At 35.6% G+C, this 72,089-nt stretch overlaps 1 long non-coding RNA gene across 1 annotated transcript; it reads left to right on the forward strand.

Annotated features, from left to right (window-relative positions):
- The first annotated feature begins 18,437 nt into the window (after window positions 1-18,437).
- Window positions 18,438-37,131, forward strand: LOC125688011 (uncharacterized). Its single transcript, XR_007374564.1, has 5 exons — window positions 18,438-18,536; window positions 18,631-18,714; window positions 25,764-25,841; window positions 29,717-29,808; window positions 35,794-37,131. It is a non-coding gene; the product is annotated as an uncharacterized LOC125688011 (long non-coding RNA).
- Window positions 37,132-72,089: the final 34,958 nt, after the last annotated feature.

Genomic DNA, 72,089 nt, shown 5'->3' on the forward strand with positions numbered 1-72,089 from the left:
TTACCTCTCCTAGAAAACAAACAAACAAACAAAAAAAAACAATTCTCATCTGCACCAGCTGCTTAACTTTCTGGTTTTACCACTTATACTCCTTACCTGCAGACCCTTGTACTTACTTTACAGCAGCTTTTGTTACTCAAATGTCTTCTACATGTAGCTACAAACAACTTTCTTTATCTCGCTTGTGGTCACACTGTTTACATATACGTGCAAAATGCTTATATGATGTTATGCTTATGTGATGTTCGTCCCTATCTTCATACCATCACAAAGCACCTACTTGCTGCTGTTAGGAATAATATTTTCACGTGTTTACATTTAGTTTCAAAGCACATCAGTAAAAACTATATCTTCCTTTGTACTTTTGTAATTGATAAGCCTTGCATACTATTTCATGGGCTTTATCACTGCCCACCATCATCAGACCTACTCTCAAGATGAAGTTGCAGTTGGAAGGCTCTTGTAATGGAGTGAGTGTAAGCAGGTTACTGATTGTGTTTCTATTTGCTTGAGTTTGTGTCAGGTGCACATGCTCAAGCAAGCTCTTTGTATAACATGGACCTGCCTCTCTCACAGCTCTTCTCTGCATTTGTGCACCTGTAAGGGAGGAGAAGGTAAAGATTCTTTTGTGCAGGATCAGCAGATGACGTTTCCTGATGAGAAAATATTTGTGTTTGGACTTCACATGGAGGAATCATTTGGCTCACATTAAGAATTTGAACATAATGCACAGAATAGTGCTGAAACAGATATGGGATGACAAATCATTAAGTTTCTCTTCAGACTGACTTTATGAAGCAATCCCTTTTTACTATGTGTTAACACACTAAGAATGTTTCAGTTTATTATAGAAAGAACATTCAGGAGTTCTATACTTAGCAAAATCAGTGAAAAGCAGACTAACTTAATACTGAATTTTGGTTAACAGGAAAGTCTGTCTGCCCAAACTGCTTGGAATTAACATCCAATCATTTAGTTTTGCAGAGGCTTTTTTTTTTTTTTTTTTTTTTCCATTTCTGTTTGTTTCATTTTTGATGAAATTCTGCATGAATTTCATCATTCTGCATATATATTAATTAAATTATGCATGTGTCCTTAGAAAACATGACAGCATTATTTCGTAAAGGCATAGAAGTTTCAGGACTCTCAAGCCCAACAAATTTCTACAATTTTTTACATCTTATTTTCAGTCTAAAAAGCGACATATTGACTAAATAAAGGTAATAAATTAGGTAATAAAATTTGCAATTAAGTCAAACTTTGGGTTTAGTCTTCTTCTGGTCACTTAGGTACCTAAACATTTTCAGCTTCTATCTTATCTACCAGGTTTAAATATGTAGGTGTATGTCTGACCTTTGGATCAGAAAATGTTTTTTCTTGAGTTCGAAAAATGTCCAGCATAAGGATTCCATGAAATGTTAGTTTTGTGATACCAAAACAACCTGCATTACTAAAATAATTGAATTTCTAGGATTTATAGCTTTCCAATATTTGGTGCTTCAAAAATGCAACTATCTTCCACAGACTTCAAACAAACCTCTCTGAAGACTGCCAGGATAGGCAGCAGTGCAATCAGTCAGAAGTTTTTCTTACCTTTAAAAATATTGAACACGGATATACTTATATGCCTTAACTAAACCATCCTTGCTGTGAAAAAGTGCTATCAACATTCTGAGATCCACAATAGTAAAATTGCAATGAGGCCCATTTAGCTTGGACTTTGAACTTACATTTAAAGAGAACAACTATGCTTACACCTACACAAACAATCAGCAACAAGTCTAATGTTTTAATAATGTAACTATCTATTTAAAAGCCTAGTAGATACCCAAAGGAGCAATTTGGTTTTGAAGGTAGGGTTTCAGAGTAGGTTATGCAAGAGGTGCAGTTCTGAAAATCAAACTCCAAGAGTAAAATGTCAGATATTTGAAGACTGAAGCGATAAAATGATTCCTACTATCTGTGCTGCCAGAAAGAATTCTTTATAAACTCTGAAAGTACATGACACAAGGATTTAGTTAAAAATCTAAACAGGAGAAATCTGTCACTGTCCAACAAAGTGATCTAGTTTATCAGCATTCAAAAGTCTGAACGTGAATTTCAAAATACCCACCCAAATTTACTACCCTAGAATTTGATTTTTATATTCCACGCTGAGGATAACCTTAGGAGAGTAAAAAAAATTCTGGAAATGCTTTCCTTTTTCTGTTGGCTATAGATGGAACACAGTGTAAGTGTCTGGTGGATTTTCATAGAATCATAGAATCACCAAGGTTGGAAAAGACCCATAAGATCACCCAGTCCAACCCTCCACTCATCACCAATAGTACTCACTAAACCATGTCCCTTAACACAAAATTCAAACATTCCTTGAACACTTTCAGGATGGTTACTCCACCACCTCCTTGGGCGGCCCATTCCAGTGCTTAAACACTCTTTCAGAAAAGTAGTATTTCCTAACTTTCAGTCTGAATCTCCCCTGACACAGCTTGAAGCCATTCCCTCTAGTCCTATCACCAGTTACATGAGAGAAGAGGCCGACCCCCAGCTCACTACAACCTCTCTTCATGTAGTTATAGAGAGCATTAAGGTCTCCCCTGAGCCCCCTCTTCTCCAGACTGAACAACCCCAGTTCCTTTAGCTACTCCTCATAAGACCTGTGCTACAGACCCCTCACCAGCTTTGTCACCCTTCTCTGAACCCGCTCCAGGGCCTCAGTGTCTTTCTTTCAGGGAGGGGCCCAAAACAGGACACAGTACTCCAGGTGTGGCCTCACCAGAGCTGAGTACAGGGGAACAACCACTTTCCTGTTTCTGCTGGCAGCACTGTTTCTGATGCAAGCCAGGATGCCATTGGCCTTCTTGGCCACCTGAGCACACTGCTGGCTCATGTACAGCTGAGCCCTCCTCTGGACCACAGAAAGAGTAGCATCGTTCCACATAGGCTCACAGACTGATGATTTTTCAATCAGTTTTGACTCTTACTAGTCTCTTACTCTGTAAATGTTTTTTTCAATACAAGAAGTTATTTAAAAAAAAAAGCCTCACCAACACACTTAAAATCTGGAGTTGTAATTTGTCTTAATTCTTGGTTTGTGAATACTGTTCATCAATAGAAGATTGGACAACTGGGACTAAGCATAATTTAGGAGATAAAAAGTATTTGAAATATTCAAAACATGGAACTTCTACACAGGCCCAAAATGAGAGGCTTTGATCCTGGAGGACTTCAAACTCAAAGAGAAGCTATTAGTTTTCAAATTCAGAAAGAAGGAAAAAGGTTTTCTGGAACTGAATTGCATAGATAGAGATTATCTATAGATAATAATTATCTATTAGATAATATTAGGGATAGAGTTATTATTATTATTATTATTATTATTATGTTTTAATATAAGATTGCATGATTCTGTGTTTTGCATTTTTATTTTAAACAGTGTTGACAACACAAGGATGTCTTAGTTTACCCAGTGTCAAGGACTTATCTGCTTGTGCCATCCCGCCAGTAAGGAGGCTTGGGGTGCACAAGAAACTGGAAGGGGACGCAGCCAGGACAGGTGACCCACATTGAATAAAGAGATATTCCATGCCATATGCTGCATGAACAGCTTTTTCTTTATCTAAGAAAATGTCATTTCAACTCATAATGTTTCATACTTTCACCTTCCTGATTCTCTTTCCCACCCTAGTTGGGAGAGTGAGCAACTGACTTTTAGTGGCTAAACCATGATACTAATTCTGTATTTAAGTGCCTCTGTATTTATTCTGTATTTAAACACCAAATTCTGCACCTAATTCTAATAATTCTGTATTTAAGCATCTAATACATGGGTAATAATTAAGGAGGAAAAAAAAAGTTAACAAAAGAAAAAAAGAACTTTGAACAAGATATATATTTTTAAAATTTTTCTTAATTTTCTTTCTTTATTTACTTTTTTTTTTTTTTTTTTTTTTCAGAGAAGAACATTTTCCTTCCTTTTCAGTTGTATGTAATTATTGTATGTAGTTGTATGTAAGTTTGTACAAAACTAATTTTTTCCTGTTTAAAATTTATGGAACTGTTCATAACAGCCGCCAAGTATTTCTTACACCTCTAATAGTAGTTAGTAATGTATGAACATAAATCAACATCATGATTATCTTATTTTCTTATGTTTTAAATCAATAAGAAAATCTCATTTCTAAATATGTTTTTCTTAATATCAGGCAGCATTAAAGGAATTAATCTAATGAAGGACTGGCAAAGGTTTTTATTCAATAGTGAATCATTCTTTCACTTTTTATTTCTGAGTAATAATATTTTATGTTACATTCTTCTCTATATATGATTAGTCTTAAAACAGAACTAGAGCATATAGTTTGGTGATCGTTGATCTTCAGATTTATTTATTTATTTATGGACAAGTAAGCTGTATTCATAGAATGAGAATCCTAAAAAGGCAATAGCTCAAACGTAGTTTCCAATGTTGCTGAAAACTTGATTTAATCTTGATGTGGAAACACCATATGGTGCAGAAATTAAACAGCATGCAACACTAAGAAACCTTGCAGTTTACCTTCTGCTCTATCACATATAGGCTACATTTCAGCAAATATGTGAATATCAGAATCATGCCCTTCATATGAGTATGCTTTTATATTTTAACATAAAGCAACATATCATGCATGAAAAAATGTTGTAATCAAAGAATAAATATTGGTTTAAATGAATGAGCATAAATCTGTTATCAGGCAAAAAGAAATGCACAGAAGTATATTTCAAGTATGTAAGAACAAAAGCACATAATTGCAACCGAGAAGATTATATTTTTTTTGTAATTAAAAGGACTTTTTCTAAGCTAAAAATTGACAATAAATATTAAGGGTAGAACTTTTCATGTTTTAAAAATAAATTCTTATTTCTAGATTATGTTGTATGTTTCATCTAATATAAAACAAGTAAATGGATTTAAATTATGTTTTGACATTTATAAGTTTTATAAGTTTGATATCACACTGATATATATTTGGTTAATATTTTTGTGTGGATAAAGCCCCAAACTTATCCCAAAGAACAAGTTTTATATGGGCTAGAGGTAATCAAATACATTTTCTGTGATTCTTCAATGTTCTCATGAAGTTGAAGTATTTTTCTAAAATTAAATTTCAATAGTTTAAAAGCAAATTAAATCTGTGATTCAACTTTATGCATAAATGATTGCACTGGAATTACATGACCAGCTTTTAGTGGTTGGGTGCTGTATGAATGGCATCTGTGAACAGAGCCCCAAATCTGTCCCATGTCAGATAAGAGCTATAACCAATTGGATCCACAAGGACCCACTCCTGGCTAAAATTGAACCAGTGAGCGATGCTGGTTACTCCTCAGTGAGAACACATATAACAAAGGAAAAATCTTCTGTGCAGGATGAAGTGCTCCTATAGCTTATGGAGACTCCCCTATCGAAGCAAGTGGACATGGCCTGTAGGAAGCTGCAGCCCATAGAAAGTCCCTGAAGGAGCAATTCTTTGAGCCAGGACCGTAGGGTCTGGTGGAAGCTGCCTCTGAGGGACCCACACGGGAGCAGTCTGTTCCTGAAGGGCTTGGTATAGGTCCTGTAGTACAGACTCTTACTGGAGCAGTTCTTTCAGAACTGCAGTTTCTGGGAAGCTTCTGTTGGATCAGTTCTAGAAGGATGGCATCCTGTGGGAGGGATTTAGCGCTGAAGTGGTGGGATAGAATAAGAAAATAAGAGTAGCAGAGATGAAGTGCTATAAATTGACTGCAACCCCATTCATTTGCACTGATCTTAAACTACCGCAGTGATGTAAGAGCAGCTGAGTAGAGCGGAATAATAAATAAATGACTTCTGAAAATCATTAAATGTTCTTGGTGAGCTCTCAAGCTTACAGAGGGTAGATTCAAGCTTACAAAGGGTAGTTTTGAGTTAGATGTAAGGAAAAAGTCTTTTACGGTGAGGGTGATGAAGCACTGGAACAGGTTGACCTGAGATGTGTTTTATGCCCCTTCCCTGGAGACTTTCAAGGCAAAGCTGGATCAGGCCATGAGCAGCCTGATTTAGCTGTGCATGTCCCTGTTTATTACAGGGGAGTTAGACTAGATGACATTAAATGTCCTTTCCAACTCTAAGATTTGTGTGATTCAATGATTATATGATTCTTCACAATTCAATAATTGATGCATTTACTGTGAATATTTCATCAGAATAAACTGTGAATATATGTAATATAACAGAAATTTTATACCTTTCAAGCGTAAAGAATTCACTGAGTGACACAGATTAGTTTTCAGTCACATAGTCACATAGTAAATACCACATATCTTAAGGGTAGGCATCACTCTGTACAAGGAGCTCAGTTTTTGTCTCTCTTTGTATCTCACATGCTCCAATAATTTTGTGTGAAATCAGATACAGCAATGAATTATGCTTGAGAGAGACTTATCAACAAAAAATATCACATACAGACATGAAAGGTTTATAAATAAAGTATCATGCCAAGACAATAATGAAGATATAAATTCTGAAATAGCCTTGTCTGTACCTCAACATTATGAAATCATACTTGTATTTTTCCTCTTTTAGATATATGACACATTTGCTCTTTTTTCTTTTCTTTCTTTTTTCTTTTTTTTTCCCCTACCAATTTAATATCTGCTTCTGTGACTTTTAAGACTTAGTGCACTTAGAGGGTAGAGCTTTTAACATTGCTATTATTGTAAGGAACAAGGACAACATTGATGTATTTCTGTATAGCTACTCCTATATTTCCTGAAAATAAAAAGCTTCCTTTAGAAACTAAATTAAGACTTTATATGTCTTTAAAAGGCTAATAAAATATGCAGATATGCCCTTTGAAAAATTAATCTTTTAATATCATGATTGGTTAAACCTGTTTTCAGACTTTAGTGTCATTTTTTTTGTTTTTCTCTTTTCAGCATATTTCTCCTATTCCTGTCCTTTTTGATTAGCAGAAAGTTTTTGTTCATAAAGGAGATTCATATTGATATCTGTCATGAGTACGTATATACATATGAAACTATATGTGTGTAGAAGTATATCTCTATACATAATTTTTTTAAAATAAAATTCTTAATCACACGTGTTGACAAAACCATACACATTTGCAATGTATTTTTATGAAGAGAGCATTGAAGAACTTGATCTCTTTTCTGTTAAACTATATCTAAACTGAGTTGTGGGTGTTTTTTTATTGTTGTTGTTGTTTCGTTGTTTGTTTGTTTGGGTGAGGGGAGAGTTGGTAATCACTGCATTCAATGAATGAATTCATTTTCCCCACTTCGCCTTCTTTCCTCTAAGTGACACGTAGATTTCAGTCACTATAAAAGGTTTCAGTGATGAGAGTACATGAAAGTAAGTGCTGCTGAAAACCACAATAGAGCTATGAGGCTCAAGAGCTAATGGAGACTTCCAGAACTGCATCCAGTTTTTGAACCCCCAGCGAAAGAGAGACACAGCTGTTAAAGTAAGTCCAGAGGAGAGCCACAGAGAGCACATCTCCTGCAAAGGGAGTCTGAGGGAACTGACTTGTTCAGCCTGGAGAAGGGAAGGTTCTAGGAATCATTGTTGCAGCCTTCCAGTACATAAATAGAGCTCAGAATGAGGAAGAAGAGAGACTTTTTGCAGGGTATATACTGATAGAACAAAGGGAGATGACTTTCAACTGGAAGAAAATAGATTTAGAGTAGATGTTAGATACACTAAGCAAGAACTTCAGTGTAATTTGTTTCTTGAAGACTTCTCAGTGTCCTTGCTATTGACGACTGCCATTAACAGATTAAAATTTAAGGATATTTTTATCTGATTCAGTATTGTTGTGTAATTTTATCATGAAAAGCAACAAATTTATACTCATAGTCACAGTGTTGGAAAAATTACGAAAGTATGAATCAGAAAAAAAAAACAAAATTACCTGTTTCAAAAATCTTCACTCTTGCATTACTCTTGCTTCTTATTTAGTGAAAAAAAAAATATAAGTACTGCTTAGGAACCTCTTGTTTAGTATCTATTGAACTCACACCCAATAAATGTTTGCAAAATATAATATCTATGTATTATTAATGTGTAAAAAGTTTTGTGGTACTAAGTTAGAATTAAGTAAGAATGACACTGAAATTTGTCCTATAGTAACAATTGTGAAGTTACTAAAAGAGGGTAGATTTAGATTGGATATTAGGGGCAAGTCTTTTACTCACAGAGCGGTAAGGTGCTAGAACTGGTTGCTTAGAAAATCTGTGGATGTTCCTTCCTTGTACAGTTGGATGGGGCCCTGATCTAGTGCCAAATTTAGTAGATGGTAATCCTACCAACAGCAAGGGCTTAGAACTAGCTACAGTCCCTTCCAACCTAATTCTTTCTATGATTCTATAGAATCTATGATAAAATTGAATTTAAGGCTGAAAGAAGAATAGATGCAATGTCTTAACCTAAACTGAGAGCTGTAGAATTTAAGAATATAAAAGTCTTAATAAATTTGAACTTCAAGCATCAAGATTAAATCCATCTAAGTCCTACATAATTAAGGATAGAACAAAATTCTACTAGTTATACAACTGAAGGAACCCTTTTATATAGGGTCCTTTTAATAATAGTAATTAAGACTTAATTTAATAAGTGCAACACTTCCAAGTCTGAAATTCTTTGGGTGAATGAACTGAAGTTCATAAGTGTTCAGAAACACTTACTCTGAAAATATGTCAATCATGTCTTCTGCCTACAGTTTTGTTACTATTAGAAATCAGAATCTCTTAAAATCTTCAGAACTACAATTGAGCTGTGTGGGGAAGGATCTGGGGATCCTGATGGACAATCAATGGGCCATAAGACAGCAGTATGTCCTCATGGCCAAGAAGGACAATGATATACTGGGGTGCCAGGACAGATTACAATGGCCAGGAGGATAAGGGAGGTGATCCTCCCTGTCTAGTCTACCCAGGTGAGGCCACATTTTGACTTATGTGTCCAGTTCTGGGTTCCCCAGTTCAAAATAGACTGGGATCAGTCTTCTGGAAGGAGTCCAGCAGAAGGCTACAAAGATGATAAAGGGCCTGGAACATATTCTGTATGAGGAAAAGCTGAGTAACCTAGGTTTGTTCAACCTAGATAAAGAAATATGAAAGGGGATCTGATAATGTTTATAAATATTTAAAGGGAGGTGGGAGGCAAATGGATAAATTCAGACTCTTCTCAGTGATATGTAGCTGTGGAACAAGTAGTAATGGCATAAGTAGCCTAAAACTTGAACACTGGAAGTTCTGTACTAACATGTGGAAGGGTGTCTTTACAGTAAGAGTGACAGCAAAGGAAGAGGCTACCCAGAAGGATTAGAGTTTCCTTCTACAGAACACCTATTTGCATGACCTACTGTAGGATATCTGCCTTAGTATGGGTGTTGGATTTAATGATCTCTTAAGGTGCCTTTCAACTCCTGCAGTTCTATGCTTTTGTGATTCTGTGACATCAGAAGTGTCCATGCACAATAAATTGTCCATGCACGACTCTAGTAATTAGAGCATTTCCCTTGGAAAATGGGATGCATAGGTATCTCAGTCTTTGACTTTGATGAATTCTGTGAGCTGTCCTGGATTAGGCCATTCTCCATTCTTAGAGCTATGCGTGATGTGGGGATACAGAAAGGGTGAATAAATAAAATTTGCATTATACAACTCAAGTGAGCTTTAAATCTGCAGAAGTGTCTTCTCTGCAATTAATTTCTGGGAAACTTTAGTAACTACTTCAGAACAATAAATTATTTTCTTATTGAAATCTAAATTAGATATTTAAGTTGTCATTTTAAATAAGGTCTTTAAAATACTTGTTTCTACTAAAACATTGACTTTTATTTAACAAATAGCTCAGGTATTAGTATTCAAACTGTGTTTTGAATAATTTAAGTTGACCAGCATATGGTAGCAATCTTTGTTATCTGACTCTGTGATACATCAAAATAGACACAGATCTAAAGAAAAACTATGGAACAGATATTTATATTTTCATGATCATTCTGTTATAAACAAATGCCTTTATCACTGATTACAGGGAAACTATATAATAATAGAAATCTCAGAATGGTAAGGCTCTTTGAAAATAAATATATTGCATATTAAGTAGAATTTTTTTCTTTTAAAGATACTTTCAGAAGAATGACGGCCTTAAATACTGCAACTTCTCTCTGCTGCAGACATTTATTTATTTTCATTTCAAGAAAGAGAGGGTTTTTTTAGTAATAATTCTGTAAGATTTTCTTGGGTTTAGATTTTACATGCAAATTTATGAAGAAGTGATATGAAATGAAAGTATCATTAAATGTATGGATTCATATATTCATTTTAAAAATTCAAAATTATCTATTTTAACTTCCTTTTTGACTTATCTATTATACATTTTAATTCAGTATTTCACCATTCATGTTATTGTGTTCAATACATACTCTTTGCTTGTTACTTTGAATGTTATCAAATGTTGTCTTTGTATTCAGTTCATACTGAAGACAGTAGTGAGATATTGAACAGCATTAATAGTTGGATGAGATCCCACTGATTATTGGGAAATGAAATTGGAAGGTATGAAAGCTGTTCAAGTTAATTGCATTGCTACCAGAGTATGGAAGTGGCTTCTAGTTTGTGTGTGGTGAAAAATTTTGTGTGTTTTTGTTATTGCGGCTTGTTTGCTTGTTTGTTGATCATTAAGTGCTTCAGCTGTGTGTCCTTGCAAGAAGACCAGTCATATACTGGGCTGCATTAGGAAGACCATGATCATCAGCTGAAGGAGAGAATGATTCCTCTCAGAATTGGTTAAGACCACATCTGGTGAACTGTATCCAGTGCTAGGCTTCCCAGTATAAGAGAGACAAACTGAAGAGAATCCAAAAGGCTATCATCAAACTAGTCTGTGAATTGTAGCATATGACACAAGGAGGAGAGGCAAAGAGAACTGGGGATGTTCAGCCTGAGAATGAAGAGGCTATAAGGAGACTTCATTTCTGTGTGCCACTGCCTTACAGAAAAGTGTAAGGAACTTCAGAGTTAGACTCTTCTTGGATGTGCAGAGCCAAATACAAGAGAAGGTAGATGTGAGTAAAAAAGGAAATTCAGATTAAATATAAAGAAAGAAAAAAAAAATAAGGTCACCCAAAAGTGATCAAACACACAAAATGAAACAAAATTTCCCAGAAAAATTTTGGAATTGACATCATTGGAGATGTTCAAACCAGCCTAGACATGAATCTGACTAGCCAGCTCTGTTTAGACTCCTGCTCAGAGCATGAGGTTATATACAAGATCTTCTTTGAATGTCCCTTCACATCTATATGATAAGCATGATTATATGATTTCATTTGTTTGGCTTTCTGACAATTAAAATGTTCTTTTCAGAGGTCAGGAAATTGTACATAGCTTGTTCTTAAAAAAGCATCATATGATTTAGATCATTCTCCTTGTTCAAGCATAAACCATTCTTTATAGATAACTTCTCTAGCCTTAAATTTGTTCAGCACTAAGGATGCCTGCTTGATCATTTTCATTTTCAACAATTCCTCTGACAGAATGTGTCTAATTGTAAAACTATGAAACTGTCTGTACTCAAGTCTAAACATGTATCAATCAGACAGTGTTTTCTATTTTGTTTGAAAAACTGTCATAGTGGTTGGTTTAGGTTTCCATTTTAGGGTTTTAACAAATTCTGGAGCAGATGAAAAAAATAAGCAATAAAAGTTGTTTTAAGTCAAAAGAAAATTTTCTGAACAATGGAAAGAGAAAAAAATATATCTGCTGAAAAACTGAATTCAACCTTACTGACATCTGACAGGAAAAGTAAAATAAATTTGATCTACCATTATAATAACAATTCATACTGTATATTAGTGCTGAATATTAAACTACTATTCAGCCTAAAACAATGAAACAGTGAAAAATTTGTATTTTCTTTAAGTTCTATTTGAAATAAAAGTCCCAGATTTCAGAAGAAAGCAAAACTAATCAGCCAGACAAGTAAGGGTGCATGTATAAATACTCTGGCCTTAAATATTTCATTTATATTAAATGAATAGCCTGCAGAATAAATCAAGCAGAATAAAACATGCTTGTACATTGTTCCAACTTCTATTTGTTTTCAGTCTTCTGGTTCAATTTCTATAGATTATTTTATCTATTACCTTTGCAATTTATATGAGGGCTGCTCTGAAAGTAATGAAAGCTCCTATTTTATGTTGCCTCACAATGTCATAGGCAGATGTTGGTGGCATGGCAGTAGGCATTCAACCTTCCTGCCAACATTCCATTATATTTTCCTTCTGTGTGACAGCTGGCAGTGGAGGTGTCTCACTCCAATTTATAGGAGGGAGAGGAGGTTATTAGATATCTGTATGCCCGGCATGAGATTAAGAAACAGCGGTTCAAATGTTGGTCCAACCAGTTTATTACAAATCTTAATCAGAGAGATGGGGAAGGGGAGGACAGACACAATTATGAATTAGAATAATGGGGAAGGAAAGGACGGCAATAGAAAAGATAGGAAAGAAGAAGCAAGGAGTCTCTGTAGGAAGCAAGAGGGAAATAGTCACCTCCATGGATCCAGTGTGGTTTGTAATTCAGTCATTGATCTTCAGTAGTGGTGAGTCTTTGGGCACTGTTGTTCTGTTGACGACGATGGTGATCACGGCAATGATGGCCACTTTTCAATGGTAGTACAAACTTATTTATAAGTCCAAAGTGGTTAGGTCAGCTCTCTTTGGAGTGACAGCTCAAATCCAAAGTGGTTGAGCCAGCTCTCCTTGGAGTGACAGCTTCTGGCTCTGGGATCTCAGCAGAAACTCCTTTGTTCCCATCTTCCGTGCCTTGCCTGCAGGTAAGAGGGAGCAGGGATGCCCAACTGCATCCTGTTTTTCACAGGACACAATGGTATCATTCCCCAATTTTCCTGTACCAAGCTGGAGCTATTTAGTAACAGGCCAGATCTTCCACCGGTAGACAAACATTCCTGAGCACTCTCTTCCAGAGGCAAGCAGCTCTGAAGGAAGGGGCTTTCAAATGTCCACAAAGTGATGTTGACTGTCACACAGTAGCGCCCATCACTTGCCTCCTCAATAAATCAGAGTCTTATCACAAGAAATACCTCAGGAGAGCAGCCCGACAAAATGAAATCTGACATGGAAGTGCATATGAAGGAAAGGTATGGAACTGAATTCCTCCATGTGGAAGAAATTGCACCCATTGACTGTCATCAGTATTTGCTGAATATATATGGAGACTAAACAGAGGATGTCAGCACAGTCAAGTGGGCGGTGGTGTATTTCAGACGTGATGACAGCAATGTGAAATACAAGCCATGTTTTGGACAGCCACAAACAGCTGTTACACCACAAAATGAAGAGCATCTCAATCAGGTCATCTGTATGAATTGGCAAATTATGACCAGAGATCTGCATTATGAGCTGCATATCAGTTTCAGTGTATTGGAAATGATGGTGGCAACACTGCAATATCACAAAGTTTGTTCCCAGTTGAGTCTAACAAATGATCATTCAGGGACAGAAAGAACACTGCATGGAAGGTTGTCAGACCTATTGAACCAGAAAAATGCAAAAGGTGACAGTTCACTTGACTGCACTGTTACTGGTGTTGAGATCTTCTGTGGCCACTATGTGTTAAGAGTCAAAGCAGCAGTCCATGAAGTGGTGACATGTGAATTCCTCACTGAAGAAAAAGTTCATGACACAGTCCTTAGTTGGTGAAATAATATGCACTGTCTTTTGGGGTAGAAAAGATTCATCCTTCTGGATTTCCTGGAACCAAAAAAAACCCCACCAAACTCAAACAGTTATATCACAATGTTGACTAAGATGAAAACTCAAATTTCCAGTCAGGTCAGAAAAGAAGACAGTCTTTTTCTTCCAACACAACAACACTCATCCCCTGCCAGTCTAAAGACCATTAAGCATATTGCTTGCATAGTCTTGGCTGGCCTCTCCTACTACACCCATCATATAGTCAGATTTGGTGTCTTCTGAATTTCAGTTGTTCAGACTAATGAAACGTGTGGCATGGGCAACATAGTAATAGCAACAGTGCAGTCATAAATTCTGTGAAACACTGAATCACTTCCACTGCTGCACATTTTTATAAGCATGGCATTAAGGCTTTTGTTCATTGCTGGTGAGCTGGTTTAGATATTAGTGGTAACTAAGCTGAAAAAAAAACTGTTTTGCAGCTGAAAATTTTCTCTATCAAAGAGTGTTATTGTGCTCTTGTATTTGCTGTGGTTTCTACGGAGATCAATAGGCATTACTTTTTGAGCAAATTATGTGTTAGTGTTTTTATTCATCTCATGGTCCATTAAGAACTGTCAGTTATTTCCACATCATGCACTTTTGTTGTAAAGAAAATCTAGGAAACTCTGGATTGTACTTTGATCAGTTGGACAAGGACATAAATATTGACCGGCTTTACATCATTAGCAATGCTGATGCAAACACTTACTCCATGTTATTTGAAGTGGTACAGTTCTTGAAGTCATCATGTCTATTGGAAAGATTATTTGGCTGTCTTTATACTTTTCTTCCTGTCCAGAATGACAGTTTCTAAAAGAAAAAAGAAGTGCAGCTAATATAAAAACATTAGGTAATTTAAACACAAAAAGAAGTCTGAAACATCTGCTTTATTTTTAGTTACTGTGACATAAGTCATTTATACTCCCAACATCCTAATTATTTGACTAAATTAATAACAGCACAGAAAAGCTGCTATGTAAAAAATGCTGTGTACGTTGAAGTTTCCAGATGTAATAGACTTACATTTGCCAGAGTGAAAGCATTTATTCTGTATTCTATAAAACCAGATCAAGTTTATTCAGCAGACTACTTCTATTACTTGTTGTTTTTATATATTTATAATCTTCTTACCAGAAGTGATTATTTATACTTAATACAAAAATGATGTGTTCATATGTACAATGGAAGAGGGAGAATTAGGGATAAAACTGCAATAGGCTTAAAAAAAAGTGCTGTAAAATGTTCAGCTACAGGTTTGCATCATTGTGAGAGCAAATTTATGGAGTATGATAAAACAGACACAAAATTGCTAACTTTATTGGAACGAAGCTACATTGAATAATTTTATGGCAAAACCATAAAATCAGAATTCAGTGAGAGAGAAAAGGATAAGTTAGTAGTTTTGACACCAAACTAGGAGTAGAAAGAAGATCCTAAGAACAGAGTTTTGAATAGATATTAGGAACACCTGAAATTTGACAAGAAATAATTTGTAGTTCCATTATTATACTTTTATAATAATTGATTAATAGCAAAACTGCACTGTATATTAAAGTAATTCAAAGTACTCAAGAATTAAAATTAATAGATAGCATGAAGAAAAATCCTTATGCTGGAATACCAAGAAGGATGACAAACTGTAGTTATTAAAATATGAATAAAATAAACATTTCTTAAACTTTTCCACAGCTTATTAAGAATGGAATTTTCTTTTATTATATCCACTTCTGGATGGAACAAATTATGTGACTGTTGCTCAAATATCACAGAATCACAGAATGGTCAGGGTTGGAAGGGACCTCAAGAATCATGAATCTCCAACCCCCCTGCCACATGCAGGGCCACCAACCTCCACATTTAATACTATTTACAGAAACAATTTACATATAGGATAATGACAATGGCTCTGTACAGAACAGCTGACTTAAGTTTGAGCAGGTTTGGCATTCATAATTTGTACTTATCAGCAGGATAGCCCCAAAATTCTCAGGCTTGTAATGTCAAGTTTGTGTGATTCTGAAGAAAAAAACATGCAGCAGGAAAAGTATGTTGAGGTCTTTCCCAGGAAGAGTAAAAAAATTACATTTGAAAAATAAGATTAGAATCAACTTCAACTAAGGCTGAATCTAGATTGCTGTCAAGAAGCCATGTTTAAACCAAGAGGAGGAGAATCAAACAATTTTAGGGACAAAATCTGCCCATTTTTCTGAGCAGACAGCTACTAATAGGAAGTGTAAGGCTTTGTGAAAGGAAAAAGTGTGTGCTTCTTAGGTGCCATTCAGGCAAGGATACTACAGTGCAAAAGGACCTATCAATATGAAAGGAAAGAAGCCATAAACAAGAACATACAGACAGAAGACTTGAATGACAAATGATAAGCGAGGCAGTAATGTGAACTAATTGTGGTCAGTCACACTAATTGATGAGGGTATAAGGAATATGTGAATCTTTATTTTGCTAAAGTTATTTTAATTGAGGACCGTATATTGTAGAATACGGCATATTGGTCGTTACTGTAGAAAAGAGTAAGTCATAAACAAACAAACAAACAAAAGAAACAAAAAACAAAAAACACTCCAAACTGATAGACAAACATAATGGAGGACATAACTACAAACAAATTTTCCTGTGATATTCATTAACGAGCTATGAAGAAACTGTAAGCAAACCTGGATTTGCCACTGGTAAGAATGTAGGCTTGAGGATCTAGGATTTTGGAACAGAATCCCTGGGACAGTACCAGCTGGTGATGCAATGTGCAGGAGAAGAGGGAACAGGAAGAAAGACAGATATAAATAGGGATTGACTGCATTTATAATAGGGCCAACAGTATGCTTCTCTGACTGAGCCCTATGTATGTTCACAACAGGGTGCTCTAGTTTCTGGTGTATTCACCAGCAAACTTTAAGTTGAATTAACTATTTGTCTTGCTCCAATTTATAGGAGGGAGATGAGGTTCTTTTAATATCTGTATATCCAGCCTGAGATTAAGAAAAAATGGTTCAAATGTTGGTTCAACCAGTTTACTATAAATCCTAATCAAGGAGAGGGGGAAGGGAAGGAGGGTGATAGAAAATGTAGGAAACGAGCGAGTTCACGTACAGTGGGGATAGTCACCACCAGGATCCAGCAGCGGTCCTGTTGCACGAATTTAGAAGGTCTGAGGCAAAAGCAGCAGGGGGGAGGTGAGGAGGAGCAGCAGCGTGGCCGGCCTTGGGCAGCAAGCAGGTAGCAGGAAGAAGTTGCAGAGCCAGTCCAGGAGGAAGCAGCAGGACTCAGGTAGCAGGCCCAGGAGTGTCAGTCAGCATGCAGGAATTCCACAGTGAGTAATATGATGGCAGACACCTTTGTTCTTCTTCAGCATGCTGGTAGCAAGGAGGGAGTCCATGGAGGGAGAGAGGCAGGTCGTGAGGCTTCTCATGGCAGAAACCTCTTCTTCTTCATGAGGAATCTGTTACCAGAAAACCTAAACCTCATGATTGTAGATCCCCATTTTATCCTTCTTCTTTTTCTGCCTACATGACAGCCCTGGGTGCTTGAGCAAGAGTCATGTGAGTACCCCCCTGAATGGCCATCTTCCTTGAGGTAAGTCCACACAAAAGACCGCTTCACAGCCACTAAGCTGCAGCTTATCTCTCTTGTTTCCCCTGGCCTTGTCCATTTGTGTCCCTCAGAGAAAGGATTTCTCAACCTTTGCCCAGGACTTGCTTGGACTTGTTCATCTGTGTCCCCAGCAAGCTTTGAGACAATGATGTAAAAGAATAATCACTTACACTATTGAATAGTAGAAGCCTCATATGCAGTCTGAATATTAGGTGGGCAGAAAGTTCATCCCAGGGGATCTGCAAATATGATTGCATGTGGAACAAGTGTATCAACCTGTGTGTCTTTGCAGTGAGTTTCAAGATGGACTAGCTGTTGAGTGAACCTATGGGGCAGGTGAGGTCTGGGATCTAGCAAGGCTGCCAATCTGGCAGAGTCGCTATGCCAGGGCTCAAGGAATCTGTGAATGTGCTGGTGAGCCTGGAGATGTTGTGTGTGCTGTATACACCTACACCAAGGACCTTATGTCTCTGCCAGCCTGAAAGCAGGTGAAGGCTAGGCAGCATGTTTTATGAGTCTTATGTGTGGGTGCTACTGAACACAGCACCTGGTCTGTGTGATCATCTTTGTCAGTGTCATATGCTTCTGTCTGTATGTGTGTGAATTAAGTGTTTGGCTTTGTTACTGGTTGAACCAGAAAAAAGGAAAGCCTTAGGGCAACAGGCTGGACTCTACTGGCCTGGTAGAAGAGAGTTCTGGATCAAGGCTGCTGCCTCAGCTGTTCTCCTATACTACCTTAATTGGAAGTAATTGAGCATGTGTTACAAACATGAATTTACTCGGGAAATTATTATAGTGTAGAGTGAACCAGCAATGACACTAGAATGAAAATGCCTGGAGAATATCACAACACTATAGCACTGGCCTTGCAAAACAGACACAGGTCCACAGCAAATCACAACTAAAACACAGATCACTGCTTATTAATGAGTTTGGAATGCAACCTTGAGAGGAACCTTGGTTTTAGAACATGATGAAAGCAGAGATAAAAAACAGAATGCTTGTATGACTGAATTGTGCTAATGAAGCCATTCTTTATTCTGTCAGGAAGTTATTCCCTGAAGAAAGTTGTATCATATTGGAGGAAAATATGCATCTATAAAAGGAGAAAAATTCTGTTTTAAAATATGTGCCAGCCATTGCACAGAGGTCATATAGCATGCTCATAAATAAGAACATCTTGTTCATAAGTTTCTGAAAACTTTTGGTAACAGTTTTACTGAAGTTTTCTTTTCACTTGCAGGTCCAGAGAAATGCCTACAAATTTCACAGACTTCTGAACTGAACTTCTGAACTGATAATTCTGCTAGCCTGTTTTGCTTCCTCTGTAAGTATTATTTTGTGATCATAAAAAGGAAATATATTTCTATGGCTTTCATTATCTTAATTAGTTTACTGCTTGTCTTTGGCTAGTGTACTGCCTTTGAACTATATTTCTAGTTTGAATAAAACTTGTTTACTCTCTGCGCAGTGTCTTGCAAGTGACTGAACTACACAGTGATCTTTGGACTGACCTAGTAAACATAGTTAAGTACAGCAGAAAAGAATCTCATGGTCCAGTAGAATTTAAGATGCCTGATTTGGGAAGATATTTTGCGATAGTCAGATTGTTTTATTACCTGCTTATCGAAGTACTGTAGACAAGAAAATGCCTTCATATACTCATTCATTGTTTCTTCATTTACATTGTTCATAAACAATTTGTCTAACAGTTCAAAATATGACCACAAGATATCCTAAGACTTAAATCTTTAAAACTATAGCTTTCCCCAAATCCATGAAAATCTATCTCAGTTTTTCAACTTATACTCACAAAAAATTACTTCCGGACTGACTGGGGCTTTTACAATATGAACAATGTTGTTTCCACTAGCTGTTATTTTTGTCTACTGTTGGTGTAACTGATTTGCCAGCCTTACAATCTCAGAAATTTCTGAGCCAGGATGACTTTTATTTGGACATACCAACAGTGTTTTCTTTTCAGTAAAACAGGATTTGCTTGGTGATGAATACTAGGTCAGTCTAATTTTCTTCTAGAGATGTTCCTAAGATGTTTGTTCTAACAAGCTGCTAAATAATGTATTGCCATGCAGGAATCTGGAAGGATGACATGCCCTTTATTTTGAGTATTTACCTGGTTTACAGTTTTTATATATAATAGTCAAAACAATAACATTTTAAATGACACTTGTAATCTCTTTTAAGAACTTATATTACAACATCACAGGAGTAGTGTCGCTACTCACTCAACAGTTACGGTACCTTGCTTACATTTTCTCTCTTGCTGCCTATATTGTTAGCATATGCAGAAAATTACTTCATCATCCATGGTTCTCAGTTATATAGAATAATTTATTTTGGTATTGAAAGAGTGAAAAAGGCAAAAATACCACAATAATCTTTCATGTGAATTGAGCTTTGCATCCCTGGGAGAGGTGTTATTTTGTATGTGTTGATCTGAACCTTGAAAACAAGTAAAAGTTCTTACAAGTCTGAAACAGAACATATTTCAAGAGAAAAGATACAATAAAAAGGACGTTTTTTGTTTTAACAGTGAAAAAGAAAAGCTGTCTACATTGCAGAGATGGGAGGATTTCAGTAATTTTTTTTTGTTTATTGAACAGATGCTAAAATACTATATATTTTATACTAATTATATACATTCTTTATTGTCAAGGGAATGTGATGATATAGAATAATCATGTACTTTGTGCTGCCCTAGCGCCTGAAAAGCAAACAGTTTTTACGTTAGAAAATAATAATTGCTTTTGGGATAGCAAAACTATTGTGTGAGTTTAGTGTAGGACGTGGAAAATAATGTAAGAATATTTATTTGGAAAGAATTTCCTGTAGTATTTTTTGAGGTCTTAAAGAAAAAAAAACAAAAAAAAAAAAAAATACAAGACCTTAAAAAATTACATACAATACAAGACCTTAAAGGAATAATAGTAATTTAAAAAGTATTTAAAGAGATTTTAAATAAATAAATAAATAAATGCAAATGTATACAACAGGGAAAAAAAAAAACATTTTAAAGATATGTTAAGTAGATTTGAAAAGTCTATACATTTCATGTAATCAATCAACTTGGATAATTTGTGCAAGTTGATATTTTGTGAAAAATAATGTATCTGTGAATTACAAGTTAATATATGACTGTATCTAACTTTAGAATCAAGTAAAGCTGATAAGTTATTTATTCAATTCATGTTTCTTCAATTTTATTTGGGAAATATAGTCAAAATAATGAACCCAGCTCAGGTAAGAGACTAGAAAAAATAAGTAAGTTTCAAAACTCAGAGTCTTCCTGTTCATTCAGGAAGTGTTTTTCTGTTTACACTGGCCTGTTGGGTACATGAAAATCTCAATTTCACCCAGATAGAGGACACAGATAGAAATTCTGATTTCTATTTGTAAGGGAATAGAATTTTAGGCATTAAACTAAAAGAGAAGAATGCCAGTGCAGGAATTAACACGGCATTGTAGAATGAGTAACAAATTAAAAGTAGATCAGTTTTTGAAGAAAATGCAGATTCCAGAGGTTTTTCAGAGCAGAAGTCAAATTAGGTATGGTCTTAGCCAGGGACACTACTGAAGAGACAAAGGAATTTCAAATACATTGCCTGCTGAGATTAATCAGTCTGAAGTACTGTGACTCAACGTACAAAATGGATAAGAAACTCTCTGTGGAACCTGAGGACATTGAAAAGCTGACTGGGTAATAATTCCCATATACTGTATATGTCGACACATGTACAAACAAGCACCACACAAAAGACATAGATCTTCTGAATGACCTTGAATAAAAACATGTTCTTAACAAACTTATGACAAACTCTTATTACTGCCTTTACTCTCAAATGCCGCAAGATACCTGCTTTGGTCCATGAAGCATGAGAAGAGGTCATATGCAGATATTGAAGTTCAATATGCAGTATGGATCTACCTAACCTAAGCCAAGTAAAGAAGATAACACTCTGTATTCATTTTTTGCTTTCATACTGTCATGGTTTTATGATTTTTGGTTATCGGTATTCCACATAGTAACATTATGTAGTGCACTGGGAGTTAAAGAGTTAATGCTCTAGTTCTGGGCACCTGCTCAGAAGAGAAGAACTGGAAGACTTTGCATTCAGAGAGGAGATATAACCCCTTGCAAGGTCACGAGAACTCCCCCTTTTCTTCTTCCTCTCTTCTCCTTGCTACTCGTCCCAACTACATGCATTGCCTTAGCACTAGTGTAAAGCCTACAGCTTTTGGACACTCTTTCTCTCATTATATTTGATTTATTAGCTTCAATTCTAATTATATTGCATTTTAGTTTGTTATCTTGCATTTCAATACCAGATTTAGTAAATTTGTTTTTCATCAGATAGTTGCTGCTATTTTTAGTTATTTTGGGGTCCCCTTTTTCTAGAGGCAAGGATCTGCAGATTCCTCTGCCCCACTAGTCACGGAACTGGGCTGAACCAGCTCATAAACCACTGACACACAGAATGCATAAATTAGAGTCCACCCTTTTCATTCATTCATTGTTATTTAATTCTTTTGTGCTCATTACCATACAAAATAAATAACTCTCATTAGACATAAATGTGCAACATTTCCATTTATTATACCTTAAAGTGTTACAACGACTTAGTGTTGATGTGTTCTTATCTTTTCTGCAGACTTTTATATATTAGAAAGATTTCATGTCTAGTAAAAATAAGATTTAGTGAATACAAAAATGCCATTTAGTTCCATAAACTAGATTTGTTATTTGCGGTATATTTTTCAGATACCTCACTTTGCATTACTTCTAAAAACCTTTGTATTGCTTGGGTCTGTTAGGCTTTAAGGAAGATATAGTAAACAAATGTTCCTGCTGCTCTTAATAATCTGATTATTAAAGGAATAAGTAGGTAGCAAGCCTCTAAACATCCTTATATGCAAGTTTATTTTTGTTTGTTTTATTATCTTTGCTATTGAAGTTAATGAATGACATGCATTACAAGTATCTCCATTATTTTTATCGCAGATATTTAAACCTAGAATTGAGTAAGATCAAATATAGTACTGTTTCTCAGATAATTTTTAGTGCAATTTATAAATCTTTTGCAATAATTTTCTAGAAGACCTAACTAATGAAAAGATCCACATCTTAGTTCAATATGGATGTTGGGTGTAGTTTCTTGCAGTGGGTATGAGATGCTCTGGTATGTACTGAGTCACAGAACTGTTATTTGTGAGTGGATATGGAGCAATGCTAAAGCAGAATCCCTGAAAGCACACATTAAGTGAAGGTTAAAGTATAGTTATTGGGAAAGCATGCTAAACAACTAGAACTATTTCATATGCTGTGTGCATGCTCTGCTCTTCCGAGTATGACAGTAAATAATACAGTTGATGAAACCACGAGTGACTGACACTACTTTGCATTTTAATCTTTCTGTACAATAATTAATCTTTCTAAAATTTTAACAGATAAAGTAGAACAAAAACTGGAAAAAATACTGTTTTGACATTCAATAGTTTCTGTATTCATTTTTTGCTTTCATAGAATAAATAAATAAAAGTTTAAATAAATTTGTATTGTGAAGAAAAAAATATTAATTCAAGTAAGCTAGAAGGTATAAAGTTAATCACATCTTCAAGTAAATACATTTTAAACAGAAAGATGCTAAGGCAGATGAGAAAACAGTGTTTTCTTTAACATATGAACAATTACACTTGAATCTTATAATAAATGCAATGCTTTAAAAAATTGTAATGACAATGACAACATTGGTTGCATTACTAAAAATCACTCACTGTTGTAAGATCAAACTAAATTTCTAACAAAGAGTGTTTAATATTATTTCCTAATTGTGCTTTCTTTGATAAATTGGCATGATAGAAATGAGTGAGAAAATCAGCAATCTGGATCCAACAAACATAATATAGCACTAGAACAATATTTAGAGCAACTCTAACAGAAGTCAGTGTATGATAATTGAAGGAGTGATCTTTGGAGACTATGGAGACCTACAATTGAATGTGAATTAATTTAAACTTTTCTAGATCTACAGAAACCCAGTGCTCAGAAGAGTACTGAAACAAAAAAATTTACCTGGACCAAAAAAAAATACCACCTCACAAAAAAAAAAAAACAAAAAACAAAAAACCACCACAGCTATTTAAAATAGCATATAGGAAGGGAGTAGAACACGAAAAACTGCTCTAAGGCTCAAAGTGAGAAGTAGGTTAGGTCTACTAAAATTTGTTGCTGCTCCTAGCAGAAGAAATAGGGTAAGAAATGCAAATATGTTAGGGTCAAAAGTGAAGTGTAGGAGATCTAGAAATGATGGAGATGTTGATGTGTGGGAAAAAAAAAGCTTGAATTTTCTGCTGAAAAGGGAGAATGATCTGGAGTATAATGTAGTTTATCAAGTTGAGAGGGAGTGAGAGAAGGAGGAAATTTGGCTATGAAAGTTAAACAGATTGAAGAAGTGGGAAGTAAGGTGTGAAGAGTAAAAAGAGGTGGCATTTTTCTTTGCACTTACAGCTGCAGATGTTGAGTGATAACCTCCAATGAAACAGAATCTGAGTTGTAAAAGCGCAAAATAAGTAAGAAAATATTTTATTTTCAGTACGGTTATGAAGAAAAGAGGAATATTACTTGGTTTACAGCATATTTAAATGAAAGAAATTATGACTATGATTATACAATTAATTATTTTGTCCGAACCACTTAATATACTGCAAATGTGGTGGATTTTGTTGCTGTTGTTGTTTGTTTTTATTTGTTGGTTTTTTTTTGTTTTGTTTTGTTTTGTTTTGTTAATGGGATTGTCTTCAAGTGGATAACTTTTAGAATTCTCATATATAAACACAGTTAAATCTGGAAATCATTACTCACAATCAGTCAAGACAAAAATGGGCTTGGATGTTGAAAAAACCTTACAATCGAATAAGCTCAGATATATAAAAGCCATAAATAGCTCAGAATTATATGCAATTTTTTTCAAAGTAAGAGTTACAGATAAAATTAAGTCACAAGTCATACAGCAGAATTTCTAAATTTGTATCATTCTTGATAATGTAGAACACCTTAGACATTTCCAGTCATTGTTTTTAATATATACAGTAAAATTCCAGAACATTTCTTCTATCTGAGTAATTACTCTGACAAATGCCTCAGTTAAAGATATAAATCCTGGCTTGCTCAGAAAAGTATGGAAGGTCTCATATGAGCATCCATAGTGTAAAGTCCTTGACTGCCGTAATTTTAGCTCTGTAGTGCTAGTGCTATTACCAGAAAGTCTTGTGCTTAATTCTAAGGGTAGCCTGACAACTTTTTACAAATGATACTCCAGAAGGTGTGGGGTGGGGGGAAACTAAAAAAAAAAAAAAAAAGCAGAATTTCACTGATCCACTGACACTGCAACACAACCTAGTCTATGAACTACAAGAGGACTGGAGACCATTTTTGTCTTTTTTTTTTTACTCCTGCGGACGGAAAATATTTTGCTGATACTGTAAATAGAAAGTGAAAAAGATGTCATAATGGTAGAAGTTTGATATTGTTTTTGTTTCCTTGCCTCCCTGTGAATCCTAACACTTGGCAAACTGAGCTGAATTTTCCCCTTTTCCAAACAGGAGTGTGAAATGTCATTTGCTTGCCTCCTTGTTTGTTGATTGTCATGGTTTTATGACTTTTGGTTATCAGTAACAAAACATTATGTGGTGCATTGGGAGTTAAAGAGTTAATTCTGCAGTTCTGGTACCTGTCCCAGAAGGGAATAACTACATACCCCACAGGACTTTGTGTTTGGAGAATAGATATAACCCCTGGCAACCTGAACTGCACGTCTTGCCTCAGCGTTAGATTAAGGCCTTTGGTTTTCATACACTCTCTCTCATTTCATTTGATTTATTAGCTTCAATTCCTATTATAGTGTATTATGTTTTATTATAGAGTGCTGTTTCTAATTATAATAACTTATTTAGTAAGAAAGTTTGTTTCTACTCAGATCATTACTGCTGTTTTGTTTTTGGACCCATCTCCCTACCCTTTTCCCTGTTTTCCTGAGTGGATCCCTCTGCCCCGCTAGTCACACAACTGGGCCAAATGAGCCCATAAAATGTTGACATTGATTTATTTGTGGGAAATCTACATTAAACAAGCAGGCTTTGTATTTTGGCTACATAGTCTGTATTAAAATGGACTACAGCTAAAGCTATTTACAACACTGCATCTGCCATATTTTCATATTATCTCCTGTATCTAGACCATTATACATAATAATAAGTGCACCATGTTTTGGACATAAACATGATTTTGGAGTATTAATTCTCCCAAAAATTTGGAGTGCAATGAAGAAGAACTTTAAAGTCTTTGTATTCTTTTCCCAGATTTCATATAGTTAGATACCAATGATACATATGGGAATGGAAGGGGAAGAGATATATACCGCTGTGTTTTGAGTCCAGGTAAGTTTAATTCTGAGTTGTTTTAAACCTTGCATTAAAGTACATTGGCCATTTGTGTCACACTGCCAACAGTTTAAGCCGTAAAGTGTTATGGTTAGATACAGACAACCTAGTTACTTTCTCAGTGCTGATATTTCCCAAGAACTGATATTGTGGAGCATTTATCAAATCACAGCTGTTTTATATTATATTTGTTATTAATTTGTAGAAACATGACTGATTCAGTAGTAGGGCCTTTTTTTTTTTTTTTTTTTTTTTAATTGTATAGAGCTGCAATTGAAAAATTACTGAATTTGCTCCATAGCTTATCTTTCAGTTTAAAAAGCCATTATTCTGGTCATGCGTGTGTTGTATGAATGACAGAGGAAGTGGCTATCTCATTTGTAATGTGGTACATTGCACTAGCAAAAGAAAATGCTCCTATGGTTAACGCACACAAATCTGCTTATTTCAAAAGAAAGTGGAATATTAAATGCTTTCCTTACATCCAGCAGCCTAAGATTAAAAGTATGCGGAAAATTGAAAGCAAGAGACTTAGGTGTGATACTTTTACCACAAAAAGGCTCTGAATTTTATACTGTATATCATAGTATTCCAAGGTGCAGGGTTTCTTTGTGTATTTGTTTTGGTATTTTTCTGATAACAGATTAGCACTATTTTTTTCCCCACTTCCAGTAAATATTAATTGGACTGTCATATCAATTAATGAATATACTCCAGGAAAAGAGATGCCTGGGAATCTTTATTGTCATTTTTCATGATTATTTTAAAGTATTTTACACAAAACAAAATATCTTTAGCAGCAGTCTTTTTTAGTGTTCTTTAATCACTGTTTTTTTTTTAAAAAAAAAAACTCCAGTGGAAGCTGTCTTCTACAGTTTTTCAACATCTGTGAATCTTATTCCTTGTTTTCTACTGGTCCTGGTTCTTCTCATAGGCTATTCTAGGGAATCTAGGATTTCAGCATGCTGACAGTAGTTTGAATTTAACAGATAAAGCAGACAACATAAGCAAATATGGAAGTATAGGAACCATGTGTTTGGTAGACTTCATGTGCAGAAAAAGTTGCATTTGCTCAATTTATATGAAATAAATCCAGTCTGACATATCTGTCAGAAATAGTGAATGTAAAATAAACAGTCAATATGAACATTTGTCTGAAGTTCCAAAAGTATCCATGTATTATTTTTCTCAAAAGGACCATTTGACTTTATAAAAGCACCTAAAACTAATTTCTTCATTTATTTATTCTTCATATTATTTACATTTAGCTTTCCACCAGCAGTCTTGCTCCAATTGCTGAAATACTTTACATGTCTAAGGTTATGCCATTAAATTTTGAACACTTTTCCATAATAGAACAGGACAGTTTCATTCTTGATTTCAGAACATACTTTCCTGATGTCATGCCTGTAATATATAAGGACACAGATTGAATTAAAATCTTTTATCTTCTTTGTGGTGTATAAAGATCCTCTGTGTTAGGGAAGAGCAGTGGTGAACATTCTCAGTATACTGGTTCAGTTCATATTCATTAATTCTAACATTTTTTACTGTTTTTCTAAGTTTCTAAGAAATATTTTAATTTAAAAAATAAATTTGAGAGTGATTATACAGAGAATGTCTATAACAGTATTTATTTTGTAGTGAAAGGGAGCCAAGAAATGTCATTTTTCCACAAATGAGCTATTCAGCAAGAAAATCAAGTCCAATTCAGTTTCTTTACATGGTGCTGATAATGCAGTATTTCATTATCAAGTAGGATAACTTATATACAGAAAGATAATGTATAAGATATGCTAGCACTGAAAGAAAAAAAAGAAGAAATTAAAACAAAAATAATAAAAAACAACACAGTTTCAGAAACATTATTATTTACAAAACATTTACACAATTTCTCTTTCTTTCAATTCTTTGAATAAATAATTACAATTTTTTCTGGGTAGACCAAGTTCATATCTTGCCTCTAAATGTACTCCAATTATTTAATTTGAAATATTCAATCAAATGCTTCCACTATACTTTCAATTTCTAAACAGCTTTTAAATAGATTATAACCACATACAATTTAATTTAGCATTTCTGCAACCTCAAATTACCCAGTCAGAATCACACCTCCATTGTCATCAATTCTAAGAAAGACATCCAATGGTGTCATCCAGTGGTGACCTCGACTGTCCTTTCTCCTCAGAGTGAGAAAGCTAAGTGATACTACCTCAGAGTACTTGCTGTGTTATGAAGGTACAATATTTAAATGCAGTAACTAAGTCAAAAGTACAATTCAGTTTGAGAGCTGGCAATTCTGGAATAATCCAAATCTGACATTCACACAAAATAATATGTAAGCACGGTGTATTCTCTGCAAAATCTTATCAGAAGTGCAAACATTTTAATGGAACATTTGTCAAATAAAAACCTCACCAAAACACATGAAAGTCGCTTTACAGAGTGCACTAGTGAATTATTCTATCCAAAGGAGTGTACTCCCATCTTGTTTTCCTTTTTAGTGCAGAGAAACTTGAACTGCAATATCTAGCTGAGTTCTGTAAAGGGGGAAAATAATTACAAACCCATGCCTTCACCTGAAATATGGAATAGTAGTGTTCATGGTTTACTCCAGTAGTACAGGAGTAAAGATGTTATTTTTGTGTTGGGTATAAATGACAAGACTTGGTAGTGTGCCAGCTGCAGACATGATCTCTGTGGGAATAAATCTGCCTGCCCTGTGCTGGACCCAATTTCATTCAGATCTGCAAAGGATCTGATACAGGACACAGCTAAGTTCATTACTTGGAACTTCTGTAAAAATAATTTAAGAAAGGATCGTAAACATTGAGGAACAGGAAGAACAAGGCCAGAGCAGTAAAGAGAGTGACCAAGAAGCTGTATGGATGTTTGTCTGCTGTCAGGGGTCAAACTACCAAAATATTGAACATTTGAAAGTTCAGTATACCTTAGGCTACAGAGATTGGCTTAGCCAGAGGCAAACTGACAAACTCTAAATTAAAGGTCACAGATTTAATTTTCACACTACTCAGTGTTTAAGCAATTCCTACAATGAGTGTTGTAGTTATTCTCGTATTTTTCTGTTTCCTCTTTTAACTAATTGTCAGTTCAAGAAGGAACTACTTTACTGAATGTTAATGTTAAATCCCCACGTTAATTATTTTCTTAGAGAAGCTGGAAGTAGCTGTGTGTATATATAAAATTATGTATATATATTATTTACATATATATATTTGTACATATACACACACATATACATATGTATTATGTACATATATGTACATATGTTATATATATATATATAACATGAATATATAAATAATATATGTATATACATATGCTATCATTCCAGCTCTCTATATTCCTCCACTCTGTATCACTGCATTTGAGTCATAAATACTTAAGTCTGCTTAGAATAACTGCTTGTTTCTCCTCTCTTTACAATATAATGGTTTTAGTGTACAATAATAGTGTACAATAATATGGAACAATTATAATATGAAACACAGAAGAAAAAATGCTGTAAAAACTAAACCAAATAAAACAACACTGCAGACAGATCAAGAAAAGTTGAAATGGAGCAAGCCTTAGTGCTGACGCCTTGAAACTCAGTTAAGAGTCTACGATCTATTATTGGCAGTACTGCTATACACAATAAGGCTATGGAATTCCTATTAGAAAGAGGAAGGATATCACAGTTTACCCTTTCCTTCTTGATTTGTCTTAAATTATGAACTAAAATCCTCTACTCTGTAGCAAACAGCAACTGAATTGTAGCAAGAAACAAATCCCTCATATTACATCAAATTTAGATTATGTTTAGGTTCTTGCATTTTTAATGACCTACTATCATCAATTTTCACCCCTAGATACACAGTTTATAATTCAAATCAAGCTAAAATAATTCCATAATATGGGAAAGAAAAAGAAAACAACTACAGATGAGAACTGAGATCTTTAAGTAAGTAAATAAAACTTATAACCCTTCACCCCTACCAAAATCTCTAAGACTGTGTCTTCTTAGTTGTTCTTTTGGTAGGAAAAGTAGTCTTTGGTAGTATTAATCCAACTATGTTGAAATTAAGTATATTGCATTGTAGACATTGTCATAGATCTTTATTGTTGTCTTCTAAATATGAAAGTAAAACCTCTTGAAAAATAATGTATACAAGGGCTGCTCTGAAAGTAACCTACTTTGTTATGTTGGCTCATACTGCCAGAGGCAAATGTTGGTGATATGGCAGTAGGGGTTGATTTTTTCTGGCAATATTCCATTATATTTTGTTGCTGTGCAACAGGTGGCAGCAGAGGCATAGTCTGACAAAATTGTTTCTGACATGGAAGTGCATACGAAGCAAAGGTGTGTAATTGAATTCCTTTGTGTGGAAAAAAAAAAAATGCACCTACTGACAGTGATCAATACTTGCTGAATGTTTATAGAAACTAAACAGTGAATGTGAGCACAGTGAGATGGTGGGTGGTATGCTTCAGCAAGGGCATCATCCTAGCAGCTGTGAAACAGTGGGCTGCTTCCATCAATGCAGATTTTCACTAGAGTGGCATACAGGCTCTTGCTCACTGCTAGTGTTTTTAGTTGATAGTGGTAACACTTTATAGTTGAGAATTTTCTCTATCAAATAGTCTTGTTGATCTTTGTATCTGTTATAGTTCCCATGAAAATAAATAGGAGCCATTACTTTCAGAGTAACTTTTGGAGATTTTATTTATCCAATGAATATCAGTCTTGTTTCAATTTCAATAGTGTTATTACCACTTTCCAATGTAGAAATAAATTTTTGGATTGAAATGTGAGAATTACTCTTAGTGCTTTTCTGTTCTACACATTACCACAAATTTATCTAATTTCTATTAGAATCTTATTCAATTTCCCTATTTAGATGTCTGAGTAAATGTAGCAATTTGAACTTCAATAAACACTAATAAAAAAAAAAAAAAAAAGTCTCAGTGTAGATCTTTAGACAGACTCACCTGCAACTTGTAAACATTAGTTTAACTTGGCCAATACCAGAAGTGTCCTACAATGCCCTTCCAGTCTTGGAGAATGAGTTAAAAAAAATAATAATAATAATAATAATCAACAACAACAACAAATGACCAGGAACAAAAGCATAAATTAATCCTTTCTTTGAGCTAGATTTGTAATTGATCTTTTTTATATATGTCTATCTGTTTCATGCCAATCTTCTACACACAATGATGAAAATAAAGTCTAGACTTTTAAGTCAGTAAGAAAGTTTGTAATATGATTAAGTCTGTGAAGCCAGGATTTGCTTTAACGTTGGTACAAGGTCTGCTTAAAAATAAATGCTTATTTTGACCCAGATTTTGATCTTGTTTAAACAGAGATATTAGGAGGTATTCATAAATACATATTAAATTGAGGAATTGCATCTGTATTCTTAGTTCATTTTCACTGTTCCATAGTGAAGTTAAGATCCTCTGCTTTATACAGTACAGACAGAAGCTCTGTGAATACTGCTGGACTACCAGTTCCACTTCTTTCAATGTTATATGAGAATGTGTGGTTTCAAAAATTCTTAACTAACTTATGAAAACTAATATGTTTACTTTCTGGTCTTAAAAACATTTTGGTGTTAAAAAATCTAAAAGCAACTTTAAGCTACACACTTTATCTTCTATAAACCTATTGCTGTATTATATAATTACAGAAGAATTAACCTACAGTACAAGGAGGAATCTATATTTAGGAGAAATGTGTGAATTTCTGGAGCAGCATTTTAATTTAGAAAATTAAAGATATATCATCCCTTCAGTGAATATGAAGTTATGCAGTGTGAAAGCCCTGTAAAACATGTTCCTATTCTTGAATTTACATTGACTCAATGTTCTTTAAAAAACTGAATTATTTAGTGAGAAATAATGCAATGCATATGATGCTTATTTACTAATTTACTGCTCAAAATGTGATGAACAGCAAATCAAAAGACAGTCTACAGGAGAGAAGGACAGACTTCCTGTTGGCAAGCAGTGGTTTTATTTTGGTGGGTTGATCTCAGCCAGCGAGACACTGTTGAATAAGTTCCTGTTTGTTTTTTTCCTTCCCATTCTTGTGGGAAACAATTTTGTTAACTGAATTAAAAGAGGCACTTTTCTCACTCATTTTCCTTTCACTCACTCAATAAGTAACTTTAGCATCATCTAAGATTTCTTCACAAAGTCCACAAGATGGTTTATTCACCACTGCAATTTCAGCTAGCCATATGTGATGGTCACAATCTATGAGAGTGAACCAATCTGCAGGTGTGTAGATTCTGACAGTGGGCCTGTAGGATTCCATAATACACAAGGACTCAGATGTTATCTTTCCATTAATTTCTTTATCAAAATTTTGTACAAATTACTAGCAGTAAATCAAGTATATACTACAAGTTACTACAAAACTACCACAAGTAAAGCAAACTTTCACATAGAATTGCCTATCTGTATGCATAACTGTGTATTAATATGTGTATTATTTGAAGTATACTACATTCACCAAACCATTCCCAGACTGAGGACAACTGAAAACTGTGAAGTTTCTCTTCATAGAAGATCCACAAAATGGAGTTTGGAATCAGGCAGGTATCGCCAGAAAGAAAGGGTCCTGTCTGTCCTGGAGAACTCACGCAGAAAAGCTCTCTCAGAGAAGCTTGTAATGAGTTCAGAGCAATTTACTTCTATACGCTTTTGGCATAGATACATAAATGGACATTGGACACTAATTCCTGCAACAGCTGTAGCTGACTTCTTCTTTTTTCCTAGATAATCAATTCATTATTATGGGTTCCTTGTGCTGTGAGTATAAAAGGTTGTCTGGTTCCAGCTGGGTTTATCGAAGAAGTCTCAGAGTTCCCAGCTAAATGGATATCCTTTGGCAATGTACAGCACGCTGCCTTTATGCCTGCTTTGTTACCACAGAGAAACTTTGTTCTCCATAAGTAACTTTGAATGGACGTAATTTTGGTGAGATTAAGCTTCATCTCTGAGTTAGAATTGTACGCCATCATGCTTAACTATATTTACCACCTCTTTCCACTCTAATATTTTTTTGCAACCTTAATTTGTGTACAAGCTAATAATGCTGACATTAAATGAACAAAACTGTATAATTTTTTTTTACATAAGTTGCAAGTTCTGAAGCTTAGCACAAAAATATTAAACAGAACAAATGGGAAAAAATATATGATAAAGTTTATTTCAGTGATAGATTTCAAGTGGCTTATGTCTACAAGGAAGAGCAGAAGAATGCCTCTTTGAGAAGAAAAAAAAGAACCAACAAAAACCTCTTTCCCTCTGCCACAAAATGAATTGTAAATATTCATCAGGTTTTAAGTCAGAAATCTAAGCAGACTTGGCCTTCTGAAATTGTCTTATTTTATCATGATGTATTTATGTATTTTATAAGATGTCTTCAGACAATAACGAACATTTAAAATGTATAAGCATATATGGACAGTTTTGAAGTAAAGACTACTGAGTTGGTAAATTATCCGTCACTGAAATATGCAAAGTACGTACAGAAGCTTCTCTTCAAACAAAATAAGAACAGCAACAAATAAATCATAGAATACAGATCAGTCCAGCGTAAGAAAGCCGTAGTTGATTGTTCTGTTGTCAGAGGAAGCATGGTTTGTTTCTGATAGTAAAACAGTGTGGATACTATTTCGGTGCCAAGGGTTATTTTCACAATGTAAAAATCTTTCTTCATCTGATATTAATGTCTTCACCAAGAGACCTTACATGAAATTAATTCTCACTGTGTCATCATCATTTGATAGTTCTTTAAATATATGAAGTAGATTTTGCCCCTATCCAGAGGGCAAGCACAGAAGTTGTGAAATACTTCAGTATTGGGTAGGACAGAAACTTTAAATCACGTTCAGTAGATAGCTCTGCGTGACAAGGTGTAAGCAAAAATCTCAAACACAGAAATAAAAACAGATCCAAGGAACTGATTTTATTAAATTAGAATTTTCCTAAGACAAATAGATTTTATTTTAGCAAAAACTCGTTACTCAAGCAATCCCTTTCTTCTGTACTGACCACCACCAAGTAGGAAGTAATCATACTGCCCTCTTTCCACATTCCTTTTGTATTCATAGTCCCATGCAAAACCATGTGACTTGATCTGCCACTCTCAGCTGCAATTCCCCTGTGTCACATGTCCTGACCTGTATCATGTATGAGAGTATTCTTCCACTATGAGCTATAACCTCAATGTGTTGGATTCTTCCTTCTCTATTTAAATCTAAATTTCGGGCCCACCCTGTAACTAAATACCAAAAGGGTTGCATGCATTGACATGATTTGGGATCATGCAGTCCGCAGCCCTGATTCACTCAGTATCCTACCACAGCACACAATTTCTTCCCCTGGAGAATGAGGTTATGTAATTTATAAAATTGTACTTCTACATTTGGTTTACGTGCTTTGGTATTCATTTCATCTCTGTACTCACAATTTGTGACTTGTGGTTCAACTATGACAAGGACTGTGGTTACGTTGTCCTTCACTCATTTCTATTTACCAGCCTAAAGGTGTTCTCCCATAATTTCTGCTTTCTGTGTTAGATCTAAAAATTCCTTTGAATACCTTAAGACTTTTTTTGATATTCAGGTATTTGAAGCTCCTGTAAAGAAAGATGGAAGTCATGCAGGCCAGGTGGAAGACATATAAGCTACCACATCAAATGGCACTGCATAGCAGAGTGCCTTCTGTGTGTGTTCATGTGTGTGTGTCTAGGATATTTCCTTAGTTTCGCTTCTAGTTAACTCTGAAAATGGAAAAGCTATGTCTATCAGCCTGGAAAGATACCCTAACACATCTGGCTAAGCTCCAGCAACTGGCCAGAAGAGAGTACTGAGTGGGAACTGTTGCATATGGTGGTCATTTATACTATCAATATTTTGTTACTTCCACATAGCACTGGATAACAGCTATGCAGGTCACTCCAAAAGTAATGTCTCCTATTTATTTCCATGGAAACTACAGCAGATACAAAGAGTACAATAACACTATTTGATAGAACAAATTGTCACCTACAAAACACTATTTTTCAAGGTAGTCACCATCATTAGCTGATTTACATGTATGAGCTGATTTAGACACTTTTAATTCATCTTGTTAAGTAACAGCTGAGCATGGCTGTCTGAAACATGTCCTTCATGTCACCTCTGTCCCTGCTGAAATATACGACTCACCACCTCACTGTTGCTTACCACACACTTTCACATACATCCTAATTCCATGCATAGTAAATCTTTATTATTTCAGGCCATTACTTCAGTAGCCAGAATACTACATATTATAGCATCTATTTTGTAATATCTTTTTTGTGGTTTCAGTTGAGCAGAAATCATTTAGCCATAGCATTGATAAATATGCATCAGTAACACAACAGTGAATGCTGCACAAAGACAAAAAGTATCCCTTAACTGATCTTAAAAACTACTTTATTCCTCATATTTCATAATGAAAATCTTTGTCACCCTTCTACTTTTCTAGTTTTCTGCAGTATACTCCTTTGTCTCCATAGATAATGTGATGAGCTTACAGGCTAATGAATGGCAAACATCTAAGTTTGTTTACAGAAAAAGTTCTCCTCTGTGCTGAATCAAAAGATAACAAACTGATGCATAAAACTGACAGCTCATTCATTGCATGTTCTTTGAGTATTGAGGCATTGTAGTTGTGTTGATATGACATATCGCTTTTCAACTGTTATCTGTGTTTTTCTCATCACATTAACTTATTTGTCAAACACAGGATAATTAGGAAGATAATGGAAAATGTCTGCTTGTTAGTGTGGTATTTTAAATACCTGTCCTTTGCACTATATTATCCGTGCCTTTTTCATTTGTTATATGGAGTATAAATGGATATTGATTTATAGAAAATTCTCTGTGATTTATGTTTTGGCTTCCAGAGCCTTCTTTCTGTCATCTTTCCTGTGCGCAATTGCTGTAAATGAGATCATCAAGAATAATGAACCACTAAATTGCAGCCTGAAGCAGCAAAACTGCTCCTAAACATAGTGTTTACCTCTGAAGTATGTTTATAAAACATCAACACCAAAGTTGATAGTACTAGGAAAATGATATCAAGGTAAAGACTTAACATTCTGGAGCAATGGGTAGATATAATTATAATGTTAACATAACAATTTCAAACAATCTCTAAGATCACTAAGTGCAATCTGACTGACTTATTAAAGATAATTTTTATGAATCCATTTCTTAGAAGAGAAAAATTGCAAGTCTTTATCTTATTCATTGATTACAGATGGTAACAAAAGCAACAAGAAGATTCATGCATATGAGAAAAAAAATCAGTGGAAAAACGTTTTACTTATCATAACTCGTTGAGATAAGAAATTGGCATGTTTAATATAAATCATAAAAGGGATATTACAATGGTTATGTTGTCCCTCAGAAACAAATGCTTTCATATGGAAAATTGATGTTTTACAGAAATTCATAATGGATAAATAATTTGAATTCTAAACCTGTACCCAGTACTGTATCTAACAAGATAAGCCATTACACTTATTTCACTTATTCATGAAATTATAATCATGGTGTTTCTGGATTCTAGTTTTATAATATTGTTTAAATTTAAATACTTGCAAATCTGTTGGAATAATCATAACTTTCTCATAGCAGGATTACACAGTGAAGTTCAAATGGTGCTTCTATAAAACATCAGTACCATCTAAATACTCTGAAGTGTAATATCTTTTTCTGTCCTATGTTGGATGTAATATGTATATTTTCATGGTGCAACACAGACCAAATTTTAATTCTCAAATTTCATTTCTACTGAAATCAGTAGATACACACTGAAGTAACAAGACATTGGTCTGAGATCATAAAATATAATTGTAACATACTGCCATTGACAAATGTGAAATTTTCCTTTGTAAAAATAATTTTTTCTTAACTGTATAGAAATAAATTACTGCACAAAATACAGAGCAGTAAAGAATTCATGACTGTGTGAAAATATAGCCCATTACAATTATGTCAATGTATATTTGTCTTTATACATAGCAAATAAATATTTAATGAATGTGTTACATTTGTCAGTTTAATATAAACTGTGAGTTATACATATTAGTAGAATATAAAGAATTTTTTAATAAGTCACAGTAGTCCGTGCAATAAATTTTAAAGATGGTTGTATTGCCTTTTGATTTTTGAATGACATGTATCACACTGAGCAGAATCTTAAATGTATGTATGATTTTAACTATTATTCCTTTAAATGTTTTTAGTCTCAATCTATTTTTTTTTTTTTTTTTTTTTTTTTTTTTAATTTAAATGGGGCATAGTGGCTACATATTTCTAAGGAAATGCCTAAATATAATTGTGTTTACATAGGCCATGTTTTCTTAGAATCATAATCTGTACATCTTTTGCTCTCACAGCAAAAAAATAAAAATAAATAAAATAAAATCTGAATTGTGAATTTGTTTTTATTTTTCTTCATTTGAAGTCTGTACAGGTATTTATTTCACTTACTGTTAGCTGTTAAAAATCAAGGCAGATTAGGAAGAACTCATCTTCTTTGTCTTCAGCATGCAAACAAGTTCTGCTCCCAGTGTAAACATATTGAATAAGTACTTGCATACACAAAAGAAATAAACTTAGAGGAAGTAATGTATTTTTCTTCTGTGAGATAGCTATCTTGTATAGAATCAATCAAGATTTGAAGGTAAATTCCTTTCCCTTAATTACAGAGTAACCTAAATGAGAAGTAGTTTTTTTTATATAACTTAGTTGTTAACTCTCTGCAGAAAGAGATATTGCTTTCTTTTGATTAGAGAAGGAACACAGAAAATTCAGATTAGCAAGAATTAGGTAAGATTAATTCCTTCCTCACCCATTTATTTTATTGGAAATTTTTGTTTTTCTCCATAATCCACAGAAAAGTTGCAAAGTTCTACCACAAATCTGGGGGATCAGTAAAAATCTAGACACTTATTTGTAGCTGTTGAAGAAAAGAAGCATATATGAGATTTACTTTGCAATGCAATATTTTCTTATAGTCCCAACTGCTTCTTCCTTTTCAGTGATATGGGATGTATCCTATCTTGTGAATATATCTTATGTCCACATTGCAGCTACTTTGCAGTCCACCAGCATGATCATTTATACTATGGAGTTGAATCTATTTCTTGAATGACATGGGTATGACATAGAGATAGCAACAGTTGTATGGAAGTGTAAAATATTTTGAGATGATTCTGGAGGAGGAGACATATGAAGTGCAGAATTAGCTATACCGTCCTACAATAAGTAAATGTTATTCCAATATTATTGCAATTCCAATATTATTCCTTTAAATGTTTTTGGTCTCAATCTGTTTTTTTTTTTTTTTCTATTTAAATGGGGTCTAGTTTTTTTACTTAGTTGTAAGAATTGTAATCTAATTTCTAAGACAGTCTCTTTTCTCTTTTCTTCCTTCTCCTGTTTAATGGAATGCAACAAATCGATTCCTGGACAATTCCCAGTATAGCCAAGAGCAGTTTTTTTCCCCTAGCATAGGAGAAAAATACACTGCTGTCTCAGAGCAAGAACAAAGCTAACTTCTCCTCTGCTAAAGAAGTTGACGCACTGGAACAGGTTGTCCAAGGAGGTTATGGATGCCCCCACCCCTGGAGACATTCAAGGCCAGCCTGGATGTGGCTTTTGGCAGCTTGGTCTAGCGGTTGGAAACTAGATGATCACTGTGGTCCTTTTCAACCCAAGCCTTTCTATGGTTCTATGATTCACCCTCTTCTACCTTCTACCCTCTAGAAGTGCAGGAGAATGGGGAATGGGAACTGTTGTAATTTCATTATGCTTTCTCTCTACCTTCTGTATGGTCACTTTCTTCCCAGTCTCCAGCATGGGGTCCTTCCCACAGCACAATGTCCTTCCTGAGCAGGTCCTATGAAAGCTTCTCAGATAGCACAATTCATCAAAAAATGCTTCAGTGTGGATCTATATCACAGGGTCCATCTTTCGGGAGATGACTTTCCCACAGACAGTAGCTCCCCCAGCCCTCCTGCCTCACCAAGTACTCCTCTCCACGGACTATAGTTCTTGCCCAGGACCTCGTCCTTCTTGGGCTCTCTGTGGGCTGTGACCTCCTTCAGGCCACATTCACCTGCTCCAGAATGAGCTCCTCCATGAGCTACATGTAGAGATCTGGTCCATATGGTGCCCAGGAGCTGCAAGGAGACAGTCTGCTCCATCGTGGGCCTTTTCACAGACTACAGAGAACTTCTGCTCTGTATCTAGAACATCTCCTTCACTCCTTCTACACTTACCTTGATATCTGCATAATCATTTCAATCAACATTCATTCACTCCTCTCAAACAGCTCCTATTTCACAGCAGATTTTTTTCCTTTCTTAAATCTACTCTCACACAGACACACCCAGCATCACTCACCAGCTCAGCCCTGCCTAGCAGCAGGTCCCTCTCAGAGCCACCTGGAACTGATATTTATTGAGCATGGGGCAGCTGCTGGGCTCTTGTCAAAGAGCCCAACACTCCAGGTCCTTCCCCTTCCAAAGCATGCTAACACAATACGCTATTTTATATTGTTTATATCTATTAAAACAAACAAACAAAAAACCTAATAGTTATTTTTGGTTCCTTTCTTATACTTTAGATTTTATAAATGTTAACAAAAATTAGTTGTTTTTGTTGTTGATTTTTTATTACTGTTTTTCCTATGTTGTAATATTTATCTGTAATCATAACAATGGTTTGTGTGATATCAGTGCTTTGACAATACAAATAAAGTCTTGAATTTCATTCTTATTTAATGATGAACAACAACGGCATGCTATGGAATGCAAATCAGGAAGTTTAATTTAGGATCTCAGAGACTCAATAAAGTTGTCCATATTTAGGCAAGAATTTTTTTCGGAGCTGACACAGAATATCTGTGTCATGGTTTAATGATTTTTGGTCATCAGTATTCCACACCATAACATCATGTAATGCACTGGGGGGGGGGTTTGACTTCTGCTGAATGTTCGTCTGACAGAGAAGAACTACATTTCCCCAGGAGGCTTTGCAGTCAGCAAGGAGATATAACTGTGCAAGGTCACCTGATTTTCTTTTTCTTCACCTGCTCTTCACCATTTGCGCTTCGCTGTCTGTGCTTTGCTGTCTGCGCTTCACCGTCTGCTTTTCTTCAGTCACTCAACTGGACTGCACTTCTCACCTCAGCATTGTGGTGAGGTCTATCTACCATCCAGACAGACTCTCTCTCTCTCTCTCATTGTATTTTGCTAATACTATATTTAGTAAATCATTTGTTCCACCTCAGATTATTGCTGTTGTTTTCAAGTATTATGGGGTCCCCTGTTTCCCTTTTCCGGAGGCGCGGATCCGCAGATCCCTCTGCCCTTCTGGTCATGGAACCGGGCTGAACCAGCCCGTAAACCGCTGACACTGTGTTATCTGCATGGGGTTATTTGATATGTGTTAGTCTTTGTCTCAGTGTCTGAAAGCCATGTGAGATAGTTTGTACCTTGAATGAATAATGAATGCCTCTATTTAAGCGAGTGTATCCCAAGAGAACATAGTCAATAGGTTCTAGAAAGATATTTATTTGAACAACTGTAATTACACAAGAAGAGTTCAAGGCCTCTCTGGATTCCATCTACTGAATGGACTGAACAGAATTAATTCTAATTATTTCTGTAAATGCGAAAGGGCTACTGAAAAAAACCCTCAAGTGTGGCTTTGGAAACATTCAGACAGAATTTTAGAGCTTATGCGGGAGAATAAATCTATTGAGGAATTTTGTAATTGCATAAAAGTTACTACAGGGTATACATTTCATTGTGTGAATGTACAAAAATTACAGGATTTTCAGGGAAAGAGACAAAGATTGGGATTAGAGAAGAACAAATGTGAAAAAAAAAAAAAAAAGAGTGGAGAGGATAAAGATGTAAACATATTGCAGATAAATATGCTCGTCTGGCCAAGCACCATGTCTAATCAATGTCATCTGTCTTGTTTTTTTTATTAACTATATTCCTAGTTCCTTTTTACTTTCTCTCTATCCAATCTGCGTATGTGTACGCGTACTTTGCTATGGAATTCAGTTTAGACTTAGGGAGAGGATACTCCCTTAGACAGGGAGTATCAGATGACAAACATCTAGAGAGACTTGAGACTGAAGCTTGAATCTGGGTCTACTCCAATAAACAGGGTGTGGGGTCTAGGTATTTATTCTGGACTATTGTAGTTTGTTCCAGGTTTTGAGGTATCTACAAATGTGGGAGTGATTGCAAATCAAAGGAGGATATGTGCATATCCACCCACTAGCTTGCTAATCACCTGGAGGGAATGAATGTGACTGGACAACAGGTACTGTTCATGACCATGGGTTCTATGCACTTGGATCCCTATCTGAGGATCAGCACATATGTGGGAGAGGAGGGTGCACCTCACTAAGCAGAGGAGATTTTTGCTGATATCTGAACTTTTAAACCAGAGAAAATATTGGTTAACCAGAGCCCTGCAAAGGAATAATGGACAGTGTTGCTGAATAAATGTGTATAGGATGATATGATAGAGAGGGATTACAAAAATCCCAGAATTGTAATTAAGAAGAATCACCTATAGATTAACAAGGACATGTCTACATGACACCATTACAGAGAAAACTCCCACTTTTTATGTTTAAGTGACATTAGGGTGGGGGTCTGCTACAGGCCAGCTGACCAGGAAGAACAGGCAGTTGAGATTCTCTACAAACTGATACAAGCAATCTGATGTTCACAAACTCCTGCTATCCTCCGGGACTTCAATCATCCCCATATCTTTTGGAGAGGTGCCATGCTGCATTCCATTCTCGCCAAAAAGGAGGTGCACATACATGTAAAAACATTTTGGGGCCCTAGAAAAACAAAACAAAAAGCAAAGAAAAAGTAGGGTAAACAAGATTCTAGATCTGGATTACATTAATTAGAAATACTGAATTATAGAGATCTTTTCCATTAGGTAATGCAGATGTGGGGAATTTGATCTCTTGAACAGAAGAGTAAGTTGCCATTTGAATGATGATGACAAGGATTCTAACAAATTTGGCTTGATTGGGAGAAACTCATGAAACGGATATGCAAGGGACTGTTTATAGCTCAGATGGCCCATTATCCTATATAAACACTCCAGCAGGCATATGACCCGATGTTATTATCTCAGACTGTATGCTAAACACGTCCTAACTTACTTTGACTATTTAAATAAGACCGTTCTTCTTGACTGTTCCTGCATGTGCAGCAGCATTATCTGAGTATTTCAGATTATCTTTTTGTTGTTCACTTTGTTCAATCAGTCTACATCAGGAACAGTCTGGGAAATTTCCTGGATGGTCCAGACTCTTTTCTCAAGGAATTCATTAACATATTTAGTCATGTAAATAATATCAATTAACTAGTATACACAGAGCAGAAGCAGTCTAGATGCATTTTTGGGTCTTCACAAATTCTTGTCTAATACTTCTTTGTTATCATTTGGCTAGTTGCTCTGCTGTGGAGTAGAAGTTCAGTCAGTAACCCACCTTTAAATCTCAAACTAGAAATTAAATAAGTTATTTTGCTGTATATTGTATTGGCTAGATAGAAATTGTGAGGACTTCCTGGATTGATGACTAACCTAATGTGGGAGTGAAGATTAAACTAACTACACACATAACACAACCTTACTATGTCATACTATTCTTCATCAAATACCTTCTGTTCCATGGAAAAGTTCTTTTAGTTTTATTATTCTTGTTTACTTAGTACCTATTATAATTTGTTATTACCATTAGTTTTAAAGAAGTAAAATATATTTTGCTCCTTACTGAGAAATACAGTGATGTGGTTTAACCTGGGCAAGTGGCTAAGCACCACACAGTCATTCACTCACTCCCCCATACAATCTAAATGATTAAGCAATTGTGTATACTTCATGTGAGTGAATACAAATGGGTAGAGTCCAGTTCAAGGAAACAGAGATGAGCAGTGAGCGACTGACAAACCAGAGAACCATACAGGCATTAAGAGGGACCTTGTCAAATTTTAGTAATCACTATCTTCAGAAAACTTTATCTCCCAGAGACAGAAAATGTAAGCTTAAAAGAGAAAATTCTGATGATTATGATTCAATCTGCTCACCTGTTGGTTTATACAGTCACCCCAAACTACAAAATACACTGGTGTTCATGTGAACTCTTCATCTGTATATTCAAAAGAGAGATTGTCTGTGCCATAGTTTCAGATATGTATAAAAGGAAGTAAATTATATATTGCTTGTATTCCTGAATTTGTGCCTTCTGTATCTGGCATTAGCTAGGGTATTTTACTCTTATTTCCATGGGAGCAAACTGATATTGAAGGAAAAATCCTTTGAAGCCAGTTTGGTGCAGTAAAATAATCTTCTCTGCTGTATATAGGCAGAATAAAACCATAAAGATTAAACAGATATTCTGGAATAACTTGCTCAAGTTTCAATTACTATAACTAATTATAATTCTCTGATCTTTAGAGAAAGGAACATTGCTAGTCTGGACACTGTTACGCAAGCATGGAATTTCCAAAAGGACTAAGATTAAAAAAAAAAAAAAAAAAAATTGCTGAGAATCTTTTAGCCACATCCTACTAGCAAATCATTTTTTAAGAGGGAAAAAACAAAGAAGCAGCACATAGAGGAGTCAAATAGAAATAAATGATGCTTTGAAAGTAAAACTTTTTCTTCATTCAAATGTTTAGTATTTCATATTATAATAAGTGCAACTATCTGTGTGTTAGGACATAACTATGACTTGTTGCTTTTTTATGGACTTTTTTTTTTTTTTAATCTTCAATCAGCAGATTTAAAAAAGTCTTTTTGGGGCACTGTGAAACACTGGTCTTCAAAAACTATATAAAAGGAACTGTGTAACTTACTGAATCCTCAGTATTGTATTATACAACTCCAGTAGTTTTACTTTTGCTATTAAAGTATATACAAAATAAATAAAATAAAATTTAAAAGAGTGATGTTATTTTAATAGTAGAAATCTCCAAAGAAATGAAAGCTGATACTTTGCTTTGTTGTTATGACTCACTCTACTCTTCAGTATGTGTAAGTACTCAGCATATTTGTATTACATATATATATATATATATTTGATTTAAATTATCTAGAGACTACCTATTTAATATTTATCTGTTCATGTGGAGGAACATCTACTTTCTGTAAATAAATTCAAGCATTCAGTAATGGATCATACAGAAGACAGTGACAGCTGGAATAATTGTCATAACTTTTTCTTTTAAACAACCACTCTTTCTATATTTTTATGCCTATCATTATAATTTCTCTTTCTGATACAGTGCATAATGTAGTACTTTCTCCTAAATGGCCCATCTGGTCTCTGGTTTTGGTGAAAATTGCTTCTTTCTCAAAAGCAGTCATGTCAATTTTAGGTAGATTGATTCTGTAATTCAGCCTTCACTGAAAGCTGTGATTCATTCACTAAAAGAAAACCTCTGTTGTAGGTATTTGGAAATGTATGGATGTAGGGAGGCATAATCTTGTCAAACGAATATTCTCTTTCTTATTAGATTAATAAATAGTCTAATTTTAACTCTTACAATTTTTCTAAGATTTAAAAGATTTTCCTTAATGCCATGTTAAACACTTTCTACACCTCCTATCTCAGATAATTGCATGATTAGAAAAATTATTTATTCTCATAAAACTGTATTTAAAAAGAAAAAAAAAAAAAAAAAAAAAAAAAAGCAAAGCAGAACCCTATAACCACATATTATAACACTGATTCTTCCAATTCCAGACAAAGCACTTTTTTTTTGCTATAAGGTTTTAGTGGAAATTAATATAAAAACAAAATGAAAAACATGCACATAAAAAAACCACTAACTTCTAAATTAGCTTCAACGGATTTAGTTGCTTAGAATATTTTATTTAATCAAAGTTATTTCTAATATTTAAAATCTGAGGTTTAGTTCTTAATTATTTAGGATTTTAAATCACTTGCCATATGTATGTGGCTTTCATTAGCTTAAGTAGCTAAAGAAATATTAAAAGATACTCTTTTTTTTATAGCCATTATGGACATTATTTTATACTTTAATATAGTCTCGTGTACTGGATTCAAATGAGATAGAATTTATTTTCTTTCTAGTAACTTGTCTCTCTGTCATAAAAGTATTTATTGCAAGAACTAATTTCACTATTCTTTGAGAACGCTTTCCTCTCCTAGAATTAATTTTTGGTTGTCAGTATTCCACATCATAACATCATGTAGTGCACTGGGAGTTAAAGAGTTAATGCGCTAGTTCTGGGCACCTGTCCGGAAGAGAAGAACTACATATCCCAGAGGACTTTGCGTTCAGAGAAGGGAGATACAACCCCTGGCAAGGTAATGAGACCTTCCCCTTTTTTTTCAGTTCCCCTCCCTGTTGTTTGACCTGACTGAGTGTCTCACCGCATTGTTATGGTGAGGCCTTTCCACCTTTCAGACACTCTTTCTTGTTATATTTGATTTATTAGCTTCGATTCTAATTATATTGTATTATAGTGTGTTATCTTGCATTCCAATACCAGATTTAGTAAATTAGTTTGTTTCTCCTCAGATTGTTGCTGCTGTTTTTAATTATTCGGGGTCTCCTGTTTCCCCTTTCTGGAGGCACAGATCCAAGGATCCCTCTAGTCAGGGAATTGGGCCAAACCAGCCCGTAAAGTGTTGACATATCAATTTTCCATGAAACTGGACTGTAGGTTACGTTAAAGACATTCATATTAGTAGTAGTTTTAGAAGTAGTATTTTACTCTATTTCCCTGAAAAACAAACTTTAATGATGATTTTATCTGTATTTACTCATTAATAATCTGTGAATATATATTTTTTCATTCTTGCCAAACTAGGAGTATTAAGTCTCTCTGAGAGAGTTACTCCTTCAAGGGTTTCAGAAAAAAATCTGTATCTCTTAAATGAGATAAAAGACACTGAATAATTAATTCAGTGTTGTTTGAATAGTTTTTTACTCTTTAATATAATTTCTCCCATTGAACACCACATTGTACAGGATGTTATTAAGCTAACTTGAGTGAAAATTACATCAGTATACATAAACATTACTAATATTTCTTTGAAAAAAGATGCCAGACCTTTGCTAATCTTTTGAAAATAAAATACCTATTTCACAAGTGTATTTTCAGCATTCCTTCCTAACTATTTTAATTTAACAGTAACTTCAATAATAAGTGAGCCAATATTCTCTGTTGGGACTTTGTCTTCCAATGGGACTTATTAGATAGAAGAAGTATTTATTAGATATAATTAAAAAGTAATTTATGCAATTGTGCATATTAATTATTTTCAGCACTTACATACTACCAAACAGATTGTACAGCCTTTTTCATTTATTTTTTTGACAGTAAGTTTCTTAGATCCTAACCTTTAATAAAGCTTATGTTACAATTAATCAGAGACAATCCCACTTAACATGCTTGCATGGCTAAGTTTTACTAGGCTTTTTGGATAATCTCTTTCTTGCATTATTAGAGTTTGCAATTGCAAAGAATTTACTGAGATGATTTCATACTGTTAGCAGCAGCAACATCATAAATAATGATTGTCCTGTGTAACTTGGCCACAGAAAATTTAGAAAAAGGATCAAAACTCTAGCCTTATAAAGGAAGTTTGTATCCAACCCCTTTGGCTCCTTCTTCTTTTCACAGTAATTCTTATTTCCTGAAACAAAATTTCAAGCACCACAGGCCAGAAATCAATCATCATCTTACCCTTTATCTTCAGTAAGTAAGTCAATTTTAAGGCACAGCTTCAGCACAAATCTATATGTGCAAGTAATTTTATTAACCATGGAAAAACAATTCCACACATCTGTGGTACCATGTTCTGTGGTTGAGCACAGGTATAAGTTGTCCAGAGATGTTGTGGAATCTCCTTTCTTAGAGCTATTTCAAAAGCTGCATTGACACAGTCCTGGGGAATCTGTTCTTGGTGGTCCTGCTTGAGTAAGGGAGTTGGATAAGATGACCTTCAGAAGTCCTAAACAATCCTGTGATTTAGTAGCCTTTCATGCAAGGAGAGGCTGAGAGGGTTGAGACTAGAGAGGAGAAGATTCATGTGTCATCTGGCCATTGTATAAAAGTGTCCAGAAGGAGGAAATGAAGATGATACAGATAAACTATTCACAGTAGTTTCCACTATAATTCAATTACAGATAAAAATAATAATAATTTATCATGAGGGTAATCAACCTTTCAACAGGTTGTTCAGAAAGTTTAGAAAATTTGTGGAGTATCCATCCATGGAGATAGTAACAGAATCATATACGTCAAAAGAGATCTTTTGAGATCAACAAATCCACCCATGCTCAAAGCACAGCAAGCTAGTGCAAGATTTTCCAGCCTGTGTTTATTTGTGTTCTGAATAACTCCCAGACACCATAAACATTCAGAGATACTTGCAATGGCGTTGCAGTATGAGTCCAGCTCATTCAGCATTTACAGGTGTGACCAACAAGACCCAGCAGATGCCTGTATGCTGTTTGTAGAACCTCTAGGTATGTTCTCCTCCGCTAAGGGTAACTCTTCCTTGTTCCAGACTTTCCCTCTTGTCTTTGGGGTTATGGGCTCCTGAAAGGTGGTTTTAATGGCAAAAGGTGAGGCAAAAAATGAACTGAATACCTTGGCCTTCTCTGCACTTCCTAACATAGAGGCAACTCCACCATACCCCTCCTACCCTGTCTATCCCATATATCTCATGATTTTTTCCAAGAAGACCTTTTAAGATGTTGAAATCTCCTTTCCTGAAATCTAGGTTTATGATCCTGCTTGTTGAGCTGTTCGCAAACTCCTCATTGCCACTGCAGACAAGGCAGTTCTTCCTGAACAGTTCTTCCTGATCATGAATATCACATCACAGCAAAGAACCTTTTCTCATTGGCTCCTCAATTAACTGCATTTAGTAATGATTTTAGAGATTTTTTGTTTTGTTTTTGATTACCATATAAAAAAGTACTCACTTTTCAGATACAAAGATATAAGGAGAAAAAAGCAATAACAACAAGAAAAGCCAAACAGATATTAATGTGTTCATTTCTTTATAAGGAAAAAAATAAAAGAAGAAAACTGATTGAAGGGATGAATCAAGCAAGTCAGAGCAGCAGACTCTGTATTGAAATGTGAAGTCTATTTTATAGCACTTTAGCCAAATACATACTTTTGATTTCTTGGGGATGATAGATTCTGAAATCTATTTATGTTTTCACTGGAATCTTTCTGTATTTCTGTTGCTTTTGCATTTTAATACCACACAAGAAAACAGAGTGTCAGAAACATCAATATGTAAGGAAAAACAAAAATCAATTTATAAAGTGTACTTGAACTGCTGGATTCAATAGACAGGTCATATTTGTTGTAGCACTTAATTTATTGTGATTTTTTTGTTTGTTTGTGTTTTACTCAGCACTTGATCTGATGGCTGTGGACAGGTCTTGCCTGCCTCCAAGGCAAAAGCAGATCCTAACCCAGGATGTGGCAGAGCTTGTTGAGTGAGCTTTAAAGTAGTTATGAGTGGGGTAAAATAACCCTTGCTAAGGTGGAGCTTGTAGTTCAGCTGTTTCAACTAGATTTTATGAGGGAAGAGGGTTTAGGTCAGTGGGACAGAGAAGGTCTTCTGGTTGTTGTCGTTGCACAGAAAAACCTCTGGATTGTCCTGTATGATTTTGTGAGGACTCCTCAGAGGAGGTACCATTGTGAATTCCCTGCCTGAAATTTTCTTGTGTCTCTTTAGGGATACCTTCACCTGCTGCTTCCCTAAAGTGTCTGTATATGAATGTGTGCAGCATGGAAAATAAACTCCTGTTAGAGATCTGCATGCTGTCATAATGCCACTATCTCATTGCAATCATGGAGATGTCACTGAGGAAGACAGCTCACATGACTGTAATGCTGTCATGGATGGCTATGTGCTTTTTAGGAAAGATAGTATTGCTAGGCAACGTGGTGGAGCTGCTCTTTATGTGCAAGAGCAGCTAGAATGTATCAAACTCCACCTGGGAGAGGATGTACCAGTGGAGAGCTTGTGGGTGAGAATTAAGGGGCAGGCTAGTATGGGTGACAGTGTTGTAGGTGTGTACTATACACCCACCCCCTGATCAGGAGGAGGAAGCTGATGAGGCCTTCTGCAAGAAGATGGAAGTAGCCTCGTGATCCCAGGTGCTGGATCTTCTGGGGGCATTCAATTATCCAGGTATCTGTAGGATAAGCAACATGTCCATGCATGCAAGCTCCAGACAGTTCCTGCAATGCATTGAAGATAACTTTCTGATGTAGGTGGTGGAAGAGCCAACAAGCGGTGGGATGTTACTGGAGCTTGTACTTACTAATAGGGGTGTGTTTATTAGGGAAGTAAAGGTTGGGGGCAGCTTGGTATGTAGTGATCACGAGATGGTGGAGATCAAGATGTTGAGTGGAAGGAGCAAACCAAAAAGTAGGATTGCTACGTTGGACTTCAGGAGAGCCAACTCCGATCTCTTCTGGAACCTACTTGGAGCTATCCAGTGGGCTAGGGTGTTAGAAGGTGAGGGGCCTGTGAGAGCAGGTCAGCATTTAAACAGCGCTTCTTCCAAGCTCAGAATCAGTGTGTCCTCAAAAGTAAGAAATCAGGGAAGAGCAGCAGAAGGCCTGTATGGATGCTCAAGGAGCTCATGCTTAAACTCAAAGCAAAGAGAAAGGTCCATGAAATGTGGAAAATGGGTCTGATCGCTTGGGAAGATTATAGGAATGTTATCAATGCCTGCAGGGATGCAACAAGAAAGGCTAAAGCCACCTTGGTATTGAATCTGACAAAGGAGATAAAAGATAATAAGAAAGGCTTTCTTAAAGTATGTCAACAGTAAAAGGAAGACTAGGGTACATGTGGGTCCCCTGCTATGATTCAAAAAAGGGAGAGCTACTCACTCATTGTAGTGGAATTCCAAGGTCACAGCCTGAACCATTGGGTGAGCTACATGAGTATGTGAGTGCCTGGAACAGGCAGGGGTTCCAGAGCCACCCCTTCTATCTCTGTGATACTTCCCATGCCGTCTGAGTCTACGTGAGTCCCCTTTTTCCCCCACCCTTCTCTCCTGTGGCGCAACAGTACGAACAGGGGAGGGTCACATTCCTCAGCTTGTCCCTTTCTCCAAACTTTTACCAGTAGGGGTGAGTTAATGAGTTAATTCCTCTTTGATATCTTTACCTGTATCACCTACTTCTCAAATAAATGCTCTGTCATTGCTTTCGTTTGCTCTACACTCCTTGTTTATACACTGAGTTTGTCGGATTCCATGATACGCAAGAACATAGAATTTTTTTTTATTAAATGTTATTATTTATTATATTGAAAATAAAATAAAAAATAAAGCACTAATCACCACTACCAAGAATACTGATTGTTTACACTCGTGTACAATCACCTTTCCTAGAACTTATTCAAAAACTGAAACTAAAATTCCAGATGAAGGTTCAACAATCTTCTCTCGTACACATGATATTCTTTTTCATACAGTAAGGAAATTTTACTTCCATGTAACAAGATCAAAGAGTCAACTCAGTTCAATTTATTACCCATTATATTTCTTGCATGCTTCCTACTATTATTTATTTCTCATTTTCCAACTCTGCTGTAAACATATTAGTTTGCCCTTATCTTTATTTAATTTTAACTTATTGATTTTAAACTTCTCCTCTAACTTTCTAAAATCATTTCAATTCTACTTTTGTCCTCAGAAATACCTGCAACTATTTATTTTATATTCTTCTTTTTATCACATTATCTAAATCATCCTTGAAGATATTTAATGGAGTCCAGATATACTGGATTTGATCTGAAATATTTTAATAGTTTTCTTGTAATATGCTGCTAACTACTCATTTAAGTTTTTAGTGAGCTGTAAAGTCATCTAATTAATATGCCATTTAGATCTCTCTTTTTTTTCCTTTTTCTGAAAGAGGACAAAACAGGACAAAATAAATGCTATCATCTTCACTTTCTTCTTATTCAATAATCCAGAAATTCTGTTAAAGAAATAAGTCTTTTTTTTTTTCTTGATATTTTTTTTGACAACTCTATCAATATGAGTATTATTAAAACATGAGAAAAGCTCAATCTTGTATCAGTATATTACAGTAAAAAAATAAAATAAAATAAAATAAAATAAAATAAAATAAAATAAAAGCAAAATACTGATGATTCCTGCCTCACAGCATTTACAACTTACATATAGTACAGGAAATAACGGATGTACTTGGATAGACAGGAGAATACTGAGAAAGAATAAGGGAATAAGGCAATATAGGTGAGTGGGAGAAGGAACAGTCTCTGCACACTATCAGTCTAAATACTATTGCACTTTTTTTTCCTTTCTAATAATACGTATTGCTTCACTTACAATATGCAATGCATATTTTTTCACTTAAAAAACAATGTTATGGATGATTATATGCATATCTGCCTGCCTCCCCCACCACACTGTTGAAACATTTCAGTAGTTCCTGATTATGCTCTGTAATGCTAAGTCATGTCTTGAAACAGTGATTGAGTACCTGTTAGGAAGGCAGGGCTAATGCACCAGAGGGGTGCATTGCATGCACTTGAGTGACCAGAAGGGTTGGAGACAGGATCCACCCCTTCCCGGACCTCATTTAAGGGTTTGCAATTGAGGCAAGGATAACTTACTGGAGATTTCTGCGTACCTGCAGCCTTCTGAAAGTAAGCAGCTAGTGAGGGGCCAAGAAGTGAACACAGCACTTGAGGTGCAGGCTCATCAGTGCCAAGTACAGAAGGACAATTGCCTCCCTTGTTCTGCTGATTATGCTGATTAAGTATGATGTGTACACAGTAGAGTACAAAAATAGTAATAAAAAAATTACTATTCCATCTTAACTATATTATACAATTTATCTGTGGCCCCAGACAATTCATATTTCCTCATGGCAAACCAAGAGTTTATACACTCCTGGAGGCTTTGAAACTTTATTACTTTATTTTCTTACCAGGTCTTTTTTTTTTTTTTTTTTTTTTTCCCAACTCAGACAAGTATAAAAAAAGCTGAAGAATGAAAAACACCTAAACTACTAAAACACAGAACAAGGAAATAATTTTGCTATTTTGTAATATTTCTCTCATGCCTTGTATAGCACAGGAATATCTAGGTTAGTTCTTTATCTTGTCAGAGCCAATGTATTTCTTCTTTCTTTTTTTTTTTTTTTTTTTTTTTTTTTTCTTGAGCTCACCTCTTGGTTTCTCTTAATTAACGCATGTATTATTTTGTACAGTAAATGTATGAATAATATGTAAATATTATTCTTCAGTTTTTTTTTTTTTTTCTTTATCTGTTTTTTATTACTAGTTTTAAATTCCAGAGAGGCTGTAGATACCCCATCCCTGGAGGTGTTTAAGGCCAGATTGGATTGGGCCCTGGACAATCTGATCTTGTACTTGGTCTAGTGGTTGGCAACCCTGCCTGTGACAGAGTTTGGAACTTGATGATCCTTGAGGTCCCTTCCAACCCAAGCCATTCTCTTATTCTATTAATGCTGTTTCATACAAAATCAGGACAGTTATATAGGGAAATACAAACTCTATAAACATTCTTATAAACAACAACAACAACAACATACATTTCAGCAGCTTCAAAGTTATGTTCCACCCTGTGCATCTCATTTTAAGTTCATGTGGCAGTTGGTATGGGTTGGGCCTAGCTGACAGCAGTGCCAGCATATGAACATAACTGTATCAGATTTGGTAGTAGCCTAGTTGTAAGAATAGGGGAGTACCTTAAGCATAAGCAACCTATCACTGTAAAGCTGCAGGCTTCTAAGAAGCTTCCAGACAGGATGATTTTGGCAATAGTGACTGACATCTGTTGGGTTCTGAGTGATGTCATAGATATCCATCAGGAACTGAATATTCCCTTCCATATACTGACTCTGATGGTGTCTGTGTTAACACAGGGAGAGACTTCAGTGGCAGGAGATCAAGAGTTGAAAGATTCCAGGAGCAACCAAGAAAGACCCCAAGGGCTCCCAGCTTGGCTCCAAGTCTGTGCACTCCATAGATGGAGCAATGTCACAGGCTCTTTCTCTTCTAGACTCCATTGTCTCCCTGTACAACCAGGAGATTGTGTGATTCTTTAAAATTGCATGTCTGTGAATAAATTGCTTTTTTGTCAAAACCCATTTAATCTCTACATTGTCAATCTTGTCTTAATCCTTTAGGCAATAAAGCCCTTTAGTTTGTGTAGCCTTCCAGAGAATTTATTTCATTCAATCTACTTGACAGGTTTCACATCAAAGACAATGATCTAATCCTTTTCCATCAAACATCTGAGGGACTAGCTAATTCAGCGTGCTGGGTTTGCAGTGATTCGGTTGCAAGAGTTTCATGCCTTGCACAGTTCCCTTGATTAACCTCTATTTTTCTGTTATTCTGATTGGCCTTAGATAACAAAAACACATCCACATTGTGAATATAAGCGTAGACAAAAGAAATCTTTGAGTTTAAATACTGTAAGCTAACTAATAGCTACTATACTACTTTATTGCTGCTAATAGTTCTGTCAGAATCACACAGGTTTTTTTGTATCACCTTTTTAGAATAGTTCTTCACCTCTGTCTTGCAGAAAAGCCATACCTTATATACTCAGATCAATGGATGAATCAAAGAAACACAGAATTGCAGAAGTTGGAAGGGATCTCAAGAGATAATAGAGTTCAATTTGATTATTGAATTAGTGGACTGTTCTTAATACTCCAAGTCAGGAATGTCTATCCTGCAGCCTGTGGTCCACATGCAGCCCAGCTCAGCCTCTCCAGCAACCTGTCCCCTGTCCAGTGTCATCATGTATGGTGGTAGCCTTTACCACTGATCATCCTGGTCCAGCCACAGGCACACCCATCATTCAGCAACAACCAAACCATTGATGTGCGCTTGGCACTGTCTGGGCTGAAAACAGACCACAGGGAGGACATAAAGTGCAAAAATTTGGCAAATAATTTTATGTATTTTGATACTTTGACTAAACACAGTCCTGTGAACAGTGAAAAAATGTGTAGCCATGATTTCCATTTTGATTAAGGAATCTGATAATAGGTTTCAAGACTGCAGAAAAACACATCAAATTTCTGGTATATTTGTGATTCTATTTTCAGATTACATAAATTACCTGTGAATTTTCAAGTGAAATGTATAGAGTTGCAATCAGACATTCAACTCAAAAATCTGACCATGTCTCTCTATCAGACATTTAGAAGATCTAACTTACGAGAGAAAGGTATCTCTCACTTCATAATCATGCCTTATTCATGCCATCATTTTCTTGGCATGGTATGGATGTTTGTGAATAATTGTTTTCAAGGATGAAGCATAGTAAGAGTAAAATTTCATCAAAAATCTCTGACAAACACCTTGAGAATTCACTAAGAATTGCAGCTACTTCCACTGAACCAGACTGAGAAATTAGTTTCACAAAAACAAAGTCAAGTATCACACTAGTTTTATTGACATTGACATTCATTGAAGCTTGCTGAACATTTATGGAAATCAAACAGTAAATGTGAGCATGCTGAGGTGGTGGCTGGTGTGTTTCAGAAGTGGTGATGATGACAGTGGGTAATTTCCACTGGTACAGATTTCTACAAGAGCGGCATATGGGCTCTTGTTAATTGCCGGCAAAAATGCATGGCTATAGTTGGTGGCTGTGTGAAAAAATAGTGCTTTGTAGTTGATACTGTGTCCTCTTAAGTAGTGTTTTTGGGCTCATTGTAACTGTTGTAATTTCCATGGAAATAAATAGGAAGCATTACTTACAGAGTAACTTACTTATACACAGCCCAAGACAATTCCTCTTCACTCAAAACATCCCAAGCAAGTCAAAAAGTTGGAAACCCATACTCTAAGTGCTAATATGTCACAAATGTTTTTAAAACTATTGCAATTTTAGCAGTTTAATATAGCGATATTTTATGTAATTTCACTATGCTATTTTTTTTCTTTTCAATAACTAAAACTTAGGTTGACTTTTACTGTATTTAATTTGTTAAGAGCTGTTATTTAACCTGGCAGACAAATAAGCATCACACAGCTGTTTGCTCAGTCTCCATTGAAAGAGAGAATCATAAAAAGGTAAAAGATACAGATAAAGACAGCTTAATAGAAAAAGGAAGGGAAAGCAACAACAACAATCATATACAGAATGAGATAAAGTGATACACAATGCAGTTGCGCACTACTAGCCAATCAATGCCCAGTCAGTCCCCAAGGAGCAATAGCCTTCTTTCCTCTCCCCTGGCCAGCATCCCCCAGATGTTTGTTCAGCATGATGCTGTATGGTAAGGAGCATTGCTTTAGCAAATCTGGATCAGCTGCCCTGGCAGCAGGTCTGCCAGCTTCTTGTGCATTCCCAACCTCCTCGCTGACAGGGCGGTAAAAGCTGAGAAGTTCTCTTTTCAGTGAAAGGAATGTTCAGCAACAACAAAAACATCAAGAGGCTATCAACATTATTCTAACTTCAACTCCAAAATACAGCACCATATCGACTACTAGGAAGAACACTATCTCAGTCAAAACAAGGACACTATACTGCTTATATAAAGAGAAATTCAATATATTCTGACATGTATAAACTCTCCATTAATCTCTAATATAAAGGCCTTCTATAAGAACAAATGTTTTCATTTCAGTGCTCACTTCAGAGCTGTAAAATAAATAAATAAATAAATAAATAAATGAATAAATAAAGGCCAAGTAAATATTTTCTAAGGAAATATTATTATACTTTTTAAGCAAAATTCTTCTGAATACCTAGTCATAACCTTGATTTTTATTATTATTTTTTTAATATTTTGTCAAGAGTGAAAAAAAACCCAAAAAACTAATAATTCAAAATGGCTTCAAAGCCACATAGAAGTTAACATGGAATGCTTCTGACTGAAATAATAATAAACCATTCCATAGTGCAAAAGAAAATGTTATTTTAGGGCAACTGCATATAATAATTAGCTAGCTTACTAGAGAGCTACATCATTACTTTTGGCTCTAGTTGGTCTGGCATCCTCAGATGCTCTTGCTAATTTCTAAAATTAGCAACAACAAAATGGTACCTGCTGAATTCCACAGATGTATATATATAAATCAGCAGCACTGGGGTATATTCACATAATATTTGAATATATTCTATTATTATCATCATCTTTATATATTTTAAAATTGACAGTATTTAAGGCAGAATATCTTCTCAACATTTCCCATCACATGCTAGAAGAATTGGCTAATGAATACAGTGTGTAGAGTTCCTAGAACCTGGGAATAATTTATCTCTACTTTTCATTCTTTTCCTGCATAGACAGCTTACAGAGCCATACAGTGCCATCATTTCATAGAATATGATAAAAACTTTGTTGGCCCATGGTGCTATATGTTAAGGCAAGGTAATTCACAGTAAATGAAACTGAGATGTAAAGGGTGTGACAAGAACTCACTTCACCATGTCCATTTATTATGTCATCAACAACTAAAATTAAGAAGTAGAAGACATAGGATTTTGATCAATTTAAGATATTCCTGCATTTCTTTATGTAAATAAGATTTGCAACATCCTGAAATTTCACTTAAACTGTATCTTATCAGTCTCTAACTTTCTGAAAGTCATTGCTGAGATAAGAAGGGAGATATGGCCAACATTATGAGTTTCAATGTTTAACTGAACTTTAGCCTTCATTTGCCTTTGGCTACAAGTAACATTGCATTTGTGACATGTGATCTGCTGATCACTGCACTGAGAACAATTTGTACTGTCAAAATGATGTTAAAAGGACTTCATTCAAATGAGTAAGGCTGATACATGTTTTTCAAAAATTGTAATACTTTGCCATGTCTGCAATGTTGTAAAAACATATTAATCTAACAGTTGTTGAAGAAGAATCAATATCATAATATTCCCAGGTTAATTAAAGAAGCAGAGGAAAAGTTATCAGTATTTTGTTAACATCTGCGCTAGTCAGTTCTAGATAGTTTGATAGTGCTTACAGATGGACTTATTTTAAAAAATACATATATATAGCTATATATTCCCCAAAATGAGAAACTTTTTTGTATTAGAATATACTACTCTGACAGTGTGCTCCCTCTATCCCCTGCCTGGCCTTCTTTTCTCGCATAATTCTTCTGTTATTCACCATGTTGAATGCAGCTGGTCACGCAGCTGAAGTTGTGGCAAACATAGCACATTGGACAAGTGTTAATTTGAACAATATGCTTACCTAACCACAATTAAAGTCTATGTCTAACTTAAGCCAAATTTGGAAGACTGTCCAATTCGTGACAAATTTGGGAGAAATTGACATCTGCAGTCAGCAAGGAATTTAAACCATGAATCAATTGTCTTAATACATAAATAGTAAGCAGCCCAAGAGCTCACTGAGTCCTTCTGCATGGCATCGAGGTACATGACAGGATCTCCTCTTAATTAGGGATACCTCTTGAGGATATATCTTCTGCAGATATCCCTTGCACCTACATGTCAAAAGACATGTTGCCACTACAGATAAACAGGAAGTGATAGTTTGCTAAGGTTTGTAAGCTTTGATAAGGTTGTGCCTTAGAGAGACTGTGAACATATAATCCATTTATATAAACCATTGTCAGGGTTACGAGTGAATTCAACTGCACTTAGATTCCTTACCTCCATGGTTTAAGGAGTTTAGAAACTAAGGAGGTTAACTCTGAACCTGTAGACTCAATGAGAGGGTCTCCTATGTGAATGCCTTTAACCCTATCCTTTATGCAATTAATAATCATGTAAGATTTGCCATCGCAAATCTTGTTAAGTCCTTTTTTTTTTTTTTTAATGAGGCTTTTAAAATTACTGTTTTATATTAAATAATATATTACTGCTTTTCTTTTGTGCTTTTAAAATCACTGTTTTGTATTAAATAATACATTACTGCTTTTGTGCATGAAGTTTATAAACCTATTTGTGACAGCTAGAAATAAATAGTGATCTAGAAAAATAAATATTTATGTAAAACAATAAAGTGTATATAAATGCTAAAACTTTTCAGAATATTGCTGTATTGAATGTTTTTTTTTTAAATATATATATATATTTATCAGCTATTTAAGTTACTGTTTTCTGCAATTAACCATGCAACAATTAAATAAAATAGCATACTTACAAGAAAATGTGACAATCACTTGGTCTGAGTTCCCTGTTTAAAGTAGGGACATCTGTAGTTAACGGAATACTTAAAAGGGGGGCTGTGGTGGTCACCAGACGGTAATAGGACCCGCAGGGGCCCCCTTGACTCTTGGGAAACCATGGTAACACGTTTCTTGAAGATAGGAGAGGAGAACAAGCAAGACCAAATATGGAGAAGACAAGACATGCCACATGTCTATTGGGCAGAAACAACTGTAGCAAAGGTGATTGGTAGCACTGTGATACAGGGAAAGCTATAAGAAGAGTGTGTTGCTTACAATAAAGGCCATTTTGCCACTCTTCATATTGGTGTATTGAATAGCGAGCGAATGGACCAGGAGGAGCGCTGGACCGACTCGGTCGGGCGCTGGGCCTGAGGGCTGTCAGGCCACTGCAGGCCAGGCAGACGGTAAACTAAGTCGCCATGAGAAAGGCGACAGACATCTAGAGCATGTCGTACACACACTGTACACATGCAGTCACTTTTTGAGAACCTTCATGTACAGAGACTCCAGAAAGGACAGTATTTTCCAATATTTGAATATCCTATGGCAAAAAATATATATTATCTTGTCAATGTTTTACGGGCTGCTTCAGCCTGGTTCCATGACTAGTAGGGTGGAGGGATTTCACAAAATCCACACCTCTGGAAAAAGGGAACAGGGGACCCCAAAATAATTAAAAACAGCGGCAATGATCTGAGAAGAAACAAACTGATTTGCTAAATATAGTATCGAAATGCAAGGTAACACACCATAATACAATATAATTAGAATTGAAACTGATAAATCAAATATAATGAGAGAGAGAGAATGTCCGAAAGGTGGATAGGCCTCACCACAATGCTAAGGTGAGATGTTCAGTCCAGTTGAACAGCAGGGAGACAGCAGGAGAGCCGACAAAGAAGAGCAGATGAAGAAGCGCAGATGAAGAAGAGAGTATAAGGTGACCTTGCCAGGAGTTATATCTCCTCTCTGACCGCAAAGCCCTCTGGGGAATGTAGTTCTTCTTCTCTTCTGGACAGGTATCTGGAACTATGACCTTATTCTATCAGGCTATGTAGCACTGCACAAGTAGTGGAAAGGCTTTTACCCAACTCAAAGTGCACTTGAATAAATGAGAGGTCACCTAGGATGTGTTCCCTACCAGTCTGTGGTTTCTGTTAATACTACTTCTCCAACTTTGCTATTGTCTAATGAATTTTTCAACTTTTGGAGTGCAACCTTCACAAAACATATCAACTCACTAAGTACATCTTATTTCTTCCGACATTGTCAAATATCAAGTAAATGGTTTTTTTTTCCCCTCTTGTTCTGATATTTTAAAGGAAGATTTTTTCAGTTGGCTAAGCAGATAAAAAGTTATCTGTGTACAAGATCATCCCAACAATGTATGAGACATTGTGATGCTGTGGGTGAGGATGCAGCACAGTACATTAAATGATAGAATTTAAGTGTTAATAGTCTGTTTTCCTTCTGTGAGAAGATGATCTTTTACAGCTAACTGCTATCTACTTTATCTCTCAAAAATGCACAAACTATTTTCTGTCTTACAAAATAAGAATGCTAAATAAAATTATTTTTAAATTCAGGATAAAATTTAAAATTAATTTATAAAATTGGCCTCTTTTATTGTGATTAAGTAGACTCCTACAAAATGATACAACTGGTCTTATTTTTCCTGCAGTCTGTTCAACTAACTTGAATTAGTTTCTACTACTTAAACAGAATATTTGAACTAAGAATGAATGGCCATAAACTTACTAAACAGAGTTAATTACTAATTAGCTCAGCTCAACTCTACATCTGCTCAACTCCAAGAACAAACCATATTTCTGATGTAAACATCTCATGTATTTTTTTGTTTTTTGGGTTTTTGTTTGTTTGCTCTTAAATCCTAAATTTAGGTGGAATATAAATAAATCACAGAATTGCAGAGGTAGAAAGGGACCTCAAGAAATGGAGTCCAACCTCTCTGCTAAAGCAGTACCCTACAACAGGTCACACAGATAGGTGTCCAGATGGGTCTCTATAGGAGACTCCACAGCATCTCTGAGCAACCTACTCCAGTGCTCTATACTGTATAGAAGTATATATACAGTATACATATACATAAATATATGTATAAATAAATAAATAAATGTATATATACAGTATAAAATATAAAAGTATAAATATATATATATATATATGTATATATATATATATGTATATATATATATACAATATAAAATATAAAGTATAAATTTTACATAAATAAATGTAAATATACAGTATATATATACTATATATACTGTAAAGAAGTTCTTAGGCATGTTTGTATGGACTTCCTATGTTCAAGTTTTAAGCCATAACTCGTTGTCCTATAGCTACACAACACTGAGAAGAACCTGGTCTTTCCTCATACAGCAGATGGTCCATGCCCTTAACAATCTTTGTGGCACTCCACTGTCCTCCTTCTAGTAGATACCTGCCTTTCTGAACTCCTGAACCCAGAACTGGACACGGTATTCTAAATGCAGCTTCAGCAGTGCAGAGTAGAGAGTGAGTTTCACCTCCTTCAGCCTTCTGGCCATGTTTTTTTTATTTATTTATTTACCCTAGGATATCATTGGCCTTCTTGGCCACAAGGGTGTACTGATGGCTCATGAACAACCTGTTGTCCACATGAACACTAAGTCCCTTCTCTGCAGTGCTCCTCTCCAGCAGGTTATCCCTTAACCTGTACTGATGCATGAGGCTATTCCTCCCCAGGTGCAAGACTCCACACTTACTGCTGTTAAACCTAATCAGGTTTCTTCCTGCCCAACTCTTCAGTCTATCCAGGTCTTGTTGAATGGCAGCACAGCCTTCTGGTGTGTTAAGTACTCCTCCCAGCTTTGTATCATCAATAAACTTACTCAGGGTGTACTCTATCAATAAATAAACAATTAAAAAAAGAAAACAAAGCAACTGTCCTAGTTTCAGCTGGACTGAAGTTAACCCTCTTCCTAGTAGCTGGTATGATACTCTGTTTTAGGTTTAGGATGAAAATAATATTAATAACATACCAATGTTTTAGTTGTTGCAGAACAACGTTTACAAGGACCTCTCATTTTTCTGTGTGGTACCCTGCCAGTACAGAAAATGGGAATGCACAAGAAGATGACAGGACCAAGAAGATGACCAGGACAGCTGATTGAGATTAACCAAAAGGGTGTTCCATACTGTATCAAATCATATTGAATAATAGAGTTGCAGCTACTCAGCTACTAGATGAATATCAATCAGCTGGTGGTGAGCAATTGAACTAGACATCACTTGCTTTACTCATGCTTTTTTCCTCTTCCTTTATCTCTTTCTCATAAACAGTTCTTATTTTAAAGAAATTATTTTAAAGGTGTTTGCAGTTTATGATTTTTTCACCTATTCCACTCAAAGAGGGTAATAAGCAAACAGCTGTATGGTGATTATCTGCCTAATAGGTTAAAATACAGCACCATCTTAAGAAGTTTTCTAAAATAAGAATTCACCAGCAGTATGAAGATGAATTTCAGTGTAAAACATGATGGTTGATGATAGCAATATATTTTCAATGTTAAACATGTAAAACAAAACCCTAACTATCTGCTTTAATTTTACAAATAAACTTTCACTGATAATAACTATAGAGGAAGGAGAAAACTATAATTTAAGTGTCAATTATTAAGTTTTACTACTCCAGACATATATGCCTTGTTGATTTTTACGGAGGTATGATTTATAGTATATCTTTCCATAATAATTTTTAGCAAATATAAGATACCAAGTTTAAATATGGTGATAGAGGTGGGGGGGGAATAAAAAATAAAAGCAGATATTTTCCAATGGGGAAAAACAAAAGAAAACAAAACACATTTTTAAGACAATTGTATGTGGATGCCTTATTTACACAACTGCAAAAAAAAAGAAAAAAAGAAAAAGAGAAAAAGAGAAAAAGAGAAAAAGAGAAAAAGAGAAAAAAAGAAAAAAAGAAAAAAAAGAAAAAAAGAGCAATGACAAAGCATGTAATACATTACATGAGAATATTATAAATTTTCATTTGTAAGCATTTAAGAGTAGTTAGTTTAGCAACAACAGTACTATAGTGCACGTTGTCACAACAGGGGAACTGAGAGATAAAAATGGGAACACATATAACTCTTCATCTTCCTTTTCATGTGGGAGCTGTTAGATCATGACCTAAAACAGTGAGTGAGCATCTGGTGAAGAGGTGTGGCTAGCCCTGAGACCGCAGGTGCAAGCAATTCACATGTGCGACCAGAAGGGGAAGAACCTGGGTTCATGCTTCACAAACTTCATTTAAGGGCTGGTAGCGAAAGAGGAAGCATCTCTGTTCAGAGATTGCTTTTTTTCTAGGAGTTTTCAGTAATCTCTCAATTTCTAGGTAGGGTAAGCTATTATTTTCTTCCTGTTGGCTTGTGGCTAATACCTCTTTCAGGTCCTCCTAAAACTGCTTAGGTGGAATTTTTTCCTGCCCTGTACCTGATACGTTTGTCAAGTCAGCTAGGACAGCCCACAAAAGGAAATATAAATTTTGAGGTAGCATTTTTAAGGGTTATAGTGAATTATTTTCTATGGGGGAAATCTGTTTCCATGGAACATAAATTGTCTGGTTGTTTCCCAGTTTTCCTAGGATCCCCTTGGCATAGGCTGGCTTTAATAGTAGAGTGATGGGGCTAAATATTGCTAGTTCCCTAGCCTCTTCAGCAGCATATTTAGGGGGCATAGGGAAAGATATCTTTCACAAATGGAGAGAGAGTTTGCAGCATCTGTTGTAGCCTAGCTTCTGTTAATGGCTTTAAATTATCTAAATACCTTGGAACAAAATCGCAAGGATGAGGATCAATTATTACATGATCTAGTTAAACAACTAGACCATAGGGCTGCTGTATTAACTTACCCATATAAACTCACCTAAACCAGCCCAGTACAGGAAGTCAGAACATTGCCTTTCATAAACAAAGAGGATCCTGCACAATCAGATCCCTTTAGTCCTAATAATTTTGGGGAAAAAACTGCTAAAATATCTGGATTACAGACTCCATTAAGATCAGATTCTCTAGAAAGCTGGCCAATAGTCACAAAGAAAACTGAAACAAAAATCCAGGAGAGATCTATAGGGATGCTGTCTGAAGAATGGCTTCTCCCCTTAAATTACTATACCTGTTACAGCCTGTCTGTACATGGCCACTGAATTGATGGACTTAGTCCAACATCTTCAACAAAGACCAAGAGAAAGTATCCTAGTCTGGTTACTGACATAGAACATGAGAACTGAAAGTGTTGTGGTAAATGGCCCAGAAATTTCTAGACTAGCATCTATCATAACGCAGCTGATACTAATGTGAAGATTATATGCAACTGTCATACATAACGATGAAAATAAGTCTAATTCAGTGGATAATGGCAGCTTGCCAGTTGACTTTGCCTAATAAACCTGATACAATTTTTCATTAGATTAATTCCATGCAACTAGATATTGCAGCAGTATCTATTTTCCTTAAGACTAAAGGAGTACTACAGAATAAGATACTTAACTGCAAAGTACTTGTTTCAGGAACTGTTATAAACTAGCAATTTCTTCAGGGTTTTCCTTTAGCTTTCATACAGCACAGACTTTTATCTTAATTTTCTTGAAATTATGTATGTTCTTCATGTAATTAATCAGTGGGCACTATTCAATATTGTCCTCGTAATAATTTGCCTAAGGAATTGTCTAATAGTCTGTTACTGTTAGAATCACTAGATTTCACAAAAATTACTGCAGTATGAGGTCATAATGTACCTAAAAATGCTGTGCACTTGTAGCAGATCAAATTTATAATGAGTTCCATTATGGAATGAGATCATTACACAGAGCTTACATGGAAGAAAATGGTCATAGGAACTCTGTAATCATGACAATATTAGTAAAAATGATCAATTCAACTTGTGTTTTGAATTATAACAAAATACTCTGATCCAATTAACACAAATGAAAGAAGATGAATGCCTACTTTTGATAAATTAATAGGACAAGTCTAATTAATGGTCTTGAACTAACTTCTTAAGTTTCAACCAGTTTGCACAAATTAATTCTAAGTTATGCTGTCATGGTTCAGCCTCGTTCTGTGACATGGTGGTGAAGGGAGCCACAGATCCACACGTGGGGTAAGGGAGGAGGGGAGAAGGAATAAGTTAGGGAAGTGGCCTGGACAAGGGATAATGGCAGCAATGATGTATGAAGAAAACTTGATTTATTAAATATAGCAGTAGACTGTGAGATAACACAATGTAATACAATATAACTGGAATTGAATAAATTAAATAAAATGAGAGTGTTTCCAAAACTGAAATCCTTACTCTAATGCTGTAGGCAAAACATCCAGGGAGCAAAGAGAGAAGTCTCATGACTCCCACTCTGTTTTATCTTTCCCTTTAAATGGAAAATGGAAAAATGAAGTCTTCTGGAAGTTGTAGTACACCCTTCTCTTCTGAGACCAGTGAACTGGAAATATCTGCAATCCGTAGAACTGCAGCATTAACTCTTTCTCAGTGCACTGCATGAAGTTATGATGTGCAACACCAATGGAAATACATAAAACCATGACGTATGCTTATACTGTATATTTTACAAAATAATAGAATGCCTTTTCCACTCCTTTGCCAGCAAATATCAAAGAGGTATGGTGATCCAAAGTTGATGATTTCCTTAAATGTCCCATCTAAAACTAGGAAGATAATAATATTACTTGGGAGTCACTAAAATGTAGTATCAGTTAATACTTGCAGTACAGGGAGAAATATGTTATTCATTTAAGGTAGGTTGCTCAATATATTTTTTTTCTTTTCTCAGATTCTATTTCTGTAACAGCTTTGTACTTAAGATTGTCCACACAAAAATATTTTTTTCAAATGTAGTATGAGTATGATTCAAAATCCTTTTCATGAAAACCAGATGAACTGTGGATAAAAGGAATTAGTCATCATCTGAAATGAAGAACTTTCAAGAACATAGACTATCATCGCTATTCTATCTCATTCTGAATAAATATGGAATAAATGCTTCTAGCAGTTGTCCCCAGTTATATGGAGAATAGATTTCATATAATTGAGTACAATAAAATATTTTTTTAAAAAAATGATATTGAGAGGACTCTAGAAAAATAAATAAAACCAATTTGTGTCATTTGGTACATCCAGGTATCTTATTTAGTGTCTAACTTAACAAAAGATGCTTCTAGATTCAGAGGACTATCCTATCAACTGTAGTTATACATTCTTCAGAGTGATAAATGAGCATTTGCTTAAAAAAAAATCCTTATTTTAGGAACCTAGTAAAAAAATAAATTCTTAGTATCCTCATATTGCATGCATCTTCGATCACTGACAGAAAATGTGCAATATGTGCATTCTAGGCTTTCCTTAGCCAGAATAAATTGATTCTGTGTCTCTCATGGCTCAAGGAAATTGATTAAGTACTACACAAGTTAGAAGAGGCTACCAGAGGATCCAGGAACTATATAGTCCATTCCAAGTGTTACCACACAGCTACTGTGGATTCAGGAGTATAAAAGCTCATTCAAAATGCTAGAAAAAGCCAAAAGGAGCATTTAACTGGAAATCTCTTTCTCTTCCTTTAATTTCAAGGCTGGATTTATTTTTAAATATGGCAGAGGATTATGGATCTTCTAACTTAGAAATACAGTATAGCTTTTACACAGAAATGTTCCAACAGCTTTTTTTCAATGGATGAGACAGCGGAAAAGTAAGACCAAAGAAATATCAATTGATAGCTGTAGTGCAAGAGTCTATATTAGTCTCCCAAAAACAGCTAGAAATAGAAATTCCAATCCTCTTATTTAATTCTGTCATGGACAAAAGGGAATATACAGTATAACTGTGGAGCTAGCATATATTGTTAGCCTAAATAAGTGTTTAACAGTCTAAAAATACAAATTATCAGATTGCCACAGAGAAGCCTTATTAGGAAGACAGCTAAAATGATAAATAAATGATTTCTTAGTACTGACAAGTTATTGTTTGTCCTTAGCACTGTCTTTTACCTTTCAATATCCTGCTATTTCCATAGTTCCAAGATAAAGTAGATCTTTGACAGCATGAATGAACTTCCCACTTCCCATGGCATATTTGAGACTCTGGGTGTGGGTTCCTCCTTCTCACCACTACATGCACTCTGGAGGCTCTGTGAGGGAGTGGCAGGTGTCCCCTCCAATCTTTTATACAAAGGGCTGTTTGTTGTGCCCTCAGTGTTGCCGGACTGCTGCTCCCTGTCAGCCTGATTGAGGGGCAGCTCCAGCCACGGGTGCAACAGTCATGGGATTTGGGGAGTGAGTGGGACTGATTAGTTCTGACCAGCCATGGCTGTCCTGGGGCTATGAAAGAGAGCTGCTCTAGCTGCTCCACCTGTGCAGTAACTAGCAGTGCAATTCATCATTTACTTTATTTTTGTTACATAACTTATTAAATACATTTCTTGTCCTCTCCAGGTCTCCTCTCCAAATATGAACATATGTACATAAACAATCAAACATCTTAAACAGTATCCTCATTCATCCTATTTTTTACCCATCTAGTTGTTCTCCCATCCACACCATAATGTCTTAACTAGGTTAAATGGAAGAGAAGATGCACAAGACAAAATCTGTGATAGCTCCATGCTTCTCCAGAAATCCAGCTGTTTCATCATAAAAGTTAATCAGATTGTCTAAGGTTTTGTACTATTCCTGGTATTTTCTCCTCCTTATACAAAGAAATACGTTCCAGAAAGAAATAATACTAAGGTTTTCCCAGGGACTGAATTCAACCTAACGCTAGTGGCCCAGTATCCAAGGCTGGCACTAATAAGAGGGCACCTAGATATACACAAAGATGCTTTGTGACACAGGCATAATTTGAAAAAGAAACAAACAGATCTTGACTGGATGTGAGAAACTTATTTCATGATGAAATCAGGGGGCCCCTATAGGCTGTGCCTGTTCCAATCTTGGTGGTTTTTAAGATCACACTGGCCACACAGTGTCTTGTTCTGACTTCAGAACTCTACTCTGAGCATGAGGTATGACTGCACCAGTCCCATCATATCTTAACTTTCTTATACTCCTATAATGTTGTTTCCCCTTCTATCAAATATGGTTGTTTAGATTTCCTTCTAGCAAAAAAAAAAACAACCAACCAACCAACCAACCAAAAAAGTAAATTGTAAGCAAATTGAAAAGTGGAAGTAGAAAGGAAGATTGCTATACGAAGAGACATATAACATTAAGTTTTGTTGTTGTTTTGCTTTGTTTTTGCATGTACTGCATGTGATAGTTTAATATTTATGGATAATAGAAGCACTTGCTAATAATAATTATGCAGTGTTCTAAATTTGAAATACTTTTTACTTCTATCTTATACATTCCGTAAGAAACAATTATCTATGTGTTTGTTGAAATCAAAATTTTAAACTGGATCTGGACAGATTTATTCTGGCTATAACATTCAGAAATCTTTCAACTGAAATTAGTTATATAAACTACAGCCCTACAAGGTGACACACAATTCCAAGGTGTTTAAATAATCATGAGGTGCTTTTTTTTTTCTTTCTCATTTTCATAGTTTCTTTCCCACTTCTCCTTACTTACAAGAATTTGTGTTTTTTTGTTTGTTTGTTTGTTTGTTTGTTTTTTTAATCAATTGAAAATTTTAAACATCAATGATCAGTCTGCAATTAATTGCTTTCTAGTTCACAGGCTCCTGAGCATTTTTGAACCTGCAAACCTTAAGTGTCCGGAATAAATAAAGATAAGGCGCCACCAGCATAGCCCATCATTTCTGCATATGATGAGGCGCTACTTCAGTGAGATAACTAGTAGAAGATGAAGTTCAGCATTAATTCAAAGTAAAAATGTGGACAATGGAAAATAAAAAGAAACCATTCTTAGTCCATCTGAGTTTATATATATAAATATCTTTATGTTAGAATCTGTGGGTTTTTTTTGTTCTTGTTTTGTTTTGTTTTTAATCTATATAGTTTGTTGTTAATCTGGTTTTAATCTGATTCAGAATTTTGCAAATGCCTATTCAAAACAAGATAAATAAAATATGTGAGAAGAAATAGAAGCAGATAATTATTTGAAAGCAGTTGTTTTCATATGGAATCAATGTCTTTTCTTTCCCAGAAACTGCAAATCTTACTCTAGTCTATTTGTATCTCTAAGAAAAATAACCTTACAATGCAACATAGGAAATTAAGAGAATAGAATTATCTAGTGAACTATATTCTAAATTAAAACATCTGCCTTTCATTATCATCACAGTGACAGTTTTTACTTATGAGCTTAGTACTAGCTTCATTGGGATACTGGTTTTTGTTTGGAGTTGGAGCTGCCGGTTCCTCAGTTTAAAAGGAAATTGTAGAAATTTTGCAGCGAATATTCAAGCTAATATTCATAATTTCCATGATCTGAAACAGCTGTAGAGATTGACCCTTAGAAAATGAATTAAAAACCTTTGAAAATAACATAAATAATAGCAGAACTAGAATCGAAAAACTAGATCTTAACTTACCTGTGCAGTAAAACAAAATGTAAACATCAGTGTTCATGCTTTATAAGACATCTGGGTGAATGATCCTGATTGCCAGAATAAAACTATTGCTTTATAACTTTAATTACTGAACAATAGCCCAAGAGATAAATGTGACGATGAGCGGTCCTTTTCATATTTTACTTTGCTGCAATGTAAATAAATAAAACCAAGCTAAATCGGGTGCTAGTGATGAACATGCAAGTAGGTGTGAAAAAGAGAAAATGAAAAGTATTTAAGCTTAAGAATTTCATATTGGATTAAAACTCCAGTGTCGTCAACTCAAGTCCCCAGCAACAGCAGGAAACTTGCATCCTGGATTGTGGGAAGGGGATTGATTGGTGGAGTCACACTCTGCCATCCCTACAGGAAGGGCACAGGGAAGATGCTTCTCAAGCAGTGGGGGATCATCTGCCTATAAGAGACTATTCTTTAGCACCCGTTTCAAAGCTTACTGAGGACACAGATGGACAAGTCCAGGCAAGTCCCCGGCAAAGGCTGAGAAATACTTTGTCTGATGGACAAGGCCAGGCAAGTCCTGTTAAATCCTTTGTCTGAAGATTTGCAGGCCAGGGACAGTGAGAGAGAGAGAGAAGCCACAGATTAATGGCTGGAAAGCAGTCCTCTGTGTGGGTTTATCTCGAGGGAGATAGCCATCTCAGGGGGTAATGCACATAACCCTTACCAAGGCGCCCAGAAATGCCACATTAGCAGAAGAAGAAGGATAAAAAGGGGACCTACAACCATGAGGATAGTGTTTTCTGTCAACAGATTCCTCACGACGTGATGCCTGCATGCTGAAGAAGAGGTTTCTGACATCAGAAACCTCACAATATGATGCCTGCATGCTGACGGGCTCTCCTGGGTCTGCTACCTCAGACCTGCCGCTTCCTCCTGATCTTACGCTGTCGCTGTACCTGCTTGCTGCCTAAGGCCGACCGCTCTGCTGCTGTTCTCCCCTTGTGCTTTTGCCTTGGACCATTGGAATGGTGTGCAGTGGGACACTGCTGGATCTTTGTGGTGACTATTCCTGCTTTAAGTAATTTTTGCTTCTTTCCTATCGCCCATGTTCCCTTCCCCATCACCCTAATTCATAATTGAAAGGTGAGCCTGGGTGAACCTGATGAGATTCAACACAGTAAAGTGCAGAGTTTTGCACTTGTGCTAGAGAAATCACAGGCATCCATACAGACTGGAAGGAACAGTCCTTGAGAGCAGCCCTGCAGAGGAGGACCTGGGGGTCTTGATAGATGAAAAGCTTAACATGAGCCAGCAGTGTGTGCTTGAAGCTCAGAAGGAAAATGGTGTGGCCAGCAAGGAGAGGGAGGTGATTGTCCCCCTCTACTCAGCTCTTGTGAGACTCCATCTTCAGTTCTGTGTCCAGGCCTGGGACCCCCGTACAGGGATGAGGTGGAGCTCTTGGGGCGGGTCCAGAGGATGGCCACTGAAGTGATTGGAGGGCAGGAGCAGCTCTCCTATGAGCAAAGGTTGAGAGAACTGGGATTGTTTAGTCTGGAAAAGAGAAGGCTCATGGAGGACATCGTTGCAGCCTTCCAGTACTTGAAGGGAGCATATAAGCAGAAAGGGGGATGGCTGTTCATGAGGGTGGATAGTGGTAGGACAAGGAGAAATGGTTTTAAACTGAGACAAGGGCGGTTTAGGTTAGATATTAGGAGGAAGTTTTCCACATAGAGGCTGATGATGCACTGGAACAGGTTTCCCATGGAGGTTGTGGGTGCCCCATCCCTGGAGGCATTCAAGGCCAGGCTGGATGTGGCTCTGGACAGCCTGGTCTGGTGGTTGGTGACCCTGCCCATGGCAGAGGATTGAAACTAGATGATCATTGTGGTCCTTTTCAACCCAGGCCATTCTATCATTCGTTCTATGATTATAAGGTGCCTAACAAAAATCTGGATGAAAGTGAACTAGCTAAAAGGAAGAAGATAAAAGGTTTCTGCTGTTTCAGAAAGGACTGAGTGAGTCAGAAGACATTACAGTAATTCTGTGGAAGGCAGCCACGGAAAAAGACAGCATTTTTGACTGGAATAAGACATTAATTAATGCCACAAATAATTTTGGGGAAGTAGACACTAAGACTGTGTATGGGAACTGCTGAGTCACAGCCTGAACCTCTGATTGATCACCTGAGGTGAGCCATGAGTCAGCCAGAGGAGCACAGGTGAAGGCAATTCACCTGTGCTGCCGGAAGTGTGCTCCTAGACCTATTTAAGAGCTGGCTGCCACAGGGGAAGGATCTCTTCTGGAGATCATCTCTCTTGGTGTTTTCTGGTGGGCTTAGCCAAAGGGTAAGCTCTTCCACTTATTCTCTTTTGTGATCACTGTCTACTTTGCCTAATTCTCTTGATTATATTGTGATTATTACATCTTGATATCTGTTGATTATACAATTATATTGCGATTATAACATCTTGATATCTATTGATTATACACGATTGTATTGTGATTATAACATCTTGATTATACAGACTGAAAGAACATAAGAAAGATGAATTCAGAAAAATTGCAATAGGCAGTATAGAAAACTTGTATAGTTTTCACCATTTATGCTTTTTAAACGTAGATAAAAATCTGTTGTGTGATGCAAATGTTGCTGATCTTACCTTAGTTTCTGGTCATTGACTATGAATCTTCATGGTCACTTCCAGTCATAAATACCTATATTTACATAAATGAAAATCTCAATAAAAGTATATCTCTATAAAAATGTATTTAGACTCCTTCTATTGTTGAAATTTTAATATACTTCATTTGTTCATTTGACTTTTGTCTAGAATCCTTTTTCAAAAGGTTGTGATTTACTCCTAATATACAGTATTTCTCTTCATTGATCTTAAAAATAACTTAAAGATTAACTCATATGTCAGCACTTTACAGGCTGGTTCGGCCTGGTTCTGTGACTAGTGGTGTGAAGGGATTCAAGAATCCATGCCTCCAGAAATGGGAAACAGGGGACACCAAAATAGTTACAAACAGTGGCAACCATGTGAGGAAAAACAAACTAATTCACTACATCTGGTATCAGAATGTATATGCAAGGTAACACACTATAATACAATATAATTAGAATTGAAACTAATAAATCAAATATAATGAGAGAAAAAGTGTCCAAAAGCTGAAGGCCTTACACTATTGCAGATGCTGAGGTGAGCTGTGCCGTCAGGACATGCAGCAGGAAGAAGAGCCGAAAAGGAGAAGGCCTTGTCAGGGGTTATATCTCCTCTCTGACTGCAGAGTCTTCTGGGATATGTAATTCTTCTCTTCCAGACAGGTGCCCAGAACTGGAGCATTAACTCTTTAACTTCCAGTGCACGACATGATGTTATGATGTGGAATACCAATAACCAA

Source organism: Lagopus muta, chromosome 1, assembly GCF_023343835.1.
Source record: "Lagopus muta isolate bLagMut1 chromosome 1, bLagMut1 primary, whole genome shotgun sequence".
In the NCBI taxonomy this organism is placed as follows: Eukaryota; Metazoa; Chordata; class Aves; order Galliformes; family Phasianidae; genus Lagopus; species Lagopus muta.